The 72,089-nt window shown below is 39.6% G+C and overlaps 2 protein-coding genes across 3 annotated transcripts in view; both read right to left on the bottom strand.

Moving 5' to 3' along the window:
- The window catches only part of Usp53 (ubiquitin specific peptidase 53), a 57,930-nt gene extending 46,765 nt beyond the window's left edge, over positions 1 to 11,165 (bottom strand). The window contains exons 1-3 of one of the 2 annotated variants that reach the window (XM_027395649.2): positions 11,040 to 11,165; positions 7,587 to 7,898; positions 5,180 to 5,333 (exon numbers count right to left, since the gene is read on the bottom strand). The gene's annotated coding sequence lies outside the window, so the exon portion shown is untranslated. The remainder of the gene's footprint in view (positions 1 to 5,179; positions 5,334 to 7,586; positions 7,899 to 11,039) is intronic. The other variant, XM_027395652.2, reaches the window with a different exon arrangement.
- Positions 11,166 to 37,548: 26,383 nt separating this feature from the next.
- Positions 37,549 to 61,836, bottom strand: Myoz2 (myozenin 2). The gene is made up of 5 exons (XM_035450364.1): positions 61,761 to 61,836; positions 55,204 to 55,373; positions 48,772 to 48,901; positions 46,125 to 46,308; positions 37,549 to 37,783 (listed from the first exon to the last, which is right to left on the bottom strand). Exons 1-5 carry the CDS (start codon positions 61,834 to 61,836, stop codon positions 37,549 to 37,551), a joined length of 795 nt encoding a protein of 264 aa, XP_035306255.1.
- Positions 61,837 to 72,089: the final 10,253 nt, after the last annotated feature.

Genomic DNA, 72,089 nt, shown 5'->3' with positions numbered 1-72,089 from the left:
TTATACCATGAAGTAAGATACATAAAACAATTATTCCCTTTTAAGAACTTATGTTTGTGAGGAGCACAAACACAGATTCTTTAAAATACTGGGTTTTCCAATGCTATGTAAGATGTCAAACATGTATGTCTAGTCCTTTCCTCTGACTCAGTGGTTCTCAACCTATGGGTCGTGACCCCCTTTGGGACTCAAATGATTTTCACAAGGGCTACCTAAGACCATTGGAAAACAGAGATATTTACATTATGATTCATAACAGTAGCAATTACAGTTCTGAAGTAGCAATGAGATAATTTTATGGTTAGGGGTCACCACAACATGAAGAACTGTATTAAAGGGTTGCAGCATTAGGAAGGTTGAGAACCACTGGTCTAACCTAAAGAGTAAACAAAAATCAGTCAGTCTAATGAAAAACAGGGAGAAAGTTTGGGAAATCCAAGAGTGACTGGCTCCCATAGGAGGAAGGAGCCAGCAGCTAAGAGATGGAGAGCACCAAATACTACAGACCAGCAGACATTCCTCGTTGAACCTTCTTTTCCAGAGAACTCTGAACCCACACAATACAAAGAAAGGAAAGTACAGCTACCCAGTGCCATCTGGGGGGTAAGGGAGATTTTACATCAAGACTGTATTACAGCAAAACCTGTTGTGAAGAGGCAGTAAGAACATGCACCACCTCTCTGTGCTGTCCTGCCCGTTACCTAGAGTATTCTAGAGCACCATCCCTGTGAGCAAACAAGAGGCTCTTTAGGCCAGTTCTCAGACTCCATCACTCAAGTCCCTCTATCTCCTCTCTGCTCCCTGAAATCACACACATGTTAGAGCCTTGTCACCTTGCTTTACCACAGACAAATAGGGCTGGCTTATGACTTGGTACTCCCTAGGTAAGTATTGCTGGACTTTTAGAAAATGAGAACACAGAGCAAATGCAGGCCAATGAGACCACTCAGTGGTTGAAGGGACTTGCCAACAAGTCTAACCACCTGAGTTTGATCTCTGGAATCCACATGGTAGAAAGAATGAGCCAATTCCCCTAAGTTGCCCTCTGACTGCACATGTGTACTGAGACATTCATATATACGAACTCTCTCTCTCTCTCTCTCTCTCTCTCTCTTGTTCTCTTTCTCTCAATAAATAAATATGAAAAAAAGAAAATAACAAAAACCTAAAAAAGGTAGGGAATTGAACCTTCCATAACATAATGTGGTAGTTGGAATGCGATTGGCCTCCACAAACTCATGGAGCACGGCACTATTAGGTGGTGTGCCTTGCTGGAGTAGGTGTGTCACTGCGGGGCTGGCTCAAGCTTTGCTAGTAAAGAGCTGATCCACTTCCTGTCGCCTGCAGACTGAGATGCGGGACTCTCGGCTCCTCCTGCAGCACATGTCTGCCTGCACACTGCCATGCCCACCATGATGATGATGATGGACTAAACCTCTCAACTAGAAGCCACCTGAATTAAATGTTCTCCTTTATAACAGTTGCTGTGGCCATAGTGTCTCTTCATAGCAATAGAAACCCTGAGACAACAGAGAGTGAAAAAACAGAGTTAAGACAATCAACATAGTACCAGCTAGTTGACAATAATGTGTAACTTAAAAACAAAAATAAAAAAAACTGAAAGGAAAATTAAATGGAAGAGAAGAAAATATTTGTGAGCAATAAATTCAGGCTATGGCCACAGATTTACTCATCTCTATATCAGAGAAGCTTCTGTTTGTAGTAGATGGGATTAATACAGAGGCCACAACTGGCCGAGGTGCAGAGAATAAAAGACCTGAAGGCTCAGCCCTAAATGGAATGGATATATTGCACCCCACCCTCCAAAGGCTTAGGGATCACTGTGGCAGAGGTGGAAGAAAGTGTGTAAGAACCAGATGTAGTCTATGCCTTAACGCAAACAGTGTCTTCTGGACAGTGCAGGGAAGCCACACATATGAATGCACAGTAACTGAGAGTCCACACAAGATCACTACAAGTTCAAGCCGTATCAAATCCAAAATGGAGGGAGTTGGGCAGGAAGTTCCATCCTTGCCAGAGGAGCTATGGACAACTGATAGTTTCTAGGAGAGAGAGAGTCAATTTTTTCTAAGAAGGTAGTCCCTGATAAGTCGATCACTCCAAAGGAAGGCCACACAAACAAGAATATTTGGGCAACACAAATTGGTCTTGGTGGGTTTAAAAACAACAACACAAAGTTGGATGGGAGGGGAAGGAGATAGATTAGGAAGAGTTGGGAGGGTATAGTATAATATACTAAAAATATTTTAAGTTCTCATACAAAGCACTAAAAAGCAATGCAAACACACACGTGTACATACAAATAAGCATGATTTATAAGTCAAGAAGCATGAATGTACTCAAATTCTATCGACAATTTTTAAAAAGAAAAAGTAAATACTTCTAGAAAGAGGTAAGAATTTTAGAGTTCAATTTGAGAGGTGAGAACAAGCAAAGTGAGTGATTTAAAGTCCAAATATAACATGAAGAAAAAGAAAAGTAGAACAAAAATTGTCAGAAAGAGAATGAATCAAACTCAGGTTCTGCAAAAACTACTACATTAGATGAATCTTCATGAGGCTGATTAAAGGAAAAGGAGATAGAAACCAATGGAATTGATAAAGGAGAAAAGAACATAAATATGTAAGCAGTGAGAACATTGTAAAATGACTTCTAAAAATAGCTCTAAAAATTCAAAGGTACAGATAACTGTATAGGAAAATATAAATTCCTAAAATTAATCTAAGCAAAAGTATAAAACAAAAAGAGTAAGTGGTTGAGGAAAAAATAGAAAAAAAGACAGACATTCTCCCACTGACAGTGGTGCCAGAACTGGATTCAAAGTCAAATGTTAACCTAATTTTCAAAGAACCATTACTTCCCAATACTAAATTATCACAGGCCACAAGCAAAATAAACTACATTTTGAAATAGCTGTTCATATCCAAACATGGGCCCATATCACAAAGGAAACATAACCTTCATACCCAAACATGGGCCCATATCACGAAGGAAACAATCTTCATACCCAAACATGGGACCATATCACAAAGGAAACATAACCTTCATACTAAATATGGTAACCCTCACACCAATGTGACAAAAACTGTAGCTTCTGGAAATTTAAAAACAAAAATCTGTCAAAAGAGTGAAATGTAGAGTTGATTCCAATTGGGAGTCTATATCTATGCCTAAGTTAAGTATTGGGGAGGCTATGTAGAACAAGAGTAACACACTCTTCATCCACTAGTGGGGGGTGTATACTTATGGGGTACCTCTCCTTCCTGTTGGCCCTGCCCTCTGGGCTCCAAGTCTGAAAATGATACACTGTTTCTGTTGTTCTATGAGTTGTAGTGAGATGCCTCCTCTGTTCAAACACACTCAAATCTGCCTGCCTGCTGCCTTCCCTTAAGCTCTAAGAGACAATGGCTATCCTAAACTGGACAAGAGCCACAAGGGTATTTGCCATAAGTAACTTCCCATTAAGAGGAACACCTGGTTACACAAAGGTCCTGTATGCTGAGGCACTCAGTTATACTCCAGAACAAAAATATCATGAAAAATATATAAGTACCTATGACCCAAGTCACTTAAAGCCCTTTTCAGGGCAGGCCTTGTTTACAGCCACTCTTCAGAGAAACCTTGGGACCAAATTAAAGAAAAGCATAAGGCAACAGCATTTTTATGTAACAATGATTCCATTTGGTAAAGGAATAAAGTATGATAATGTGTATGTTTTATGTGAATGAACATCCAAGCAATTTCATTCATATTTGAAATGGGGCTGCTCAACCAACCTGGGGAAAAAGGAGAGAAAATCCTGTGCCAAAAACAATTATGATGTGTAGGCTAGAATTTACATAATTCATAAAGTTCTCTATGTGTATATATGTTCACAAATGCAAAAAACTAAATCTAAAGAAATTTAATGCAACAATGTTAAAATCATGCAAAATTAAAGGGAATCTCAGTAAATTCAGTATCAAATTGTCTTGGAGAATGTCATAGAAATTAGAAGTAAACAACAAACCAACACTTAAAATAACAAAATATGAGGTTAATATATAGAACTCAATGACAATGCAATATACATCAAGGTTAAAAGCTGCTAAAATTTAAAGTTCTGAATGTAACAGAAAACAAAGGACTGAATATAAATCACTACAGTTCAAAGGACTAAAAAAATAAGAAAATAATTCTTCTCTCCAAAAAGAAATGAGAAAAGGCTGCAATAACTACAACCAACAGAACACACAAAGAATTGCTGAAGGCTAAAAGCAAGTTATACAAGTGGAAAACAGGCTAACACTACAAATCAACAAATGGAGAAGACTAAGTGGCTAGCAAACACACACTTTAACCTTGGAATGTCACCAACTAAAAATTATATATATATACCCATCAAACTGGCAAACTTCACACCAGAACTGCAGTGCTACTTGAGGTAAATGACTATTTATAATGGATGGATATGCTTTGATAGACAAGTGGTAAGTAGGTAAATGAGTAAGTGCATAAGAGCAGGAAAACAGAAGACTGGTCCAGGAATGTGTGAGAAATGCCATGGTCCCGGGCCAGAGTAGCAGCAGATGGCAGCCTGCTGAGTGAAAGAATATGAGGTACCCTTCAGAAGGAAAATCAGCAAAGCATATGCAATGGAAGGATGGTGCTCACACTGTCTGCCTTTACCATCTCCAGGTCCAACAGCTGAGCAGCAAAAACCAAGTAACCTATGGGGACTCCAACCCTAAGACAGGTCTACGCTGAGCTGGCCGTTAACTCTTGCCTCATACTGACCCCAATCTTCTTACACACACTGCTATAGTTTTCTTAGTCTTTTATTTTTCTCTTCTGCTTACACTATGGTTGGTTTTAGTATTCAATAAGATTTTTAAAAAACAGTTTGGAAGATACTAGTACCAATTTATTTTCACTATCAGTATTTTTAAATCCAGGATTTAAAAACTAGCCTGCTTTTCTGAGTCATGGTTATTCAATAAAATTCATTCCTCTAATGTACAGCTGAGTGAGTTTTGACATGTAATCACTACCATGGCCAACTGTTCCCAATCCCCTGAAAGCTCTCTCAAGCCTCTTCATAGTCAAAACCTCTGCCAGAGTGGAGGGCAGAAGTAAAATACACACACATACATGCATGAACACAGGTATACATACTCACACTCTTTACCCCCTACTCTCCAAAACATGAAGACAGACAGGATGCAATCCATTGATGGTATCTGTTTCAGGACACAGATGATGACAGGATATTTTTTTTTCTTTTTCTTTCTTTCTTTTTTTTTTTTGGTTGGGCCAATCTAATGATAGGAGCCCTGAAAAGCAAAGAGGGCTTTCTTTAGCATGTTCCTGCAGAGCATCCAGGATGTGGGGAGCCTTCAGGACCAAAGAGCAGAGTTTTAGTCCTACAAGGAAAAGAATCTGTCTGTTAGCAGATTCTTCCCTGAGGACTCTGCCAGCCAGAAGCCTACCTATTTGACACTCTGACCTCAGCCTTGGGAAACAGAGGACAGAGACCTTGAAGAGTACATCTGGACTGGCTCACTAAAAACTATAAAATAATTAATAGGAATTATTTTAAGTTGCTAAGTTTGTTGTAATTTGTTACACCATAATAGAGAACTATGAGACCCAATTGAAGCAAGCATGCATCTGCTTTTTGTTCCCATAATTTTAATTTCCTAAAATTTCACATGAATGAAATTGTATAATGGTTATTTCTTTTGAGTTATGAATATTAACTAAATATTTCTTAATGTTTATTGATTTTTGCATTTCATCAATTTACTACATAATTCAGCAAATGTTTACTCCTTTTTATGATTAAACAGTGCTGTGAATTAATATAGCAAAATTTATATTTTTGGATTGTTTCCAACTTATAGTTATTGAAAATAAGCATGAACATTTGAGTACAAATCTTTTACAGTCTGTTTTTTCCCTATTTCTCCTAGGAATATATTGAGTGGGATTACTGGGCTGTATGCTTGCTTATGTTTCACTTCATTTAAAAAAATCACCAAGGTGCAGCAAACTTTCAAATACCAGTTTTAAATTCCCAACACTCGCATTGGAAAGCTGTAGCTATACCAGGTCTTCACCAACAATAGTCACCTCAGTGCCTCTTACTAAGAGACACTGGGGTTTGTAATGTTGCAATGTGGCTGGAACACACATTTCTAGGACCTGTGATACTGAACGGCTTTTCACATGCTCAAGTGCCTTCATTCCTCTCTTGGGAAGATGATTCTGTCCACTCTTCTATTCGTTATCTCACTGGGATGTAGCCTTATTGACCTTTAAGAATTCTTTAATTCTGAAGTTTTAAATTTTGATGAAGTCTAACTTATCACGGTTTTAGATTTTATACCTGTTTTTTTGGCTGCCGTAACAAAATACCTTTGTTTAGATATTATAACTAATAACAACATATCTTTCAGTTTTGAAGGCTGGGCATACCAAGATAACAGTGGCTGGTGAGGGTTTACTTTCTTCCTCTTCCACATATGGAAGAAGAGTTGAGCAAGGTTACTCTAGTCTCTTCATAAAGGTTTTGCTTTCCTGATCTCCCCCAAACCTTACCTGTGAACATGACTGCACTGGGATTAGGCACCAACTTAGGTATTTTAAGGGCTCACAAACATTCACACTACAGCAACTCTATTAACATACCTACATCCTACCCTCTAGCCTCACATCTAGCTACCTGACCTTCGGCTTTTTCCCGTTCTAGCAGACTGGCTCCTTGTCATTCTCAAACACATATAAGCAAACTCCCACTCTCTAGAGCCTTGGCAGTGGTGTCGCTCTCCTGGAATTACTAATGTCTCCCTGATCCTTGTGGCTTTGCCTTTCCTCCTCTAAAGCTTCACCTTCTAAACGTAGACTACAATTATGTAAAGTTGCATTGCAAACCAGCACGACTTCCATCTCCCTCGTACCTTCCAAACTCCCCTGCTATTTTTACGTTGGCACTTTTTACCTTCTAAAACACTATATAACACACTACTGTGTGTCCTATTTACTGTCTCCTTTTCTCAGTTCTCTGAAAATGTAAAGCAAATCCCAAGCATCTTCAGTTTGGATGACTCTAAGGGGAGAAAGGAGAAATCCTAAATAACAAGCTCTCACAAAAGTGTTCCTAACAAAGATTATCTATTAGCATCCAACCTTTTGACACAGAAATATGAGGCTATCGTCTCTAATCACATCCAGTTGTACTCATAGCTAGGCTGGGACCAAGCAGCCCCTGGGCTGCAGGACAGTCAAGCCTGATACAGACACTGCAGACAGAAGACAATTTCCTAACCTGTGGCAGCTAGGTCAGTGTCAGAACTACTCTCCCAAGGACACAGTACTATTACACCATGCCTATATGGCAGCACTATATTGGAGGGGAAATTTTGTCGAGTTCAAGCAATTATCTAGGTTTGGGGAAATTATTAGAAGAGAAGGGCTTCAATGTACAGAATAGGGAGTTTAGAAAAAGTCTAAGCATGAAGTACTGATAGGCAAAGAATGCCGAGACTGACTCTTGACAAGGATGGAATCCATGTTCTGAAACTTACCCCATAAAATAACATGAGGATGCACCTAGCCACAGAAAGTAATAGAAGAGGCACCTTGCTATGGCCTGAAATTCTTCCCAGTTTGCCTTGGCATCTCGTCTGCTCAGTCGTCTTCTTAATCTTAAGATGATGGCTCACATACAGCTTCAGTTTCCCTTAGGTACTCTTGTCTGTGTTCTGTAGCAACACAGTGCAGCTCTCCAAATGTAACTCAAGTACGAGGTAGCCTACCATCCTCTGTCAAATGAGACTCTGCTTCAGCAGTGTGGTGTGGCTGGAAGTTGAAAGGAGAAGAGGAAGAGAAGCAGAATCCTATAAAAGAGAGCATAAGAGAAAGAAACTAGCCCACTATCCTTCCAACTTTACAAGCTCAATGAGAGGAGGGGGAGCTAGAAATGAGGCTTGGAGGAGGACGAATCCGGGGCCTGGAGTGGTTGCTCAAGCCTACTAACCAGCACAGCACTCAGTGCTGTAATTTCATTTTGTTTTTTGTTGTTGTTGTTGTTTTTGTTTTTTCGAGACAGAGTTTCCCTATGTAGCTTTGGAGGCTGTCCTGGAACTAGCTCTTGTAGACCAGGCTGGTCTCAAACTCACAGAGATTCGCCTGCCTCTGCCTCCCGAGTGCTAGGATTAAAGGTGTGCGCCATCACCGCCCGGCTCAGTGTTATAAGGCACTCCAGAGAAAAATGCCATGGGATAGAGTTCAAGTGCAGGGGTTTTGTTGTTTTGTTGTTTTGTTTTGTTTTGTTTTTTACTAGGGAAAGGGATCATAAAAGGGGAAAGGAGAGTGAGGAGACTGGCCTCTGGCCTCCTGGGACAGGAGCATGGGGAAAGAGCAAAGAAAGGTAGAGACAGAGAGAGAAGTGGGGGGAGGGAAGAGGAGAGGAGGGGAGGGGAGGGGAGGGGAGGGGAGGGGAGAGGGAGAGAAAGATGGGAGGTAGGCAGGGTCCTTTTAAAAGGGAGCACAGTGAATATTCACAGGTGGTGCTCTTAGTAGCTGCAGCTGAGAGCATATCCTGCCAGAACCCCAATGGCAGGCCAGTACAGATGCCTAAATACTAACACCCAGGAGGTTAACGCCTCCTGAGTTTGATGAAGTTTTAGGCTACATGGTGAATTCCAGAACACATTGAACTATATAAGAAAGACTTTTCTCAAGAAGCACACCTTCAAAAAATATAAGGAAAAATTCTGACTTATGATTACTTAACATTTTATTAATATTTGAACCTCTATGACCTAGTACATAGCATAACAAGAGAAGGTTTACTGAGAAAAACCTGCTAGCTCAAAAAAACTCAGAAGCGAAGTTAGAAACAATCTATCTTGGATCTAGAGAGATGGCTGAGCAGTTAACAGTGGCTGCGTTCAGAGGGTCTACATCCAGATTCCCAGCACCCACATGGCAGCTCAGATTTGTCTGGAACTCCAGTCCTAGGTGATTCGACACCAGCTTCTGGCCTCTGTGGGTACCAGGCACACAGATGATAGATACACAAACATGCATATAGGCAAATATACCCATATACAAGAAAAAATAACATACATCCAACAATGTTTTTAAACCTTCTGCCACCTTTATTTTTTACTGTTCAATTTGATAAAACTTCATACTATCAAAACTTCATTTTATTTACTAGAATAGCTAAGATGAGACTGAAGTTGTAATGGCTCTTTAGTCACAGCACTGGCCTACCATGGGGATTTGGTTCAATCCCCAGCATCAAAAACAACCACACACAGCCAGGCGGTGGTGGTGCAAACCTTTAGTTCCAGCACTCGGGAAACAGAGGCAGGAGGATCTCTGTCAGTTTGAGACCAGACTGGTCTACAAGAGCTAGTTCCAGGACAGCCTCCAAAGCCACAAAGAAACCCTGTCTCGGACCCATCCCCCCCCCCACAAAAAAGAATTGGTAAAGAATATGAATTAACTTGGAAAAGAATAGTACAAATGTGTGTTTGCCTTTCTTGTCTATATAAGTAGTATATATAGTATTCCTATTATTAAAAAAGAATTGTAAGTTTCAAAGGTTAGGTGCTACATAAAGTTACTTAAAATTTCAGTAGCTTGCAAGGAATTTTTACATATGACAGAGCAGTTACACTTATGTCTTGTTTCTATTACATATGCATATTGTAAACAAACACCTTAAAATTATTTCTATACAAAGTTAATAATCTACCATACCAATACTATATTTGTATTCTCACTAATTTCTGCTTTTCCAAGATGACACATGTCCTTCCTTAATGCAAGATCTTATGAAGAGCTTCATATCCTAGCACACTGTGTTCAAAATGTTTGCACATGCAATATGTAAGCTCTAAGCTTTCTGCAGATTGTCATTAGGGTGTATAATTAAGACATACCTTATAGTTAAAGCTGTGAAATAACAAGTCTGCTAAGTATTTTAGTAACTCAACACCTTTGCCAGTTAACGTAAATGACTAGTGTAGAGAAATAAAATGTATTTTCAGAAAGTTGTAGAGTCAAGCAACATTGATTCCTTCTACAACCAGAGTTCCAACAAGTCTTGTAATGGAAGCAACTGACTTTAGCTTCTAAAAGGGCACTATCATCCCTTAAACTAGGTTAAGTTTCTTTTCATCCTCTAACTTTGCCCTGTTAAAACAAACTTCCAAGCCCTTGGCCACCAAAACTGGATTTCTTGACACTACATAGTGAAAATAAACTTTGGACAGTAAACAATATAAAATGTATCTTGAATAAGACAGAGTACATTCTGAAACTGGAAGGGCTTTGTGGGCTTTCTTTTTAAAGGGCAAGAATAAGTAGAAAATGTGCCCTACCACTAAAATGACAAACTTTTATTTAAGAAAAAAAAAATGACATGTCTTCATCTTTTGGAGAAAACAGTGATGAACTGCTAGTGTCAAGTACCATGAAATGGATAGAACCTACAACTTTATGATTAAAAAAAAAAATTCCTAGGGAAAAGGCTTGTGGGGGGGTGGGGGGCATCTCCTGTTTTTCACACTTTCAGAAAAAATACATAATTATAGTTGGCTTGATTTACAAACTAAATAAATTGCTTTCATAAGTGTATAGCCAGTAATCATGACCCTAAACAAGTTGTCCAAAGGAGCTCATTTTATAAAAGCCTCTAAAAAATAAGGCATACTACAGCTCCCACCCATAGTAAATCTATTTGGAATTCTGACAAGAGCAGATAAACCACACATTACATTTGAGGAACGTTTTCTTCATTTTTCCTATCAATTTTTCTTTAAGAAGCTGAAGGGTCGTCACCACCGTCATCACAGACTTGAAAACAACAGAAAATACAACTGCCAAGTTATCAATTTCACCGATTTTTCCCATCATAACTTGGTATCAGCACTTGCCACACCTTTTAAATGTGAAAATTAGCACGCCTTTTCTAAAATGCTTCAGTGCTAACTACAAAGAACTTAAGTTGACAATCACTGTACCTCAAAAGTAGCCTTGAAAACATCACGCGCGGGGGGCGGGGAGGGGGCGATATTTCCAGATATGGAAAACTGCGAACAGATAAGGACCTGCGGTTACATTTTGCAAGCCTTTATCAGGTCCTGCATGGATAAAGCAAACCTCTGGATAACAACAAAACCTCCAAACCGGCTCAGATTGCAGGCTTGCAGATCCTCCCAGTTACACCTGTGCAGGCACTTCCTGTTCTCCCGCGCCAGCCACCGACGAATAGTTTGGGTAATTGTACCGTAGTGCGCCGTTTAGAAGCTAAACATTAACTTTGTCCATCTCTGCACAGCTACTGAGAAACCACCACCCCAAGATTCCATCGTGTCCGATGCAGTCTGCTCCCCCGGAGGAGGGACGCCAATCGTGCTGGAGCCCCGGAGAAGGCTGAGCGCCCTGGCGACGGCGGGGCTGGACCGTGGGGGACAGACAGACAGGAGCCTGGACAGCACATCCCGACCCAGCCGGATCCCGCCCTCAGCCCGCGGCCACCCGGCTCAGCAAGCCGGGTCAGGCGAGCGGGGCCCGGCCGAGGGGGCGGGGGGGGGGGCTCCCGACACTCACCCAAGCTCTGCCGCCTTCCCGAGCGCCGCAGCCTTCCAGTCCCGCTGGCCCGCCTCCGCCTCACGCCGACACCCACGACGTCGTGACAGCCGAAACGACGCGCAGAGAGACAGACAGCCACGGCCGCTTTCTGCCGCAGCCCGCCCGCCCGCCCGCGCAGAGCATGCGCGCAACACCCAGACCAGGGGCCGGTCTGGCCGGTGACACCTGCGATCAACAGGTCTCCCGACCCGCCTCCCGCGTCAGGAGGCCCGCCCCTCGCGCGGGCCCCCGCCCTCGTCGCGCCCCCGCCCCGCCCCGCCCGTGAACTCCCAGCTTTCCTGCGGGTGATGCTCCGCGTCCGCGGGGATTCTGTGAGGCGCGAGATCCCGCGAGAGCAGGCCTTGCGCTCTTTCAGCCCCGGCGCGGGGGTGGCGCTCGGTCGGGGCGGGCGGTGAGGACGGACGTGGCGGTTCCTCGGGCGGCCGTGTGGGTCCGGGCCTGGGACTCTTCCGCAGCGGACGCGGTGGATGTGCTGCTCTCCGCCTTGGTGTGCGGCTGTGTAAGCCCTGTGCGGGTCCCGCCGGACCTGAGCCGAGGCTGGGCCGGCGCCCCGGGGATCTCAGGGCTCCTGGGAGTCGGTGCGGTTTGTTTGCAGTTGGACGGCTTCCATCGGCGGCGCGAATGTTGTTTTCCCCGGCCGGTGGCTTCGTGACCATTAATAAAATGAAAGTCTTAACCAGCGCGTTGACCCGGTTAATCTGTGTCAGAAAATTTGGCAGTTTCGTTTCCGTGTTTTGGAACAGGTTTTAAGAGTGGCAAGCTGCTGCTTACTGAGATCCAGGCTAGCCTTTGTTTGAAAAAACTTGTCTTAGGGATCATGGTGAAAAGGGAAAACAAGGCAAAAACAAACACAGAAAACCTGCCTGGCTGGCCATCAGGATCTCTCAAAAGTAGATGTTGTTTTGAAAGATATGTCCAAAGCCGGTATGTGAAGTACAGAGTGATAAAAATAGATTTAGGTAAACTCAGAGGTGACTCCTAAGTTTCTCTGAAGAAACAGGATGAGGAAACCTTGGAAGTTGGTGGGTGACATGCGGTGAGTTTATTGTGCTTGAAACTGCATCACTGAGAATTTATTGAGCATTTACCACATAAGAGAAGTAAAGTAAAGCTACAGACGCCGTCCTCCACATTAAAATTTGGAGTGGAGGGGAACCAGCTGCACCTACCTCTCTGATACCCTTTAAACTTTCTTCCTCTGTGGACCCTTTATTTGCAGTACTATATCTTAGGTCGCCTCTTCCCCACCAGGGACTTCACCTATCAGCTACATTATGTTGGATTCCCCAACTGTCTATTTGGATTTCACATGAGTGCCTTAAAATATGTCCTGAAATAGACTTGGACATCTTTTTTCTTAGCCTGATACCAGGTTTCTTCCCCACTCATCTGTACTTCAGATAATGTCATTCCACTGTCCTTCCTATCTACACCATTGCCAAGTCATATGGACTCATCTCTCTAAGTATCTCTCAAACCCTCCTGTTGTAGCTCTCACCCATTCTTCGGGTGATAGGTTTATCTTCTGACTCACTTTCCACTCCAACCTCCATTCCACCAGTAGCGTTTCTAACATGAAAATCACCATGACACCCTCATTAAGAGCTTTTCCAGACTTCTTCCTTCCATTATCATCTGCATTGTCTTTCATGGTCTTACCCCAATACTGGTCCCCTCTGTTATTCTTTTGTTTAAATTAAAGATAAGAAGAAGAGGCCCAGGATGAGACATATTAGACATGTTAACTAGTTTATTATAGGCCCGGCAGAGTAGGGAGACTAAAGGAGAAGAGAAACAGGGTTAATGGCTGGCCGCCATGGCCAGTCGCTATACAGAGGCAGAGAGAGCATAAAGAGAAAGAAGAGAAGAACTGAAGCAGAAGAGGAGAGAGAGAGCAGAGAGAGTAATTGGGCAGGGGTCTGTCTTTTAAAGGGGTCCTCTGCACCTTCGTGCAGACTTAGTTCCCATGGAACCCTGGACTGACCAGGGTACAGCCTGTTCCACCAGGTAACAGGGGCAGGCCAGCATAATGCCTGAACCTTTCAGTCCCACCTTTACTTATTATTATTAAAAAAAAAACAAAACAAAAACAAGATAGGGTGTTAGACATGGCAGATTAAGGGATAAGGGCATTGAATTCTCAAGACTGCTTCCTGCTGACGTAGAGGGGCATTGACCATCTTTGGGGACCTGAGAAGGTTGGAGTGCTGCCACATTGTGGGATAGCTGGTTGTTTCATCGCAGTCCAGGCTGTATGGAACACCCCGGCACCTCTTACACCTGGCAAGATGTTGGCAGAACAGAGGACAAGGTTAAGTTTAGAAAAAAAATTTTTTTTAGGTCCTGTCACTTGAGGGGAAGATTGTAAGATGAGGGAGGGGTTCCCGAGGAGTCCCAACATGGTGGATAAATGCAAGTTATGAAGATCTGAGAATGGAAGCTATAAAGACCTGAAAATGAAAGGTCTAAGATGGTAATGTAAGATGTATGATTAAAGTTATGAAGGTCTGAGGATAAAAAGGCTTAAGTGATGATAAAGTGGGTTGAGACATTAAAAAGAATGAAATATGCTCTGGATTTCTCTTATTTCTCATGCTACTGTTCATAGTAAAGTTCTCACTATAGGATCATAACTACAAGATCAAGATTAAGATGCTTTTCATTGTCCTAAAAAAAAATCTGTCAATTTTAAAATGTTAATGCTTTCAGCCAAGTTGCTTCTAACTTATGCTAACATATGCTGTTAATATGTCTAATACTTATGTTTCCACAAACTCTAAGGATTCTTGTAAGTTCCAGGGAGCTGAATTGGATCCAAACAAATAGGTCAGATTCACTCCAGTTATTCAATCTTTCCCTGGTCCCAGGACTCCCTTTCCTCATGTTGGGACTCCTCGGGAACCCCTCCCTCATCTTACAATCTTCCCCTCAAGTGACAGGACCTATGAAAAAACTTTTTTTCTAAACTGAATCCTGTCCTCTGCTCTGCCAACATCTTGCCAGGTCTAAGAGGCACCAGGCAGTTCCATACAGCCAGGACTGCGATGAAACAACCAGCTACCCCAGGATGTGGCAGCACCCCAACCTTCTCAAGTCCCCCAAAGATGGTCAATGCCCCCCACATCGGCGGGAAGCAGTCTTGAGAATTCAATGCCCTTATCGCTTAATCTGCCATGTCTAACATCCCATCTTTTTTTAATAATAAGTAAAGGTGAGATTGAAAGGTTCAGGCATTATGTTGGCCTGCATCTGTTATCTGTCGGAATCCGCGCAGGCAGAACCCTGGTCAGCCCAGGGTTCCATGGGAACTAAGTCTGCACGAAGGTGCAGAAGACCCCTTTAAAAGACAGACCCCTGTCCATTCATTCTCTCTCTCTCTCTCTCTCTCTCTCTCTCTCTCTCTCTCTCTCTCTCTCTCTCTCTCTCTCTCACTATGGCGGTCAGCCATTAACCCTGTTCCTCTTCTCTCTTAGTCTCCCTACTCTGCCAGGCTTATAGTAAACTGATTAACATGTCTAATATGTCTCTTAATATGTCTCATCTCTCATCTTGCCTCACCTGGCATTCCCCCCCATCTTCTTCATGCTAACTTTTCTAAAATCCCCACTGTTCTGTCATCATACAAGGCCTTCATGATCCTCAGTCTCAACTGAATACTTCCTCTCTTCCTTAGATCTTTTCATAGCTTCCTGAGACAAACTCCCCTCCCCCCCATTTACCCTTTTTGAACATATTTTTTTTCTTTCTTTTTTTGGTGTTCAAGACAGGGTTTCTCTGTGTAGCCCTCACTGACCTGGAACTCACTCTGTAGACCAGCTGACCTCAAAGTCACAGAGATCTGCCTGCCTCTGCCTCCTGAGTGCTGGGATTAAAGGTGTGCGCCACCACTGCCCAGCTACCATTTCTATCATAGCAGTTATTTTTCTGATTCTCTTAAGTATTATAACTGGCAGGGCAACTGTGAGAAATAGAATAGGAATTGTGGGAAACAAGTAGTCTAACTCTGTTTTTAATTTAGAGATTACAGAATGCCCTTCAGTTTGCCTTGCGGATTTGACTAAATCCTGACTGTCCACTTTTTGTCATAGTCTGAAACGTGGTACAAGTTTTAGGATACCTAAGCACTGACCTTTAAATGATAGTGCTGTAGCAGCTCCTTATTTAAGCATTAGGGGAAAAGAGCCTGAAGCAACACAAAAGAATAGGACAGGGACAAGACAAGATCTGGATGGTTTGCTCCCAGAAAAAAAATATATAGTTAGACAGGCCACAGTGTGGACTGTAGATGTCCTGACACTCAGAATGACTGTTCCTAATTGAGAGCTGTGTGTGGTGGGGGTTAGATCCCAATAGTCCCTGAGTGCACAGACCTAAATTAGAAAGAATAATCCTTGCCATGTTGGTTAAGGGATCCTAAAAGGGATACCTTTGGTATGTCAGAATAGCCCAGATCATACAGGTGAAGTCCAAGTGAACTGCATAGTTCCAGTGTAACTATTACTGTGGATTGAGTATAACTCAGACTGAGGAATGCACTACCCTGTGGCTAGCTTCCTGCCATGTTGACTGGTAGGAGTAGCAACATTCTGTCCTGAGGAGCTGGGATCCAGAAGTTCCTGGAAGTCATTAATAGTTATAGGTGTGGTAAGTCCTGACACAGCTGGGTGGAGTAGCCTGAAATGTGGCATCGAGAAATAACAGCTAAAAGAATGACTCAAAATTAGAATCCTTTTTTCCTCTAAATGCATTCATGGGGATGTGTGACAAATAACTGTATATTAACTAAACCCTAGAGAGTAGGAACTGTGTTTTTTCACTGTAGCTTTAGGGCATAACTGAGTATCTGGCAGCAATGTATGTTTAGTAAATGGAATGAAAAGTTTAGTTGATTTTGTTTCTCAGGATAGACAGCTGTTTGTACAAAAATTAGAGCTACTGGGGATGTTTGAAGGAAGAGATGTGCCTGTTCAGAAAGCTAAGCTCTAGAAAAAAAACTAAGGCCAGTGTAGGGTTGATGTAATTGGAAGCCCTTGTAAGTTCTTGGATGGTATGATTAGTTTGGAGTATGACCAAGAATTATTGGAGAAACTAAATCTAAGTAAAAAGAAAAATTCCAGACCATGACATAGGGATATGAGCCACCTAGAGAAAACTAGGCAAATGTGACATAACCCTTTCCTGGCTGTCCTCCTACCTCATCGGCTTTTCCTTCTCACTTTACAGTTCATTATTTATTTTCCAATTTGTGTATGTGTGTGCGCATTCTATATCTGTGTGTGGAAGTCAGAGGACAACTCCTGGTGATCTGTTTTCTCCCCCACCATGTGGATCCCAGGAATCGAACTTGGGTGATCAGGTGTGACAGCAAGTGCCTTTACCTGAGCTGTCTTGCTGCCCTCTCTCAATCTACTTTAAATGATGATATGCCTTAGTGTATGGTCATCAGGTCCCATTTATTCTCATGGTTTTAAATCCACTTTTTACATAAGCCATCAAAGTAGTCTATTTAGAGGGTATTCATGTTAGTTCTTTGCTCAAGGAACTCAAAATGGTTCAATGGTTTACCATTTATATGAAAGAAAATACAAAATTCTTTATTATTATTATTTTTAATTTTTGGTTTTTAGAGACAGGGTTTCTCTGTATTACTTTGGAGCCTCTCCTGGCACTCGCTCTGTAGACCAGGCTGGCCTCGAACTCACAGAGATCTGCCTACCTCTGCCTCCCAAGTGCTGGGATTAAAGGCATGTGCCACCAATGCCCGTCAATACAAAATTCTTGCTAATGCCTACAAAACCCTGATCTCTTTACTTCCCTAACAATGTCTTGATGTCTCCCACTAGAAAATGCTTTCCATCCTTTATTTCCTATGTACATCTCAACTGGGATATTTGGCTTTATTCCCTGTATACTTTTTTCTTATGGACATTTGGCGATGGCTAGAGCCATTGTGATGGTTGGAGTCAAGAATGCCACTAAACAACATAGGGCAACATAGCCTCCTACAACAAATAATCATCCAGCCCTAAGTAAAATTTCCCTGCTTTTAGTAGCAGATTCTTTCTGCTTAATCCCAGGATGAGCACAATCCTAGGTGGGATGCTTTCACCCTTTCCCTTAGACAGTCAGTGGACGGGACACTCTGCCTCCTTCCCAGCAGTTTTCATAGCGTTTGCAAGAGGAGGCCTTTTTTCTCTGACTGCATAGTACTGGAAGCCACTGAAGCACTGTCCTTTGGTATTTGGTGTCACTTGACTGAAAGAAGAAGGAAGAGACCCTGAAAGTTATCTTTCCCCTGTCAGAGAAGTCAAGGGTTGAATATTCTTTGGATGTCTGAGCTCTAAGGCATGACCTTTTGATAAACACAAGAAGGTCAAAGTCAACATCCCTGGCATCTTACACAGCCTTCTTTCGTTTAGACACCGGTGGCTCTACACTGTTCCTCTAAAGAGCTGCTATTCCAAGAAAATTTACTGATAAGACACCAAGTGATTTAAACTGGCCTCAAGTTTTGCTGATTAGTTAGCTTAGCCGATTCCTTTTCTTTTCTTTTTTCTTTTTTTCCTTTTTATTATTATTATTATTATTATTATTATTATTATTATTATTATTTTGGGTTTTCAAGACAGGGTTTCTCTGTGTACCTTTGGAACCTGTCTGGGATTAAAGGCGTGTGCCACCAATGCCCATCTAGTTTAGCCAATTTCATACTCTGTAATTTTACTTGGAAACATTCTGATTTTCTTATCTGTATGAACTGGGATAAGAAATAATATATATGGTGTCATTTGATAGTGCTCTACATAAAAGTGACTATTAGCACTACATTGTATTATGACTGCCATTAGTGTTATTGTTTTGATTACCAATACCGTCACCTGATCATGTACTACTACTACAAGAAGCTATGTGCTATTTCCCAGGAATATGCCCTTGGTCCAGACTCTCATTCAAGTAAGGATCAGTTCCCTTCTAATCAAGGGAAGGAACCCACTGTCTCCTTTTTATGACTTTCTAACTCTTAAGATGTGTCTATCACAATGAATTGAAATCCACCTCTCAGGAATTTGCACCTACTGCCCTTACTTTGTCCTTTACAGCAATGGAATTTTATCTTCAATTTCTTCTAAGACTCTACTTAATGCTGGAAATACCTCTTGTGCTCTCAAGCTAAAAATAATTTCTTGCAGTTTTTGAAGGCCTAGTGAATACCAAACTAATTCATTTTTTTATTTGTTTTACTTCACCTTATTCTACAGAATACTTAAAGTGAATTCTAGCAGAGCATATAAAATATTGGTCAAATATAAACAGAAAAAAAGTAGAGTAGACTGTAAAGTCTGAGAATAAACAAAACAATAACATAGATAGACGTATGCATCCAGCCAGGCGTTAGTGGCGCACTCCTTTAATCCCAGCACTCGGGAGGCAGAGGCAGGTGGATCTCTGTGAGTTCGAGGCCAGCCTGGTCTACCAAGTGAGTTCCAGGACAGGCTCCAAAACAATACAGAGACACCCTATCTCGAAAAAAAGGAAAATAAAAAAACAACAACAAAAAACATTTAGAAGTATGCTGCTGGTACCTTAAACTTCAGCTTGGCTTTGAAAACCACAGGTGATTAAGGTATTTAAGTGATAAATAATGGGAAAACATCTTTCTGTCTTTATCTAAAATGCACCCCACCCCACCCCCCATGGAGTGGAACTTACTCTAAGGAGGTTTGTGCATTAGGAGGCCCTTATCTGTATTTACTGATAGTCACCTTATCAGTCATGTCCCTGGCAAGTGCAGTACAGCTTCATGTGCCCCATGTGACTGAATTCATAATGCATTTTTATTGTCAACTTCTGAGAAAAATGTGCTCCCCAAAAATAAAACTAGATTTTGAAGGATGTCCGATTGCAGTTTGCAGAAATTATTTCTTCCATTGTTTCACACAACTGAATTTTAATCAGAACAGCTCAACTAGGGTTCTTTATTTTTGTAATTTTTTTTATTAGTTCAAATTAGAAATAAGCTTCTTTACATGTCAATCCCTTCTCGCTCTCCCTGCCCTTCCCCCACCCCTCTCCCCTACCCCTGACCTAACACTGGCCCCATCCACCATCCACTCCCCAGGCAGGGTAGGGCCCTCGACAGGGGCTCCCCAAAGTCCACCACATCATCCTGGGACAGGCCTAGGCTCTCCCCCATGTGTCCAGGCCAAGAGTGCATCCCTTCACGTGAGATGGGCTCTCAAAGTCCCTTCTTACACCAGGGAAAAATACTAATCCACTACCAGGGGCCCCCTAGAGTGCAGAGGCCTCCTCATTGACATCCATGTTCAGAGGTCTGGATCAGTCCTGTGCTGGCCTCCATGCTGTCTGGGGTCCATGTGCTCCCGCTTGTACAGGCCAGCTGTTTCTGTGGGTTTCACCAGCCTGGTACCGACCGACCCCTTTGATCTTCATTTCTCCTGCTCTGCAACTAGGTTCCAGAGTTCAGTTCAGTGTACATCTGTGGGTGTCTGCCTCTGCTTCCATCAGCCACTGGATGGAATAAAAAGCAGTCATCAGTCTCATTATAGGGGAAGGGCATTTAGGGTATCCTCTCCACCATTGCCTAGATTGTCAATCTGTGTCATCCTTGTAGGTCTCTGGAAATCTCCCTAGTGCCAGATTTCTCCTCGGACCTATAATGGCTCCCTCTGATATGGTATCTCTCATTCTGCTCTCCTCTATTCTTCCCTCAACTCAATATTTCTGCTCCTCCATTTCCTCCTCTCCTCTCCTCTCCTCTCCTCTCCTCTCCTCTCCTCTCCTCTCCTCTCCTCTCCTCCTCTCCTCTCTTCTCCTCTCCTCTCCTCCTCTCCTCTCCTCTGCTCCTCTCATTCTGGCAGCTCCGTCTACCCAACCCTCATGCTCCCAATTAGCTCAGGAGTTCCTGCACCTTCCCATTCCTGGGCTCCCTGCAGTTTTCCCTTAAAGACCTTCTTGTTTCCTATTTTTTTTGGTGAAGAGGATTTTAAGCTGCTAATACTTTGCTCTATGTCTGAAATTCATATATGAGTGAGTACATACCATGTTTGTCTTTTTGTCACTGGGTTACCTCACTCAGGAGGTTCCATCCATTTGCCTGCAAATTTCAAGATTCCATTGCTTTTTTCTACTGAGTAGTACAAATGTACCACATTTTCTCTATCCATTCTTCAGTTGAGGGGCATCTAGGTTGTTTCCAGGTTCTGGCTGTTACAAACAATGCTGCTGTGAACACGGTTGAACACATGTCCTTGTTGTATGGATGTGCATCATTTGGGTATATACCCAAGAGAGGAATGGCTGCATCTTGAGGTAGACTGATTCCCATTTTTCTGATCAACGCCATACTGATTTCCAAAATGGTCTTACAAGTTTGCACTCCCACCAGTAATGGAAGAGTGTTCCTTTTTCTCCACATCCTCTCCAGCATAGATTGTCATTGGTGTTTTTGATTTTAGCCATTCTGACAGGTGTGAGGTGATATCTCATAGTTGTTTTGAGTTTCATTTCTCTGATGACCAAGGGTTTTGAGCACTTTCTTAAGTGTCTTTCAGCCATTTCAGATTCTTCTGTTGAGAATTCTCTATTCAGTTCTGCACCCCACTTTTTAATTTCCTTGTTTGGTGTTTTGGTGGCTAGCTTCTTGAGTTTATTATATATTTTGGAAATCAGCCCTCTGTCAGATGTGAAGTTGGTGACAATCTTTTCCCATTTTGTGGGCTGTCATTTTGTCTTACTGACTGTGTCCTTTGCCTTACAGAAGCTTCTCAGTTTCAGGAGGTCCCATTTATTAATTGCAGATCTCAATGTCTGTGCTACTGGTATAATGTTCAGGAATCGGTCTCCTGTGCCAATTTGTTCAAGGGTATCTCCCAGTTTCTCTTCTATAAGATCCAGTGTGGCTGGATTTATGTTGAGATCTTTGATCCATTTGCACTTAAGTTTTGTGCATGGTGACAGGTATGGATCTATCTGCAAACTTCTGCATGTCTGAATCTAGTTGTGCCGGCACCATTTGTTGAAGATGCTTTCTTTCTTCCACTGTATAGATTTAGCATCTTTGTCAAAAATAAGGTGTTCATAGGTGTGTGGGTTAATATCAGGGTTTTCAATTCAATTCCATTGGTCTACCTGTCTATTTTTGGGCCAATACCAAGCTGTTTTCAGAACTATGGCTCTATAATAGAGCTTGAAGTCAGGGATGGTGATGCCTCCAGAAGATCCTTTATTGTACAGACTTGTTTTGGCTATCCTGGGCTTTTTGTTTTTCCATATAAAGTTGAGTATTGTTCTTTCAAGGTCTGTGAAGAACTGTGTTAGGATTTTGTTGGGGATTGTGTTGAATCTGTAGATTACTTTTGACAAGATTGCCATTTTTACTATGTTGATTCTACCTATCCAAGAGCATGGGCGATCTTTCCATTTTCTGGTATCTTCTTTAATTTCTTTCTTTAAAGACTCAAAGTTCTTATTGTATAGGTCTTTCACTTTTTTGGTTAGTGTTACCCCAAGATATTTTATGTTGCTGGTGGATCTTGTGAAGAGTGATGTTTCTCTGATTTCTTTCTCATTGGATTTATCATCTTTATATAGTAGGGCTATTGATTTTTTTGAGTTATTTTATATCCTGCTACTTTGCTGAAGGTGTTTATCAGCTGTAGGAGTTCCCTGGTAGAGTTTTTCAGGTCACTTATGTAGACTATCATATCATCTGCAAATGTTGTAAGTTTGACTTCTTCCTTTCCAATTTGTATCCCTTTGATCTTTTATTGTCTTATTGCTCTAGCTAGAACTTCAAGTACAATATTGAAGAGATATGGAGAGATTGGACAGCCTTGTCTTGTTCCTGATCTTAGAGGAATTGCTTTGAGTTTCTCTCCATTTATTTTGATGTTGGCTATTGGTTTGGTGTATATTGCATTTATCATGTTTAGATATGTTCCTGTTATTCCTGTTCTCTCCAAGATCTTTATCATGAAGGGATGCTGGATTTTTTCAAAGGCTTTTTCAGCATCTAGTGAGATGATCATGTGCTTTTTCTTTTTCAGTTTGTTTATATGGTGGATTACATTGATGGATTTTCGTATGTTGAACCATCCTTGCATCCCTGGGATGAAGCCTACTTGATCATAGTGGATGATTTTTCTGATGTGTTCTTGGATTCGATTCACCAATATTTTATTGAGTATTTTTCATCGATGTTCATGAGGGATATTGGTCGGTAGTTCTCTTTTTTAGTTATATCTTTGTGTGGCTTGGGAATCACAGTGATTGTAGCCTCGTAAAAAGAGTTTGGCAATGTCCCTTCTGCTTCTATGTGTGGAAAAATTTGAGGAGTACTGGTATTAGCTCTTATTTGAATTTCTGGTAGAATTCTGCAGTGAAGCCATCTGGCTCTTTGCTTTTTTTAGATTGGGAGGCTTTTGATGACTCCTTTTATTTCATTAGGGGTTATAGTTCTATTTAAACTGCTTATCTGTTCTTGGTTTAATTTTGGTAAATTGTATCTATCCAGAAAGCTGTCCATTTCCTTTAGATTTTCGAATTTTGTGGAGTACAGGTTTTCAAAGTATGACTTGATGATTCTCTGGATTTCCTCAGTGTCCGTTGTTATAACCCCCTTTTTGTTTCTGATTTTGTTAATTAGCAAGCGCTCTCTCTACCTTATGGTTAGTTTGGATAGAGTTTTGTCTATCTTGTTGATCTTCTCAAAGAACCAACTCTTTGTTTCATTGATTTTTTGTAATGTTTTCCTAGTTTCTACTTTATTAATTTCAGCCCTCAGTTTGATTATTTCCTGGCATCAACTCCTCTGTGGTGAGTTTGCTTCTTTTTGTTCTAAAGCTTTCAGTTGTTCTGTCAGTTCTCTAGTGTGACTATTCTCCAGTTTCTTCATGTGGGCATTTAGTGCTATGAACTTTCCTCTTAGCTCTGCTTTCAGAGTGTCCCATAAGTTAGGGTATGTTGTGTTTACATTCTCATTAAATTCTAGGAAGTCTTTAATATCATATTTTATTTCTTCCTCAACCCAGGAATGGTGCAATTCAATTTCCAGCAGTTTGTAGGTTTTCTGTAGTTTGTATTGCTGTTGAATTCTAGCTTTAAAGCATGGTGATATGATAAGATACAGGGGGTTATTTCAATTCTTTTGTATCTCTGGAGGTTTGCTTTGTTGCCAACTATGTGGTCAGTTTTAGATAAGGTGCCATGTGGCACTGAGAAGAAAGTATATTCTTTTGTGTTTGCATGGAATGTTCTATAGATATCTGTTAAACCCAGTTGGGTCATAACTTCTGTTAGACCCTTTTTTTCTTTGTTAAGTTTCTGTCTGGCAGTCCTGTCTAGTGGTGAAAGCGGGGTGTTGAAGTCTCCTACTATAAGTGTGTGTGGTTTTATGTGTGTGTGGTTTGAGCTTAATAATGTTTCTTTTACAAATTCGGGTGCCTTTGTATTTGGGGCATACATGTTCAGGATTGAGACTTCATCTTGATGGACTTTTCCTGTGATGAGTGTGAAATGCCCTTCTTCATCTCTTTTGATTGATTTTAGTTTGAAGTCTAATTTGTTAGATATTAAGATTGCTACACCAGCTTGTTTCTTGGGCCCATTTGATTGGAAAATCTTTTCCCAACCCTTTACTCTGAGGTAATGCCTGTCTTTGAAGTTGAGGTGTGTTTCTTATATACAGCAGAAGGATGGATTCTGTCTTTGTATCCATTCTGTTAGCCTGTATCTTTTTATGGGCAGGTTAAGACCATTAATATTGAGGGATATTAATGTGCATTGATTGTTGATTCTTGTTTGTTTTGTATTTATTGTTGGTGGTGTCATTGTGTGTGTATTTTGCCCTCCTATTTCTTTTCATGTTTGGTAAAATTGGATTATTTATTGCCCATGATTTGTGAGTGTAGTTATCTTCATTGGGTTGGAGTTTTCCTTCCAGCACTTACTGTAGTTCTGGATTTGTGGATATGTATTGTTTAAGTCTGTTTTTATCATGGAATATCTTGTTTTCTCCATCTATAGTGATTGAAAGTTTTACTGGGTACAGTAATCTGGGTTGGCATCAATGCTCCCTTAGTGTTTGTAGGATATCTATCCAGGACCTTCTGGCTTTCAAAGTTTCCATTGAGAAGTCGGGTGTGATTTTGATAGGTCTGCCTTTATATGTTACTGGGCCTTTTTCCTTTGCTGCTTTTAATATTTTCTCTTTATTCTGTAGGTTTGGTGTTTTGATTATTATGTGTCGAGGGGACTTCTTTTTGTGGTCCAGTCTGTTTTGGTGTTCTGTAAGCTTCTTGTACTTTCATAGGCGTATCCTTCTGAAGGTTGGGGAAGTTTTCTTCTATGATTTTGTTGAATATGTTTTCTGTACCTTTGAGCTGTATTTCTTCACCTTCTTCTATACCTATTATTCTGAGGTTCGGGCTTTTCATGGTGTCCCATATTTGCTGGATATTTTGTGTTAGGGATTTGTTGGACTTAGATTTTCTTTGGTCCATGACTGTATATCCTCTAGTGAGTCTTCAACAACTGAGATTCTCTCTTCCATCTCTTGAATTCTATTGGTTATATTCAAATCTTTAGTTCCTGATCGTTAATCTAGCCTTTCTATTTCCAGCATCCCCTTGTTCTGTGTTTTCTTTATTGTGTTTATTTCAGCTTTCATGCCTTGAACTGTTTCGAGTGCATCCTTTACTTGTTTGGTTGTTTTTTCTTGGCTTTCTTTAGATTCTTTAAGAGATTTGTTTACTTCTTGAATTTTTTGGTTTGTCTTTTCCTCCATTTCATGTAATTTTTTGCTTGTTTTTTTCTTCTATTTCTTTAAGGGATTTTCTTGTTTCCTCTTTAAAGGTCTCTATCATCTTCCCAAGGTAATTTTTGAGGTACATCTTTCTTTATCCTCTGTGTTGTGCTTTTCAGATCTTGCTGGTGTGGAGTCCCTAGATTCTGGTGGTGTCATATTGGTTTTTATGTTGTTGAGTGTGTTCTTACTCTGTCTTCTTCCCATCCCTTCTTCCAGTGAATGCAGGTGGGGTCTCTCCCTCTCTCCGGTGGCAGGTGGAGGGCTCAGCTTCTGGTGGAAGCCAGATGGCAGAGGATGGTTGGATGGACAAGGGTGAGGTGTGTCTGGACTCAGGGTGATCCTTTCCGTTCTGGGCAGGTCCACTCTTGTCCAGGTGGGCTCAGGCAGAATCGAGCAGGGGTTGATGAGGGAGGTTGGGGGGGCAGGCAGAGCAGCACACAGACTTACCTGAGGCTCGGGTGCCTGCAGCAGGACAGAGGGTGAAGTATAGACAGGGGTAAGATGTGTCCAGACTCAGGGTGGGCCTTCCAGTCTGGGCAGGTCCACTCTTATGGGGGGGGGTCGGTTCAGGCAGAAGCGAGCAGGTGTTGATGGCAGTGCAGTGCCCAGACTCACTTAAGGCTTAGACACCCACTGCAGGACCTCAACTAGGGTTCTTTTAAAATAATTTTTAACTATGCTTTGCTCTGCAATGTAAGTTTATATTCAAAATAATCCATTTTTTATTTGATGTCTTAAATGAATTTATAGGAAACTAAGTTTCTCAGATCTTAATACCCCAGGTTCTTCATCAAGTGTTATGTGGACTCAGAGCACAATATCTTATTAGATTTTCAAGTTTTATTCCATAACTTATAAAAAGGATTCACTATTCTGTCTAGATTCAGTTTTAGGGTATTTGTTTGCTTGTTTGTTTAGAGACATGGTTGTATGTAGCTTACTGTTCTCCAAGCTACGTAGCTGAGCATGGACTCGAACTCTTTTTTTTTTCTTTTAGGTTCAATCCTGCTTGGCCAATGACTAGGACTTCTCATCTGCTAGCTCAGTCTTAATTATCATAAATCTATATATGTTATAAGACTTATCTTTATAGAGAATGCCTTTTGCTGGCACCCTCATTTGCTGGTGGCTCACATCCTGCTGCTGGAGGATGCGAAGGGGAAAAGGGGACACTCCCTGTTTCCTTCGCTTTAATATGAGTCTCCTTGCCATGTCATTTCCTGCCTGGATCAGCACTTCTCTACTACATTTTCCATAATCCTCTTTGACTCCTAGTCCCATCTACTTGCTGTCTCATTGGCCAAACAGTATTTTATTTAACAATCAATAAGATAAACATACATAGTACATTCCCCATCATCTGTGTATGTTTATCTTATTGATTATTGAATAAAATACTGTTTGGCCAATGAGACAGCAAGTTAGACGGGACTAGGAGTCAAAGAGGATTCTGGGAAATGTAGTAGAGAAGTGCTGATCCAGGCAGGAAAGCAAGGAGACTCATATTTAAGCGAAGGAGAAACAGGAAGGGCCCCCTTTTCCCGTTCGCCTCCTCCAGCGGCAGGATGTGATACACCAGCAAGGAGGGACGCCAATAAGGCGTCCGATAAGATAAGTCTTATAAAATATATAGGTTTATGATAATTAAGACTGAGCTAACAGATGAGGAATCCTAGCCATTGGCCAAGCAGCTTTGAACCCAATACAAGTTTCTGTGCATTAATTTGGGCCTAACTCGGGCGGGCAGCTTGCGTAAAGCGTACACATGGCGGTGGGGCTCAGGTGGCTTTTGGCGGAAAGATTTATCATAACACACAGAAGTACTTTCCCCATCATCTCCTCTTTTCTGTCTAAATAAAAAGAAAGATAACTTATCTTTTATAATAACTGAAGAAAACTATAACCATAACTATCTGTATTCAAGTCTATCAAAGACCACAGAAAGATAATATATAAACTCTAGAATTGACAGAGACATCTGGCTACCTGGACAGTCACACACAGTTCCTCTGTAACATTGGTGCATCCATCTTCAGCCTATAAGGCCACAGTGTGTCTAGCACACTTCTCCATTTCAACAGGAACCCTTCATTACTGTCTTGTTTTGTAAGTTCAGCAGTCACTTTCTTGTGGGTCCTGCATGTCCAGTTTATACAGCAACAAGCAGTCCAGGCAAGAGCAGTTTCTTGCTCAAATGGCTAATCTTGCCATGTTGAAAGCAAACTCCATGAAGAGTTTCTTCGATGCCCATCCTCCTTTCTGACGTAATTGGTGTGCCAGGAGCAGTTGTGTCTCACTGCCAAGAAAAACCCTAAACCATTTAAATGCCATATTTCTGTAGGTCTTTGAAAGGTTTGAAGAATACATAACCATCTCAAATACATCTCTGTAAATCTAGAAAACCTAACTCACCTAATTATAAGTTCTGAGTATTATAGGTAAAATATCTATATAAACACAATACCTAAACAAGAGGAGACAGATACATATCACAAAATTGACCTTAAAGTTTTATCAATAAATGAAAATCTATACCAATGCAAAGTATTCATTCCTATATCCTATTCCCCTTTTTTTCTTTAAAAAAAATTGACTATGCTCATTATCATTTATAACCAACCCCATTTAAATGAAAACAAACATTTATAAACAATATTTGGGGATTTGGGCGTCGTTCTTTCTAAACTGCTTCCTGCTGATTGGGGGCGATGTTCATACCATTGGAATCATGATAAAACATAGAAATCTGACCAAGTCCTTGTTTTCGTAGTCTGTAAGGCTGTATCATCTCAGCTTCAGGGGGGTCTTGCTTGATAAAACCATATTAGTCTGGAAGGAATCCATAACTTTTTATTTTCTGTGGAAACACAAACAGAAATTCTTTTTCCAAGTATCCTGTCCTTAGACTTAAATTTTTAAGTCAAAGCATTTTTAAAATGTATAAGTTGGATTAATTTAGCAGCATTTATAATCAAATGTATTTTAGCAGCAGTAACTCTTTCCTCGGCAATCAAACAATTTAAAGACAACAATATGGCATATAGTATCCAGATTCTCTGTGTATTTTCCATCTTTATGTGGCTTTTTTATTACTTTATTTTTACTTTCTCTTGTTTCTTTTTTACTGAGACAGGGTTTCTCTGTAGAAATCTGCCTGCTTCTGCTTTCTTCAGCAAATTCTACCGGCATGTGCCACCACAACCAGCTACTGTATTTCCTCCTGTTATTTTTTCTCTCACAAGCCTACATATATTTTTTAATGTAGTGTAAACCTTTAGAGGTTTTTCTTTATCTGGATCTGTTTTTTTTTTTTTTTCATCTGGGGAGTGCCGAGAGAAACCTCAAGAGCACTGGGACAGCGAGAGCCTATGGAAGCTGCTCGGATGCCTCTCAGCGGCCCGACAGAACAGGCTGTGGTGGCAGGTTTCCCTCTTCCTCTGGGAACCTTGGGGCATCGGGTCATCCTGCTCACTGACACAAAAATCTTTCTGCCAAAGGCCGCCTGAGCCCTACCGCCAAGTGTGCGCCTTATGCCAGCCGCCTGCCCGAGTTAGGGCCCAAATTAATACACTGAAACTTGTTTTAGGTTCAAAGCTGCTTGGCCAATGACTAGGATTCTCATCTGTTAGCTCAGTCTTATTTATCATAAATCTATATATGTTATAAGACTTATCTTTATAGAGGATGCCTTTTGCTGGCACCCTCTCTTGCTGGTGGTTCACATCCTGCCGCTGGAGGAGGCAAAGGGGAAAAGCGGACTTGAACTCTTGATCCTGCTGCCTCCACCTTCCAGATAGGGCTACAGGTGTACACACTGTTGGGGCCTTAACACTATTTTAAGAAATATGTTCGACCCAGCCAAAAATTCTAGGAGTTCAGAACTCCTATTTCTTTCAGATGCCAGCTGATTATCTCCAGGTGCCTGGCCTCTCAGTGGGGAATGTCTCCTAGTTTGTATAACAGAAGGCCTAGGCCCTGGATAAGCCTACACCTACCCTGAAGGCTAGTGAGGGTGTACAGTTTTAGGAATGTCTCTAGGATTAAAGGACATATTTGATGTCAGCTCTATACATGATAATTGATGTCTTCGGCCAGTATCCCTGCTTTTGGAAAGTTATTTAAGATGATGCCGGAATAAACCGTAGTCTCCAGTATGGAGTGAGAGGCCTCCTGAGATGACAAGATGTCTCTGTCTCGTAGCTAGGACTTCCCTCATCCACACTCCCCCACTCACGGTCAGACCCAGGGCTCTTTGGCTAGTTCCAATTGCAGCCCCAAAGCTACCAGTCCGGAATAGTTGGCCTCTGTAGCATGGGACTGATACAGGCCGGATCCCGGCAACACACCCACGGCCATCTTCTTCCTAGATTTTTGTATTGCCAAAATTAGTAACTTCTTTCTCTTCAGAAATGTTGAGGAGAACACCACTGAAGGCTGTAAGATTCTGAGGATTCTAGTTGGATCTGACCTGAAATCCTTCCTTCCTAAGCACTAACTTTCATAATACCTGAAGACACTATGCAAGCTGCCAAGGGAGTAATCAATCAGCAGTCTACCTAGCTGACTCCCATGAACCACAACACTGCCACACTGGTGGCAAGACATCCCTAATAGTTCACTGAGATATTCCTATCTTGGCAATAACTAACATGGTCTAATGAAACTTAAGATCCGTTCAACAAGTGGGAACTCATGACTGGTAATGGAAACCTAGCCAACTATACTGAGCCAGTGATGTCATGCATCAGTGAGGAGAACCTACTGTTACCAGTTCATTAGACCAGTGTAAGTCCTAACTGCATTCTGAAGACTTATCCTTTTACCCATGGAGGAGTGTAGCTAACACCCCTGCCCATCAAAGAAGCGTTCCTCTGGAGCAGATAGAGAACATTACAGAAACACACAATTAGTCAAAATGCAGGTATCAGCTAATTATGGGTGCTCATCCCTAACTGATACAGCTACATCACAGCCCTTGCGCCTGGCAAGGCTCAGAGAACATCAAGGAAGAGGGGGCCAGATGTTGCATTTTTTAAACTCTGTGTAGCTGCTGTACCTATCTAAAATACCTGGTGGCCCTAATAAAGATCAACCAATAGTGAGGCATCAGCAAGGATAGGAGGGGGCTGGCAGGCAGAAAGTGTAAATAGAAGGCAAACAGAGAAAGGAGGAGCAACGAGAGAACGAGAGGAAGGAGGAAGACTTCAGGGGCCAGATCCAGCCACCCAGCCAGCCACAGAGTAAGAAGGAAAGTAGGGTGTACAGAGTAGGAAAGATAAAAGCTCATAGGGAAAAATAGACAGGATAATTTAGATTGAGAAAAGCTGGCAAGCAACAAGCCAAGCTAAGGCTGGGCATTCATATCTAAGAGTAAGGCTCTGTGTGTGAGTTATATGGGAGCTGGGTGGTAGCCGCCCCCCTCTCCCCCCCACCCCCGCAAAAGACCTAAAGAACAAAAGAGCCAAAAGAGAAAACATCTCACTACAGGTTTTTCCAGGGATGAACTCGCTATTTGGTTATTCTATGCAAAGTAGTCAGAACTAAAATCATATATACACAAGTTATACTAAACAGACTTGGCAGGCTATGTGTATATAAAAATAATAAAAGAAAAGAGGTCTACTGTGTGAAGACGTGTCACTGTGATTGGTTTAATAAAAAGCTAAATGGTCAGTAGCTAGGCAGGAGGTATAGGCAGGACTTCCAAGAAGAGAGAAAGACAGAAGAGATGAATCTCTCGGGAGAAATGCCCAGAGGACATTTCTGGAAGGAAACAGGAGATGAAAGATGTAAGAGTGGTAAAAAAAACTATGAGGCAAAACAGATTAATTTAAATGGGTTAATTTAAGTTATAAGAGCTGGTCGGAAAAGCCTAAGCTATAGGCTGAGCTTTCATAATTAATAAGTCTCTGTGTCATGATTTGGGGGCTGGCAGTCCAAAAAAGACTGCTAAAGAGGTCATCAGTTTGAGAGGGAGTGGGGGATATGAACAGGTTTGGAGAATGTAAACCAAGGGGGTAAATGATGCAATTATATTTTAATTTATAAAGATAAACTTAATTTTTTAAAATTTAAACACCATGATATTTGGAGATTTGTCAACATTTTCCCACCTCTTGGTAATCCATAAAAGCCACATAGAAGCCTCAGTGCCAAACATAGATGTAGGTCCATACAAGTGTGCAGGTGCACACACACACACACACACACACACACACACACACACACACACACAGGTGTGCATATCTTGGACTGACTTATTCAAAACAATTTCTTAAAAAATACAATAGAAAAGTTAGCACAGCATCCTTTTGCTTGGGGCACGTTGGCTGGAATACAAAGTAAGTTGCCCTGGAGAGTGTAGCTCTTTGTATAAATGACAAAAATATTCAGGACACCACTGTTTCCAAGTTGAACTTCCTTGTTGAAATTCACTTCACAAGACCAAAGAAAAAGGGGGGAGCGGGGAGGCTGAATTATTAATTTTTAGTAAAGCACTAAAATTGTTGGAAAATATTCAGTAATAGATATTTTGGAGATTTATAAATATTTCTAATGGCAGAAATTTACTAGAGGACTGAATTTGTCATGAATTATTTATTTTGTTTCTGGTTCTTTGAATTTTTTTTTGTTTGTTTGTTTGTTTGAGACAGGGTCTCTCTTCTGGAACTCACTTTGTAGATTGGGGTGAGCTCTGCTGCCTCTGGCTTCCTGGTGTTGGGATTAAAGGTGTGTGCCACAGCACTCAGCTATCTCCAAATCTTAAATGCTTGTGTTCACGAATCTCTAGTTTTCCTGTGAATCCAGTCCTAAACCTGAACTATCCTGAGGAGAAGCACCAGTCAGCTCTTCACAAGTAATATCCCTGGATCTGTTATACATTTCAAAAATCAAAGTTTTCTGATTAAATAGCTTTCTATAGATTTTCCTTCTGCTAATATTTCAAATTACTTTTTAGCAGTTCTGGGCCAAACTCCTTTATGTTAATAATTATCAAATTAGAATGATTTTAATGAAATAGATACTATTTAAGTTAATAAAACAAAATGTTTTCCAAAATTTAAAGAGCTGTGTCTCGTTAGGGTTTCTATTATTGTGAAGCGACGCTATGACCACGGCAACTCTTACAAAGGAAAGCATTTAACTGTGTTACAGTTCAGAGGTTTAATCCTTTATCACGATGGGGGGAAGCATGGCAGCACACATCCAGACATGTTGCTAGAAAAGGAGCTGAAAGATGTAAATGAGGATCAGCGGGAAGCAGGAAGAGAGAGTGATACTGGGCCTGGCTTGAGCATCTGAAACCTCAAAGCCCACCCCTAGTGACACACTTTCCTCAAAAAGCCACCTGCTCCAACAAAGGCCACACCTCCTAATAATGCCACTGGCTATGGACCTATGGAGTCATTTTCGTTCAAACCACCATAAGCTACTAGCAGATTTCAGCCATTTTACACTACAATCTAGAGTATGTAGAATGCTTTATTTATGATTCTTTATACCCAAACAAGCTTAAAAATGAATTCAGAATTTCCTGGAGTATTAGAGATTTATCCTGATAGTCTATTCTATTTCATTTTAAAAGTTGTGATCCTAACCAACCAAATTAAGATCTAGACTCCTTTACAATAGTTTGAAAGACATGAATCAACAGGTTTTTTAATTAACCAGAGCAATGTTAACTCTTTTATATAATACAAAATAGGAAATTTACCGTACACAATAGAAATTTATTCCTATGCAGTTAGAAAAATATTTATTGTGGTTCATGTATCAATCCATGTACTAGTCGTGTAAGAAAATATTTGAGGTTAAGTCATTTTATAGGGGAGAAGTGTTTGTTTATCTTTCAGTCTAGAGAACCAAAGGTAAGAATCAGGTAGTCCCCTCCATTCATCCTCTAGGTTGGTGGCATAATAATTGTGGGAGCAGGTTCAGGAGAGATCAGATGACCAGAAGCCACAGAGATCCAGGACACAGGCTTACTCCTTTTGTGCAGTGAGTTTTCTCTGGAGCTGCCATCTTATGAAAACTACATTAATCCCTTTTAAGGAGGAACGCTTGAAGTCCTTATCACCCATTGCTTGGCAACATCTCTTAAAGGTTCTACCTCCTGAACACTGACACAGTGGGGACCACCAATATTCCAGCATTTGAGTTTATATTCTTATTTGTATTTGAGCTATGAACTCATTTGTCTATTTACTAAAAGGGGGTCTCCTGTAGCTCAGACTGGCCTCAAATTCACTGTGTAGCTAAAGGTAACCTTGAACTTCTGATCCTTTTGCTTCAACATCTACAGTGTTAGGGTTACAGGTGTGAGCTACCTTACTGGTTGTATAAACTCTTAGTAGTTTTCTCATCGCCCTTTGTCCCCATGTGCTACAGTTTTCCCTTTAAAATTATATTGCATTGAGAAGTCAGTATAAATTTGGATCTCACTTAACATAGGAATCCAAACAGAAATATATGCCTTTAAAATCTAAGAGTGTTTCATTTTAGCCATGGAAAACTTTACACAATTTTAGTTTTTAATTTTGTTGCTTAGGTTTTAAAGAATTCTTTTGAATACTTACAAAGTGTATTTGGTCACTTAGCTTGGAATGGATTCCCTTTGCTTGCTGTATTGCCAGAAGCCTACATTCCACCTCTCAAAGAAAGCAAGCTGCTTTACTGTCCTGCAGAAGGACAAATACCAACAAGAGCATTTTTTCACAAGAAAAGCCTTATTCAAAGTCATACTTTCCTAAGTTTAAGAAAGAGGAGTCATAGCTTAAGAACTGCAATGATGTCGTGTCATTTTTCTCTCACATAAGCAGCAGAATGAGGAAATTCTGGAATGAGTAAGTCTGCTGGTAGAGCTGTGTGACCTGGGCTGAAAAGTTTAAGATGTTCTTTGCATATTCAAGACTGGGCATTGTGCTCACATTGGACTTCTAATTGGCTCCCTCTGTTTCCCGGGCAACTAAAATATTTATAAATAGATCTAGATGGAAAGTGTAAAAATCTTAACGGGATGCAATAAATGGTTATTTTGACTAACCCACTTGATTGCTAAGTCTTTTTTCATGTGTTGATTTCGGAGATGGCAAGTACTAACATTGTGAGTGCTGGCGGGAATTCAAACTGGAACAACCCTATGGAAATCAGTGTGGAGGTTTCTCAAAGAACTGGAAATAGATCTGCAAGAGCCATCTATGCCACTCTTGAGTATATTACCCAAAGGACCTTGCTACAGAGAGACTTGCTCATTCATATTCAGAGCTAATCTATTCATAAGAACCAGGAAATGGAAACAGCCTAGCTGATGAGTGGATAGTGAAAATGTGATATCTTCATGCAATCGATTATCATCAGCTGTTAAGAAAAGTGAAATTTGTAGGCAAATGATGTAACTGTAAACAATCATCCTGAGTATGGTAACCCTGACCCAGAAAGATAAATATCAGATGTTTTCTCTCATATGTGGATATTAGCCTTTAAACGTTGATAAGTAGTTTTCATTTGTAATACCCACAGAGATTAGGGAACTAGTAAGGGAAAGAGGAAATATTTCAAGGAAGGGGATATAGAATATAGGAATATAAATGGGAAAGGGAATGATATAAAATGGGGAAGGAGAGGGAATATGAGGAGGGTGGGGTAGAGGCGGGAATATGAGGAGGGATAATTAATACTAAAGGCCTTTTTGAAAAAGCCATATGCAAACCTATTTTAGATATACAGAGTTTAAATGTAGCTTTCCTTATAATGGGGGGGGGGCAGTAGCACAGCTAGACACCATGTACTACTCGATACAACCCTCCTCTCAAGGCTCCGGGATCATTGTGGGGGATGTGGTGAAGGGATTTTAACAGCCACAGGTAGTGGATGGCTTCGAGGAAGCAGCATTTGCCCTACTCAGCAGGGCAGACGCACATGAGAACTCAGAAGTTAGAACATGTGTACAAGACTTATGCGTAAAACTCACTAAGAGGTTACATTAGCTACCCAAGGATGTTTCTTTCATAAAGTTGAGATCATTTATAACACTACCACACAAGATAATTACTAAAACACATAACTGCCTTTATGAAGCAACATATACAATCTGACATCGAGTAGTTCAACAACAAATATTATTTATCCTTTTGCTCTTTCTTTTGATATTTCCTTTATTTTTCATTTTTACAAATTCTGTGGGAAAATACCACATTTTTTTTTTTTTTTTTTTTTTTTGCTTTTGCTCTTCTAAAGAGACCATTATTTTTCTTTGGACTCTGAAAGATTTAGTTGTTTTTCAGGTCAAAGTAAAAGCTCATTCAAAATTCCTTTTGAATTTTAAACTGCCTAGCAACCAGAGTGAAATTTTGGCATTTCTGATGCTGTCAGCTGAGCATGAACTCATAGACATTTCCAGGAATGGAAGAAATATACTAGAACAGAGGGTTATTTCTTCATTCTCTACATAACCTTAAAAAATTATCTAAGATTCTCCAGTTTGAAATACTTTTTGATATTAGGGAATAGTGTTTTATAACTGACATATTTAGTTGCCGTGCTTTCAGGGGTGGCAGAAAAATGTGTATGATCATATAAATTAGAAATTGGGGCATAACAAGAGTAATGTGACAATTTTTCTGTACTTGGGCTTAAACCCAGCACCTCATTCATGTGGGTAAATGTTCTTTATCCCCATCATTCATAGACATCTTGAACAAATTAAAATGAGAAGAAATTGGTGTCAACAAATTTCATATTGCACACTTTTCATGCATATTTTAACTTATATAATTTTTAAATTCTTGTATTCAAACATTTTGTGGTGGATGTGTGCTATGTTGCTTTGAGAACCCTCCATACTCTTTAACTTTATTTTATTTTATTGTATATAATCCACTGGTATTTGATTTCAATTTGACTAGGAATTAAATATTTGGCTGGTTCAAAAGAAAGTTGCTGATTCAAATTTTACATAATTGTGCATATATTTATTGTATGTTATTACTCTTCTAAAATTTATATGTAAATATACCCCTGATCAATACATTGTGCTGTGTTGTAGGATAATCTTTTTGTACACCGTGAAGATGTGTCTCTGCCAAGGCACCTCCTGATTGGTTTAATAAAGAGCTGAATGGCTAGTAGTTAGGCAGGACTTTCGGGAGGAGATAGGGACTCTGGGAAGAAGAGAGGAAGAATTCATCAGCCAGACACGGAGGAAGTGGGATGCACAGTACTGAGCAGAGGTAACTAGCCATGTGGCAGAACATATCAATATAAACAGGCTGGGAACAAGCCTAACCTAAGGCCAAACTTTCATAATTAATAAGACATCTTCATGGCATTATTTGGGAGCTGGCAACCCAAAGAAAGTCAAACAATAGTATTGAGATTTGGAGAACTTGAATTCTAAGAACACATTAATCATCGACATGGCAGTAGCATTCGGTTCTACTCCTTGGATCTCCAGCTCCTAATCTTATTAGCAATACTAGACAAATATAATTACCCATTGTAACTCAAGAACTTTAATAATTTAAAAATAAGTGTAAGAAATACATAGGCATTTATAATTCTACTGACAGCTAAAGGGAAGACATATCCAGATTGCTATACTGCCATGGTACCAGACAGGGAGTACCTACCCCTAGGGTGCAACAATAACATCTGTAGACCATCTCATATAACGCTTACCCTGCACATAAAATACGGAATGACCCCACATATCTTACTGTATATTTTGATTCTAGAGTCAATGTTAGTGTTCTGGAATAATTTCATTGAAATAATGAAAACTTTTGTCAGCTACTTTTCCATCTGAACCTTCACCATGAAAAGTGTTATTTAAAGCAAAATTAAATATGAAAATAAAGTTATCAATGAATACAAGTAACTTAAAAGTTTTTTAAATAAGAATTTAATTGTTCAATTAAAATTTAATGCCATGAGATTAAGTTTACTTAACTGCTATTAAATGATTATAGCAATGAAGAACTTAAATGGCTTTGCCAGCAGGTAGGGTAACACAGCTTTTATTTGCAGAGCTTTCTGTGGCATGTCCAGATTCCTTGTCACAGATCATCTGATTCTGGCACAGTGGTGTCTTCTGTAGGTTCAGTTGTTATCACTACAGGAATATTTTCAGATATCCATCCCTTTGGAGTCCTGTTAAAGGACCGTCTGCCTGAAAGAGGATTGGCAAAGGCCATGAACCTGGGATCCGTTAGCAGTAGAAGTTCAAAATCTGGAACTTTGAATTTAACCATTTTCGATGCCTTTTCAAAGCCTCCAAATGGAGTGGCAACTCTGTGGGAATCAAAAGAAAATAATAATTAGTATTCATTTATATTTGTCATAAAATGCATAAAACAATCTCATAATTTTATGGACCTGTTATAATGGACTCTAACTGAGACCTCAGAATCAAGCATTTTCATTGAAGGTCCATGCTTTTTTAGTAAAACAGATAAATGACAAATTACCATGGAGCCCCTTTGTAAGTACTCTTGGTTTTGGATAAATCTACTCCCCGAATCATTATAAGCAGTTCTTGCTTGCATCTATGCTTTTGCTGTCCATTGTATCTCATGCCTATGGCATTTTGGTTCTGTCATCCCTCCAGCTACCCCAGCCCACACTTCCTTCATTAGATTCCTGGGGTAGGGGTTGTTTCTATTAACCATGTGGTACTTGGGGTCTTTGTTTTGTTCGTGTATCTTTTAAAGACTATCATTTGTTTAGGGTCATCTATAGATTCCAAACTCATTGAAGGTAAGAAATGCTTCTTGTGTATGTTTCTTTCTTCATCTTAGAAATTTCAAAATTTGCAAAAAGAGGTGATGACTTTGAAGGAGAGTCGGGAGAGGTATATGGGAGAGTTTGGAGGGAGGAAGGGAGGTGAGAAATGTCATAATTAAAACACAATCCCAAAATAAACAAACAAAAAGTTTCAAAATTCCCCCATTTATAATAAAAATCTAACTGCTACCATTGCATACGGTATCTCATTATGTTAGGCATTATTTGCTCATTCGTTGCCAGGCACAGTTCTAAATGAACAATGTGAAGAATACAGTTTCAGATCTCACATGGAGAAGGGGGCCCAACACAGAAACAATCACAGGCAAACATCTAACAGTGATGAACTATGCAACAGATTTAAATAGGATGATGTGTGAATAACTGAGTGTTTAGTTTCTTTAGATTGAATCATCACAAACATTTCTCTGGGGGAAAATGGCATTTAAAGTATCTTCTGAAGATCTAACGCACTAACTCATTAGAATTTGGCCAATGCGTAACAGCATGTCCACTACAGAGAATAGTCAAAGGCAGATAACATTTTTGAAAGTTCAGGGAAAGGAAGAAGACCTATCTTCTAGATTAGCAGATGGAGGCAGGAGAGGCTCACAGGCTCATTGTGCAGGAGTTTGTCTAAAGAGGAAATTCAGGAACTGAAGAGATGGCTCAGTGGTTAAGAGCACTTACTCTTTCTTCAGACCAGGGTTTGGTTCCCAGCACCAGTATCCTGTAAGACACACCACTTGTAACACCAGCTCCAGGGCATAGTGCCCTCCCCACACACATCCTAAATCTTTTTAAAAAGTGGAGTATGAAGGGAATCCAATGGAGGGGAGCAATATGACCTGGTTAAACTTTGTAATGGAAATTCTAGTTGCCATGGGAACAGATTATAAGAAGTCGAGAGAGGCAACCCGTGATAAACTATAGTTTGTATTCCAGCTGTTATCTGTGAAGATGAGAGACCAAGTGGTTTCAAGGTTTGCTTTGGAGCCAGATGGACAGCATTTGCCCATAAATCAGATAAAATATAGGAGCAATGGAAACATCAATGGCAACTCACAGATTTAGAGTTTTAGTAACTAGCAGGTGCAAGGTTGAGAATTTTTTGACTGGTGTGTGGGTAGGAACATGACTTGGATGTCCAAGTGAAAGGACAGTCACACTGTGTTTGCCTGTTCACTGTCATGTACACTTTGTTTCTGCCAATTAGGAAAGTGATTGCCCTTCCTACTTATGCTCACTGTCATGTTACCTCTCCTCTCCCTCCCTCCCTCCCTCCCTCCCTCCCTCCCTCCTCCCTCCCTCCCTCCTCCCTCCTCCTCCCTCCCTCCCTCTCTCTCTCCCTTTCTGTTTGGAGTTCTCTTCTTCTAATACATTTTCAACACTCCTTACTTTAAAACTTCTTGGAGATTTCCTCGCCCTGAATCCATGTTTTCACAGATGCTGCCTTCTATCTTTCGTTTCCTTTTGGGGGGGTATTTGTTTATCTGTCTTTTATTATCTTATGAATTCCAGAAGGGTTGGAGTTCTCCCCTGTGTGTGTTGTAACTTATTACAATATGCTTGCATAGAGCATTCTACTGGAGGATCCCCACAGAATCAGTTAATAGGAGTGGGCAAAACTGTTGTGTTTTCCAGTGTAATGGGGAAACACGTTTGAAAGACATGGACAAGATATAATTTTCTTTACATCTCTATCTCTCTGCTCTCTTTCTTGAATATCTTAAGTACAGTCTGTGTGCCTTCTATTAAAGAAATAATAGGGCTTTAGTAGATACAGTGGTCACTACCAACTTGAATCATCAAATTTGAGTTGTTTAATTAATTGTTTTAGTCTGCTAGAAGGGGCTCTCTACTCAGTGTTCTTCCTATCTTCTCAGGCCATGAATTGTAGTGTCCACAAGTGTCCTTCGTCAGGAGCTGCTGTTGGCCATTCGTTACTTTTCTAACTTCACAGGACCTCTTTTTCCAGTTGCCCATTTAGATTTGCACTCAAGTCATTAGAAAAACCATGTAAAGGACACTCAGCTGTAGGAAGTGGTATGCAGCCAATAGCATGTCAAGCCTCAGTCATTACATCTTTAACTAATTTGGTGGTAAGTGTTAATACAGTCTCAGAGATCAGGAGATGCAAGAGTCTGATGACCGCATGTTGGTTCAAAATATCTTTAGTGGTATGGGAAAATTTTATTTTGTTTATGTTTTTGGAGGGTGGTTTGAGTTTGAATCCAAGGTCACACACATGCTTCACAAAAACACAGCCACTTAAATACAATCCCAGACCCAGAAATATTTTATGTTTCTTTTAACTTTCCACATAATTTGTCATAGTCTTTTAAATATTATTGCATACAGTAGAGAAAATAATTCTAAAAATATAAAATTATTAGTACAGAAACACTTGAAATTTTATATATTGACTTGAAAATTGTATCAAACTTCTAAAACAAAATCTTGTTTTAAAAAATTCACTGGACACTCTGTTTTCTACATTTTTTAAACTCTGCAATATTTGTTGTTTTGTAATAACATAATAACAGTAAGTTCCTAAAATTGAGCTTGTATCAATTTAAGTTGAGCCCTGATTTATTAATCTATTAAGTTTATTCACATATGTGACATAGGTTTCTCCTTATGTGTTGGAGAAGGCTTTCTGTTTCTTCATTTTGTTGTGCTCATGGTCAAACTCAGGACTTTATGCAATCTGACAAAGCGCCTTATGCCTGCTCTACATTTCCATCCCTGGGTTCTTGTTTGCCAAGTGCTTAATATGTGCATATTCCTAGAAATAGGTGTAGTGTTCCACCTTTTTATTACTCTGCTATTTTTTCTAGTGAGATTATATGCCTCCATTATTACGTATTAGCTTAATCCGCCTAAGAACACCAATAGCAATTATGAAAATCCATCGTTTCTCAGAATGTGCTAGAAGAATGTAAGTAGAAACCAAAGGCATTGTCATTACTCTCAAAGAAACTGTAATCCCTTTAGAAGTGTTTTCCTGTAGTAAAGGCAAAGTGTACTGAATTGTGTTGGACAAGTCTCCCAGAATGTACAGGAAGCAGATAATACAACAAATAAAACAAGCGAGAGTTGATATTGAGGATATTCAAGCCTCCGGCAGAATAAAGAGAATGTTGAGATCATGATCAGAGCCAATGACTGATAGAATATAACTTCCCTGAAAGAAGGGAGAAGAGGCTATAAGCCAAAAAGAGACACCTCACTGAAGAGGGTTGTGATTGAGTCTGCTTGCCTAGGGGAGGAAGAGGGAGGGGCATCATGATCCACATGTTGAGAACCAATATTCTAAGATAAATTATTCAACATTCAGAGCTTCCCAAACATTATATAAGATCATTATTCAACATAGGTGTTTAATGAATGGCGACTAGGTTCCAAGTACCATTATAAATGCTAAAGTCATGGTGAAAAACAGGATAAAGTGGTACAACTTTTCACTGGTGACTGTGTTACAGAGAGGGAGACTCATGGAAAGAGAATGGATTGACCATACAGGAGGTAATGAGAAGTGCCATGAAGAAAAATAAAACATGGTACTCTGTGGAATTTAGTCAAGGAGGAAGAGCACCATTTAAATTCACTCAGAGATAACACAGAGCCCTCTGTACCAACAATGTATTAATTATTTTAGACTGGAGAGAGAGCTCAGTAGTAGAGTCCATGCCTAGCATGTGCAAGGGCCTGGGACCAGTTTCCTACAGTAAGAACACAGAGAGAGGAAAAGGGGGAATGGGGGAGGGAGGAAGGAGAGGAAGAGAGAGAGAGGGAGCAAGAAGGAGAGGGAGAGATCGAGTTTCTGCACTAGAATAATACAGCCACTGAATCAAGTATGTCTGTTTCACATGGGTCCCTGCACAAAACACTCGTTCCTGGGGGTTTAAGAATGGTTGCATACATTGGATAAAAGAGGCTGGAGTTGAACATTCCTGAAGTAAGCAGAATAAAATTTGCTTATTTTAAAATTATTTTCTGAATTAAATCTTAAAACGAGAGCTCCCTGATGCTCCACTCACTGCTTAGGTTTGGCATTTAGTGTACTGCCTTCTTTCTTTTTAACCTATTGCAGGTTATTTTTTTCCCCCAAGAAACGTGAATAGTTTTCTTGCCTTACAAAGGACAATACCCCTTCCTTTCCATCCATCCATCTCTTAGCTCCCACCACAGGTCCAGTGGAAGTTGCTGTTTGGAAAACAGTTCTCTTTTCTTTTCTTTGGCACCTCTGAGATGACATCCTGTTGATTTGGGCTCCATTACCCTCTCCACAGACATGAAGGAGAGTGCATTAGCATCCAGAGTGGAAGACCGCCTGTAATGTTTTAGGTCCACAGAAATACTTTCAAGCTTCATTCCAAGTCAGTGGAGCAAAAGTTTCCAGTGGAAAGACTTCAAGTCTTCTTTAAAAATGGAATTGTATCTCTATAATTTCCATAATACTAACTTCAGAAATAGGTCTGAGTCAAAATGGTTTTCATACTATCTATGCAGTGAATAATTAGCCTGTTTCTTTCAGATTCATGGATTCATGCTTTCTTGTTTATTCTGATGATAATATTTACATTTGTAAAATTAAATAACACTGAATGCATAGTGTACTCCTAATAGTTTTAGTTTTTTTCTATAAGAGAAATGTTTGCATAGAAATTAAAAAAATTGTTCTACCAAATAGCAAGTAAGTGTGATATATTTAAAGGCACTTTAATCATAGAATATGTTCTACAGATGAGAAAATTAAGTTAAATGTTGTCCCTAAGAGCACACAGCAATTTGAAGCAAAGCCGGGACTTTCCTCTCTTTCCATTTATTTCTCATTTATTCCATGGGTTTGAATGTAGCATGAAGTTTGAATACATACAAAGGGAATATAAGAACACAAAGATGTATTCAGATCTTGGTCAATTTGGGATTGTAAATAATGACAATTATCCTTGGGAGCCACTTTTCTTTCAGTCATTATCACCACTGAGTGTTATCAGGCCTAACAACACTGGGGGGTGGGGGCGCTAAACTGTAGAACTGTATGAGTTTCCTTCTTGCAAGGACTTTAGGATATGTGGATTCCCCTCCCCGCCCCCGTGTGTCTTTGCCATTGTTTTATGAAAATGAAGAAGTCTCTGTGTAGTAACATGTTGAATAATTTAGTAAATATAGGAGAAAAACAATACTGCATTCTACTTTTGAAACACGTGTGCATGAGTTGAGGAACTAAGTTCTTGGTCCAATTATATTCTCAAAATCATTAGGAGTTTGAGAAAGTAAAATTGTGTTGACCTACAATGTGAGAAGAGCCCAGTTTATATCTGGAAATTATTTGAACTTCTCTTTTTAAATGACTGGACTTTATTTTGACTAATTCAATAAAGAGCCTTTGTCACATTGAATTTATACAGGTAGACATAATTACTGGAGTTACTTTGTCTATATGAGAGTTTCAAAATAAAAAATTTATTGGAGTACAAGATAGACAAAGAAGCACTCACAAGTGGTACATTAACAGGCCATGAATATTATTAAAATTATTTATTTTCTAGTTATTGTTCCTGGTGTATTTTATGCTGACTTTGCAGTCTGTACTCTTGCCGCATTTACCTTCCAATTCTGCTGATTGCCTGTAGCTCCTTTTGGATGTTTGTGTACGTAATCATGCCATCTGTGAATAATGGCAACCTTGCTTATTGTCCTTGTCTTATTGTCTAATCGGGGCCAACAAATGTCTGTGTCTGAAAATGTGTATGTAACTCTTAAATTTAACTTTGACCTTGAAATAATATTTTTAGTGGATTTCGAATTATAAATTGGTGGTGTTATCATGATTTTAAGTGCTATTTCGTGATTTCCCTTATTTTAGTTAGGAAATCATCTTGCTTTTAATTCTTTGAAGAGACACTTTAATCCTGGCTCTTAGAACTTCCTCCCTGCCTCGCTCACACTTCTCAGTGATTGGTGTTTCCTGAGGCTTCCTGTCTTTGTCGAGTGTGAAGAGGTCTTGGCTATTAGACCTTCCACGTTGCTCTCACTCCTCCACAGGGTCCTGTTTCCACAGACTGGGATGGCTGCTGCACATGCGCCCTCTGCTCCCCTTGCTCTGTGCGTTTTTTCTTTTCTCCCCATGTTTCAGCTGGAACATTGTCCCTTGCCTTACCACAGTCCTCTCTTCAGCTGTGTCTAGTGTCACTAAATCCACTTATTAAGCTAAAAGTATCTCTGTCTCTCAAGACGTCACATGTACAGACAAACATGCTAAAATCTCCATAATATACACATCTAGACATCTAGGAATAGCCATACATATTAGGAACTATTGCAGACCATTATATCTATCCCTGTTCAATCATACCCCCCCGCCCCTAGAAATAGTCAGTAACTTGAACTTAATAGTAACATAAATTCCAAATCTTAAACTAGAGGAGATTATACTAAGTCAATCTAAAAAGACAAATACTATATGATTTCACTTATAAGAAATATTTAGAGTAGTAAGACTCATAAGGACAAAGAGGGGGGTGGCTGTAAGAGACCAGGGAAGAAGGGCATAAAAATTGTTGTCTAATGAATATGGGGGACTTGGTCTTACAAGAAAGTGAGTCTTGGGGATGGTGGTGGTAGTTACATACATTGTGAGTGCAGTGAACACTATGGGAAGAACATTAACATCATTAAAAGTCAGGACTTGAAAAGATGGCTCAGCAGTTAAGAGCATGCCCCGTTCTTACAGGTTCTCAGCACCCAAATGGTGGCCCACGACCATCTGTAACTCTAGTTCCAGGGGACTTCATGTCCTTTCCTGACCTCCCTGGGCACCATGGACATACCTGGTGCACATACATTCAGGCAAAACACTCATCCACATAAAATAAAAGAAATACAATTCATACTGTATGTTTCACCATAATAAAAAGTTGACAGAAACTTGACAATCCTAAAAAATGATTTGAGTCTAAAATTGTATCATCCAAAAGGACTGACTTGTCACTGCAGCCGTATGACTGAAAGGAGATGGCATTTGCCCAGCTTGGCACTGCTGGTTGAAGCCACATTGAATGTGTTGAAGGCTGATCTACTCTTTGCCTTTACTCCAAAGAAAATGTGCTAAAGATTTCTATCTAAAAGCCTGGAGTAGACAGCAGGGCTTCTCTGTGAGAGATCCTAATCAGTGCCTGCTAGTCCCAGCTCCAAACTGCTCAGTTCTGTTCTGCCTCTCAGCCTTTTATGCTTAACCAGTGAACACCACCCTCCCCCAGGAAAGTGGCATCAAATATTGGATTTAGATTCCAAATTTTCCTTTATCCCCCCTCCTCCCATTGAGATTTTGGTCTTCAAGATTAATTGACTATCTACATAGCTTTCCAATCACTTAAAAAATTATTGTACCTGCCAGACCGCTCATCGGGTAAAGGCCCTTGCAGTTCTGCCTATTATTCGGTCCCTGGAACTTACTTGGTGGGAGACAAGATCAGACCCTGCAGGTTCTCCTCTGACCTCTGCATGGGCACTGTGGCACGTGCGCGGCCCTCCCACCACACAAGCAAAATGGAGAAATATAAATAAATAAATAATAAGTAATAAATAAATGGTAAAAAAACACTATTAAATTCTTCATACAGACCCCAGTGAATTAACCAGTTTAAAACCTTTCAGAGTATTAGTCATAGTGCAAAAATGAGTGTCCGCTCAGACTTAGATCCCTGTGTTTCCACTTAGATTATTTTCTTAAAAATCAAAGCTGGTTTTCTACAGAGGCTTCGACTCCCTGCACAGCGGCAGTGAGCATGTCTAGGTTTCTCATCTGCACCGAGTCACGCTGGGTAACTGAGTTAGTTACCTGTTAAAGCTTCGGTAATCAGGCAGTTCTGCCTTCCCTTCAGGCTTGAAAAGTTTCGGGTACAAGGCCTCGAGGAGCTCGGGGTCGCTGCCAATGGCTTGTTCCCAGGGTGACTGATAGTACTTGGGAACAGCGGTCGTGTTAAATCTTTCTGGAGGTATTTCCTTCAGGGGTCCAGAGTACCCTTTGGGGGCCAGAGCAAAAGTGAATAAACAGAGTGAATAAACCTTATTTACTGAAAGCCACCTAATATCGCCCTGCAGTTGGTGTTCCTTGCTGGGGTAAGTTTATGAGGAACCCTTTCTGCGAGTAACCTGAGAGCTGCAAACTGAAGTGGAGACATTTAAAAACTCTTAAGCTTAAGGACCTGAGAAATGAAGACACTTATCATCATCATCATTATCATCATCGTTTATTAACACTTATTATTTTAATGATTTGCTTTTCCAAACCATGCTGTTTTTCCCTTGACTATAATTTGCACTTATTTAAGTAAAACTACTATTTTAAATGTGCTTTCTGTTATTTTACACTGGACTCAAAATAATTTTTTTAAAGAGGAGATGAGTGCCCACTGTAGCCTTATTGTTATGAAGTTCTTCATGCACACACTAATTACCTAGTTAAAAATTTTAGCCAAACAGTGATGGTGCACACCTTTAATCCCAGCACTCAGGAGGCAGAGGCAGGTGGATCGCTGACTTTCAGGTCAGCCTGGTCTACAGAGTGAGTTCCAGGACAGCCAGGGCTACACAGAGAAATCCTGTCTCCAAAAGGAAGAAAGAAAGAGAGAAAGAGAGAAAGAGAGAAAGAGAGAAAGAGAGAGAGAGAAAGAGAGAAAGAAAAACATTCAAGTATTATCAATAGCACAAAAATGAGTGTACAGGCTACTAATGACTACTGAGAGAGGGAGAATTAGCCTCGCCTAAGAATGAGTGGCCCCCATTTGTTTATCCAATACAAAGTAGTCAGCCCTGAAACCATATACACACAAACAACAAAAATAGACTCAATGAATTGTCTATTCATATATATGTAATGATACGATATATATACATACATACACACATAACATATATGTAATAATAATAAAGAGGCTATCAATTTGAGAGTGGAAAGGAACATGGGAGGGGTTGGAGGGAGGAAAGGAAAGGAGGAAGTGTATAATTATATTTTAATTGAAAATATATAATTAAATAAATAAAATTCTTAAAAATTAACCAAGTAAAGTACACATTATATCTTAAAGACTGTACTCATCACACTTAGTTCTCACCCTAACTTGTTTTCCTTCTTTTAAGGATTAAAAAAAGTCAAGCCAAAATAAATTATTAGTAAATAGTGCAATAGTAAATTAAAGAGGAGCAGACAGACAGAATCACAGTGTTGAATTCAGCCCGTTGTGATCTGAAACCTTGCTTCTGTTGCAGCTTCTGTTTGGAACAATTGAAGAACTCTGTTACTGTATTAATTTTAGTATATTGTGCATATAGTATAATTTAGTATATTTAACTGTGCTTACTTGTTTTCTGGCAATGTTATTTTAGTGTGTCTATTCATGATTTTTCTCAATGTGATCAATCAGAATGCTTCTACACTAAGTTCAGCAATGACTGACGTTCAACTTATTTTTCTTTAAAGAATAAATGTTAGTGATTTGGCTCACCTATATTCTAAAATAATTCCTTACCACTCTTTGAGGAAAACTCTTCAAGTGCTTTTCCTAAATTGTTTATTCATTTTCTAGAAGCCAACATATATTACTCATTTCACAGTTCAGTCCCATAAATTAAAAAAAAATCTACTTTGCATATTACTCTTAAGACTGAATTTTCAAAGACAAAAAACTTGCTGTATGTTATTTTTAAAAGTTATCAATTAATTAATACATTTTTTCTAAAGATCTCTCTCAGCAGGTAATAATATTTCTAAATGATACATATTAACTTAATAGGATTTGTTGTTAAAACAAACTAAAAATCTATGTTCTTTTTTTTTTGGTTTTGTTATAGTTGTTGATATTATTTGTTTCTTTTGAGTCAGGGTCTAAGTAGCCCAGGCTGACCTGGAACTCATAAACCACCTGCCTTAGCTTCCAGAGTGCTGGGATGGAAGTATACCTGGCCAAATACATGTTCTATAGACTGCATATAAACCCTTTAAGAGAACAGAAACCAATGAAAAAAGCTAATTACTGAGAGCTGCCTCCACATGCACTTAGCAGAAGTCACAGAGTCTCTCTCTCTCTCTCTCTCTCTCTCTCTCTCTCTCTCTCTCTCTCTCACACACACACACACACACACACACACACACACACACACGTATGCACCCATACACACATGTGCATACACTCATACACATACACATGTACACTATACACACACATGCATGTTCACACACTCTCACACAAACCAAATTAATTAATTAAAAAAAGGAATACCATGGAATGTCTGAAAGAACAGATAACTACTATAAATATTTTACATGGTTCTCTTAAACTTAAATTTTATTTTTGTCTTAGACTTATGAACAAAATATATTTAATGAGCAAAGCTATATCACTTAAATGCCATTTAATGAAATGTCAAGGAATAGTATTTTTAAATACATAGAAATTTTGCTGTTCCATTTGAAGGTGGTTAGTTACCTGGTGCAATGTTCTCTGGATTTGGGGGGCTTCGTGGATCTGGGGTGTTGGGAGGAGTCGAGGGGGCTTGCTGTGAACCACCTTCCAGGTTGCTTCCATCAATTTTCCCATTCTGCATAGCAATATTGTGCTGTATTTGTTTAAAAGTAAAATAAAACTATTAGGCACAGTAAGAGCATATGAAAACTTCCATTTGTATATCAAGAAATTAAACACAATGCCACCATTTTGTTTCTCAGAACCTCAGTAATTTACGTAGTATTTCTTTTAAATTATTTAAATGATTATAAATTATCACTAATTTATAATGAAGTTGAGCAGCTCAATGAAAACTTTTGTGTATGTCAGGCTATAATCCACTGGACAAAAATTAAAACCAAAATTAATTGAGCATTACTGTGTGTATGACATTGTATTTGATTTCTGTTCATAACATCACCATGAGAAATCTGCTTGATTTTTAAATCTTTACCAATCTAATAAAACAAAGCATATTGGTCAAACATTTGACCTAGATATTCTTTTATAAAATAATGTTTTATTAATACTGAGAATTCTATACAATGTATTTGCTCATATTCATCTCCCTCCCAAACTCCTCCAAGATCAACCCCACTTCCTTAAACTCCATGTCTTCCCTTCTCCATAGAGTCCAGTATGTATTGGCCAACTAACTACTCCTAGGTGTGGGGCTTGTCCTGCAGTGTGGTCGACCAGATGTCACACTATTAAAGAAAACTGACTTTTTCTTTTTCAGCAGTAAGAGATCCTTAGAGAGGGTTGGGACTTCATGCCCACCTCCCCTCTCCCATGCTGGGGTTCTGTCTGGTTTGAGCTTGTTCAAGTCTTGTATACACTGTCACAATTGCTGTGAGTTTATAGGTGCATCTGTTCTGCTTTGTCTGGAAAATGCCATCCACTACCCCTGGTGGTTACAATCTTCCCACCCTCTTGTCCACAATGATTCCTGAGCCTGAGAAGAGAGCTGTGATACAGATGTACCATTTAGGACTGAGAACTGTGAAGTCTGTTATTCTCTGCATGTTGACCAATTGGAGTATCTTTGTTAACAGTTATCTACTGCAATAAGAAGCTTCTCTGATGAAAACTGGACAGTGAACTGACCTGTGGCTATAGCAATATGCCAGTAGGAATCATTTTAATGCTGTGTCTTTTAGCAGAATATACTTGTAGATTTTTCCCCCTAAGGGCCATGACATTTATAGCCACAAGGTCTTGGCTTTATTGATAGTGTCGTACTTAAATCCAATGAAAAAGTGGTTGATCACTCCCATAAAATTTGTGCCCCCATTGTACCAGTGGGTATGTCTGGCTAGGCCAGTCATTAATGTAATTTGCAAGGTTCACAGCAGGCTGTGATTGGTTTGATTGGAGGTTAAGAGTTGGATCTGATCTGGAAGTCTCCTCCCTGAGGACTAGCTCTTGAAGTTCCAGAAGGTTCTTCAGCCACAAACAGCACTCTAGGTCCCTTACACATGGCCAACTTCATATGTACACATGTCTGCTTTCAATCTAATTGAATCCTTCTTTTTTTTTTCCCACAAAGCCTTATATCGTATAAGTCCTATGAGTAATCGTTGAATTTTTAGTGACTAGATTAAAGCTATCTGATTTCTTTTTGCAATTACCCTTTAAGTATCTTTCCTTTCTACTTTAGTCTGCCTGTGTATATCTTCCTTGACTATTTTTCTTTCAAAAGTTATTTTATGTTTAATTACATGCATGTGTGTCTGTGTATGGGTAGTGCATGTGAGTGTAGTTGCCTACAGAGGCCATATTGGGTTGACTCTTCTGGAGCTGGGGTTACAGGGAGCTGTGAGCTGCCATGTGGGTGTTGGGAACTAAATTTAGATCCTCTGCAAGAGCAGCAAGTGCTTTTGACTACTGAGTCTACCCACCTTCCTCATTCTTTATCAAATAGATGTTACCTTCTGCTCATTTCCCATCATGCACATTTCCTTTAGTCAGTTGGAACACAAATGCTTCAATGTATGACATGACTCCAGCCTTTAGGGACTCTTCCTTATTTCATGTTGAAGACCATTCAAACTCAAGTCCAGCCATTAAGACCTTGGGGTTACCTCTTACGCGTCCCAGCACATTTCCAAGATCTTATCTCCCATATTCCATATTCTTTCCTGCTCATTAATTTACTGTTGTTGCTTCATCTGCTTGGAATGACCGCCCTCTGCTCATTGTCAAGCCAAATCCTAAATTCTCTATGTCTTTCTTCAATTTCCCTCTTCTTTCGAATGTAGCCTACTAGAAATGCCACTGCATCGGTATTATCTCAATACTTTAACTACATCTGTACCATTCATTCATGACTTCTCTTATTTGTTCTTGTCAAATAGATTTTTGTTACCACATTCATGGCATTGTGAGTTTTCCACTAGTTTATAAACTTTTTAAATCTAGTTAGGCAACGTTGTTCTTCTTCTGTAGTTATACATAAGACTATTTTTATTCAGGTGGAGTGGCACATGCCTTTAATCTCAGCACTTATGAAGCAGACATAGGTGGAACTCTGTGAGTTTGAAGCCAGTATGGTCTACACAGTGACTTCCAGGCCAACCAGGACTGCACAGGGAAACTCAAAAAATTTTAAAGGTGATTTTTAATAATTACTAAATATAAAGCATTTGCATATATATATATATATATATATATATATAATTCGATGTTTGACAGTTTGAATTTAACATCTACCTCAAGTGTTTTACTTAATTCACTATATTAATATTTTACCTACCTAAATTAAAATGTTGTTGAGATAAATGTGGTAAGGTACAAAGCATAATGGATTAAGAGTTGCCATTTGTTAAGCTTCTAGAATTTGTCTATGAAATGAGGTTCACCTATGGGAACAGGTAATCCTACCCACATTCATTTTAGGGATCATGATTCCAGCCCACTGGAAGCTTCTCCTGAGGCTTACAATGAACAGGAAGGTCAGCTCTGGTTAGTCATTAGCAGGAAGGGCCCAAGACTTCTATTATCATAGGTTAGTGTATAAACAAAGCCCTTTGATGCTCTGCTGATGACTGATTGTGACATAAGCCTTAAATTATAGTGTTCATCATTTGTACTTCCTGTCAGAAAGGTTGAAAAGACAAACGAAAAATGTGGTTTTTACTTTAACAAGGCTAACCCTAAAGAAAATGAAACCGGAATAGAGCTGTATAGGCTAAAAGTATGCAAGTTCGAAACAAATATACAATACACATTACATGATTCCTGCAGAAATGACAAGAAAGATAGAGTTCTTTGTAAACTTTACATCAAATATAAACAAATTGTTTTTTAAACAATAATAAGTATGTGTTAACACTCCCAATATAGCTTGGTTAGTCTTACTAAAGAATTGGGTGTTTTTTTTTTTTATCGTAAGTTTGTTTTGATATATTAGAGAACATATTTTGGAGAAAATGAACTGTGACAGTCTAAAATCATAACAAACTGAACTATTTTGTGAGGAAATAAAATGCCTCAGTACATTTTCAAATGTGTGCTTTCTGTTTTTCTTTTAGTTTTAAATTGTATCTTCTATTTTTCGAGAATATAAATTACATCATTTGCCTTTTCCTTTCCTCCCTCCAAACTCTCCCATATATCCCTCCCTGCTCTCTTTCAAATTTATGGCTTCTTTTTTCATTAATTGTTGTTACATACATCATATATATGCATATATCTCTATATTCTTAAATACATAAACACAACCTGCTCAGTCTGTGTAATGTTACTTGTATATATGTTTTCAGGGCTGACCATTTGGCATTAGGTTGCCAATTGACAGGCTCTTTGCTGACAGAATTGCCTTTTATAGTACACTTTCCTAGGAAATTTTAGAGATTGAAAAAAGTTCAATATCCATTTTCAGTGACTTTTACAAGATATGTATGTTTAGGGTGCCTATAGCTCAATGGATGGGGAAGAGTAAAAGCTTTCTCCAGACAATGTAATCAATAATTAGGTTAATGGCTCATGATACATTAAAAGGAGACTGGCCTGGGAATCAGTCACTGAGGTATTGGTCTTGTCTCTCCTATCAACATGTAGTTAGTTAATTTACAAGTTTCTTTGTCTTTCTTAATTTCTTTTCTTATCTACAGAATATGGGGATTCAAATCCTCCCTAAGATGCTGTGTGACTGTACAATCTCTTTGTGACATGATTTTAATTCTAAAATGTGCCTGAGGAATATGAGGAAGGCAGCATATGTAGAGCCACATTCACTTTGTCACAGAAGATGACATAGTCACTGCAGTATGAACATTGTTCACATGACAGGAATTTTTAAAAGAATGCCTATTCCTGCCAATTAATTCATACCTTTGACAAGTATTTATTGAGTGCCTATTACATTGTAGATACTATGTTGGAAATTCAAAGGCAAATGAATGCATCCTTTGTCTAGAGACAATAAAAGCACACAATGTTAAAAGATAGAATAATTATTGCCTTTACAATCATTATTGGTACTTACTGCTATGAATTATTTATCATCATTAAATTGCTTTAGTGTGGTTGTTTGGGATTCTATTAATCAGTTAGTGTCCAATTTTCTTGGAATAGTAAAATTCTCAAGTCATATCTTCATAAATTTATTATAACTGAAGACAGATATATAAGATTATTGTCAACACCTTAAGATAGCCATGATGAGAGACTATGTTAGGTTCATAAGGACAGTTTTAATCCCATACATCACTTGTTCTCAATCTGTGGGTTGAAACCTTTTCACAGGGGTCACCTAAGACCATTGGAAAGCACAGATATTTGGATTACAATTCATAATGGTAGCAAAATTACAGCAGCAACAAAAATAAATTTATGGTTGGGGCCAGCACAACATGAAGAACTGTTTTAAAGAGTCTCATCATTAGGAAGGTTGAGAACCACTGTCATATACCTTCTTCAAAGCAGTAGTTACACTGTTAGTGTTTGTAGCATAAGTGGGAGTCATGAAAACAGACATTATTCATTTACTGAGATGTCTGAACTCGCAGGTGATTTTGCAAGGTTTCCCCTAATCCACCTATTTCATATTACTTCATAAAAGGTCTTTGCTGTTGTTATTCTTTGATGAATGCAGTTACATAATAAACTATCAAGCAAGTAAAGATGATTTTCAGCTCATACTGTGTTAGCCACATATTTTCTGAGAAGAGGGTATAATAATAGGCTAAAATAACATATATTTACTCACGATTTCAAGCAAAAACTATCCTTCGCAAATGCAAATACTATAGTTGAGTATAGTTTTATATGTCTAGCTGAATTCGCAATTAAAACTAGAATTAAGCTATGGTTATTGATTGACTATAGTCCTGGGGATTGAACATGGGGCCTTGAACAAGCCTGGCAAGGATTCAAACATTACATTAAATCCTCAGCTCTTAAAAATCTTAATTAAGTCTGGCATGATGGCATGGGTCTTTAATCCCAGTTCTTGGGTAGAAGAGGTAGGCAGATCTTTGTGAGTTCAAGATTGACCACCTTGGTTTACACAGAAAGTTTCAGGCCAGCCAGGGTGGCATGGTGAGACTTTATTTCAATTTTTCCTTCATTCAGTTGTTAGCAAATATAACAAGGAAATAAGTATAAAAATAAATAACATTATTTTACTTTAACAGTTATCTGTATTTTATAAACTATCTTTCCTTCAATTTCTCTCAAAGATTGTTTAAATGAATGTGATGTTAACACATGTAAAATCTAATTTTTGCCAGTTTGAGAGAAGTTCTCCCTATAGTCTTGGCTGGTTTGGAGCTCGCTATATAGCCCAGGCTAGCCTCGAACTTGTGAATGATCCTTTTATTCTGCCTTCAGGATGATGGGACTATAGGTGTGCAACTCCACACCCAGCTGTAAAATATAAATTAAAATGTTAAGGTTTTGATGTTTACTGCCCAAAGAGTTAGGTCTATGTTGGCTTTGTCATGACCATGTAGAATAAATACTTTGAGGCAAGACTGATGGAGTTTGCAGTTCTCAGCATTTTCCAGGGCTGGGATGTTGTCAGCAAAAACAACTCTTATCCTTGCTTTGTGCTCCTCTGTGTGCTTTGGGAGTGTTTCCATCACAAACATTTAACTGTAGATGATAAGACTTGGAAACATCTCGTACAAGTTCTCTCCACTCACTCTCCATCCTCTTAGCAGAACAGGCCAGTTCCTCAGGGCCAAATCTACAGCTCACAATGTCCCTATTGAACAAAAAGCATTCTCATATCATACATAATGCCTCATTTATTTAACCACCTAAGCTATTCATCATCCTGAATAAAAAAGGTCTAATAGAATCACCCGAAAGAAGATATGTAAAGCAACTTGTTTGGGAGCCTGGTAACACGTACCAACTTAGGTATGCTGTTATTCATTTAGATACTCACGGTCTAGTTGTACCTACATTTATTTGTGCTTTAGTTTCATACTGGAAATTTTCAAAGGTATATTTGTCAGATCTTCTTTGACGCATCTTAAACAGTCTGGCGCCACGATTACTGAAATGGGACAATTCTTCTATCATGATGTCTCTGGGGATACTGACTTTTTTGCCCAGGTTCATGCCATCTACATCTGTAAAATGAAATGTACATTCATGAAAATCCAAAAGAAAGCATTTCAAAACACTTTATTTAGCTCTATAATTTGTTTCCTGCCCTACATTATAGTAAGTGATTGAGATGTGTTGCAGTAAGTTGGCATTGGGATACATTCTAGCCTCACCATTTTGGTACTTCAGGATCACATATGTTGCTTATTTTGTCTAAACCTTCACATCCTCATCTCTAATGTTCAGCTAATAATAGTGAGAATAATAATTATTGCAAGAGTTGGTATTAAATATAGTTAAGTTATATTTAATTAAGCAAAATATTTCATATAAACTACTTAGCATGTTACCAAGCACATAGAAAGAATGAATAAAAGTTAGCTGTCATACTCTTAGCACAATTTAGGCTTTCCAATTAGACTTTACAAACAGAACTGCTTCACATTTATATTAACAATCTTTGCTCTTCTCCCCACATTTCTGTTTATCAGTTTGAGCTTTGCATGCTCCTTCCAACCTACTATCTAGTCTCAGATAAATAGCATTGATTCTTTATATGGCACCAACCTGCATAAAGGGGGCAGGTAAGAAAAATCTTTCCCAATAAACTGAAATGCCACTTCTGTGAATCAATGCACTGAAGTCCATGTATGATTAAAATTACTAATGCTTCCATTGTGTCCAAAGAACTGAATCACAATTCTTTTATGGTTTGGATTTTCTTCTGGTTTTAATTTCTTTTGTACTTTTTATTGTAAATATAGAAAAAATGTAATGATTTTTTTTTAGCTGTGAGTGTGGGTGCATGCCTGTAATCCCAGAAGCCAGAAGTGGATGCAAGACAATTGTGAGTTCATAATCAGCTTGAGTTATATAGCAAGTTTGATGACAACTATGTTATATACTGATATTACATCTCAAAACAAACAAAGGGTTGTTCTTTTCTATTTCTAACACTAAAGAGCTTTCCCATATGTCAAGCAAGATGAAATTCTTTTACTTTCTTCTTTTGTTTTGAGTTCCATAAGTTTCCATAAATGTAATACTTAGACAAATCACATCAATAACTATCCAAAAGGTATCACTTTGTAAGATGCTAGATACTTTTGCTATTATCTATATGGGTCTTGAGGTTATTCCTAGCTATTGTAGATACATGAGGAAAATCTGAAAACACTATAGTGCTTGTAATAGCAGTGCTTTGTAAGGACATATGTGGCATTGCACTGTTGCATGTTTCTTCCCACACTTTAGTGCCTCTATGATAGGAGCTTGACGATGGCCATGGTGAGAGTATTCATAACACAAAACTATCAACCAAAGCATCACATCCTTCCATGCCAGGGATATATTAGACAACATTCATTGCATAATCAAACAACAAAAGACAAGTTGAATTCTCAAGGTTTCCTTCCCCTCGATTTTAAAGTAAAGTTTATGATGTCACAGAAGTTCAGAACCATCTGTGACCTGCAAATCTAATGATCACTCTCATTACTTAAAACTTGCAGTGGAGAGTGCTGTCTACCACTGTGCACACAGATTCCAAGCTCAGGTGTCTCTGCCCTTTAGTGTAACCCCAGCACCAGGTTTTAATAGTGTTTTTAATCTCCATGCCTGAGAAATGATACATATCCTCACCCTCATGACTTAGAAGGTTGTCTTTGAGGCATTAGATCATCCATTGAAAATAAAATTACTAGGCATACTTTCCTACTGCTGTCATTTATAGTGATATGGAACTGTAGTCAGATCCAGGAATCAAATCCACTTACAAGCAATTGGAGTAAGACCAAAGAAAGAGCTTTTAAAATTGCTTTCTCATGCTAGTCAGGCAAATGCAATCTTAATAGAATGTATAAACCACGGGAGGAGAGCTTGCAGGAGTTAATGTTACTTAGGTGGTCTTACTGATACAGAGACAGTTATCTGCACTTGCAAAGGACTCCATCTATAAATTATAGTTCACAAAAATCTATCTTTTTATATAATGTAAGCTATGTATCACATAACATAAAACATCATAGTCCAGCCTATGATCCTGAATAATGCTTGAAAACTTTTCCAACTAATAAAATTTTACTCGAAATTTTTTTCTAAATGAAAATGAATTTGAAATCTATACTGAGACTCTTTATGTTCCTATTTCAGATATCTTCATGAACTTTGAGGGCATTTTGTTGTTGTTATTTAGTTTTTTGTTTGTTTGTTTGCTTTTGGGACAGGGTTCCACTATAAAGATTTGGCTACCCTAGAATTTTCTAGGTAGATCAGGCTGCCCTTGAACTCACAGAGATTCACCTGCTTCTTCCTCCCTAGTGCTGGGATTAAAGGTGTGTGGATGACTTTCAGTTTAAGTTTTAATACTACTTATAAAGCTTTCCATTAAGGTGTGATTAGCTGTGAAGTTCTGCAAATGTCTAGGAAATCATATTACCAGTGTTCTGAGTTTCAGAACAGATCACCCAGTTTTGCCTGTCAGTTGAAGAACAGCCTGTCACAGTGAACAGCATTGTAGAAGTTCAGGGCTGTGATCAGTGTGAAATAGGATTCAGCTTTACTCTCTCAAGGACCTTGGTAGGTCAAGTGCTTAAGCTGGATCCTCAATGGGTGGCTATACACCATTTTTCAAAATAAAATATGCTCTATTTTCCCTTGAGATTATGATAGTGCTAATGGGAAAAGTTAAAGAAATATCACAAACTCCAAGATGGAATTGTTACCCCACCCCAAATTTTGAGATATATTAGAGCTTTCTGGTGTTATCATTTTGATATTGAAATTTTGATTGACAGAAAAAGTAAAAATTGATCCTCGCATAATCCTTCATCTGAAATTCTAGGCCTTGTGCTCTATAAATTTTCAAAGAGTCCTTGCAATTTCTGCACATGCTATTATTCCTTTTGTTACTGATGGAGAAACAGGCACAGCCATTCCTGCCTTTAGGCAGCTCAATGGATGGAAATGCGAAATTTCTGAGTCAGATGCACGGGGGAAATCTCATCCACACAGACCTCCATTCAGAATTGGGGATTTCTGATTTCAGACCACAAAGCTAAACTCTTTTCCTGAGATTACAAAAATCCCCTGGCTGTCTCCCTTCAGTGTGCCATGGGAAGCTATATAGAGAGGACAACATAAAGAGAAGGACAACAATCCCAAAAGCGTATGACAACAAAGCCCTCCCGCAGCAGAGCAGGAAAACCTTCTGATGGCCCCAACACTTGCTTTGTCATTTATCCCTGTCTCTCTTTGTTTAGTCTTCAGATTTGCAATGAGTTGCGGAGTAAGCAAGGATTACTGTTCATGCTGTAACCCCGTACAGATTCAAGGTAAACTGCACAGGGCTTGTGGGTAGAGGACTGTCTTTCCTTGCCCTCGCGACTCATCCATGTAGAGATGCAGACAAATGATTTCTTCAGTCCTGCATCATAGCACTTTTTAGATATTTGCAAACATGGCTGACATGCTGTTGTGTGAAACACTGAGGTTGTTGTTACAACGGTAACATAGGACCACTTCTTCCATTTGGTCCTCTCCTGTCAGGATGACAGTGCTCTACCATGGTGAGGCCGATCTGGGTGGATATCCCAGGTAATAGGAAATAATTTGTTTATTCTCTCTGTCTTTGTCTGTCTGTCTGTCTGTATGTCTGTCTCTCTCTCTCTCTCTCTCTCTCTCTCTCTCTCTCTCTCTCTCTCTCTCTGTGTGTGTGTGTGTGTGTGTGTGCACACTCTTGTTCTTGCCTTCTACCTTGTGGATTCCAGAGATTGAATTCAGGTTCCAAGCTTGACACCTGCCTACTGAGCCATCTGGCAGGCCCTAGATACTTTTATCAGCTCTTTGCTGGACATGTGATATATGCCCTCCCATACATAATGGGACACCAAATTACGATGGGCCCATAATGAGCAATTTTTTGCTCATTATGGGCCCATAATGGGTGTAGTAAATGGGAACTAGGGATTTAAAAAACTCTTCTATCCCGCTAACTCTATAGTCTATATGGGTAGAATTTTTCACTAATTCTTTCAGGCAGTTTGTCCTTCTAATAGTAAGAGCGATGGAATGTGAAACTTTCCTTCTTCTATTTCCCTACTCATTTCAAAGTGTCCCCAGCTGTGGTCTCAGCCCCACAAGAACTGCAGTTGGTGAGCCTCATTCAATATTATTGTTTCTGGAGTGTGATAATAATGTCACATGGGTTATAATATTTAATGTTGCTCTTATGTGCAAGGAGACTACTGAGTCTTAAAATTAAGATCAGAACCCTAGCATATGTCAGCTTACACTATCCAGATGTTTTACAGCTGCAATATGCTTTAAAATATAAAGACTCATCCTCATGCTAGGCATTGGTGGTGCATGCCTTTAGTCCCAGCACTCGGGAGGCAGAGGCAGGCGGATCTCTATGAGTTCGAGGCCAGCCTGGTCTCCAGAGGGAGTGCCAGGATAGGCGCCAAAGCTACACAAAGAAACCCTGTCTTGAAAAACCAAAAAAAAAAAAAAAAAAAAAAGACTCATCCCCCCCAATAAATGTTTCTCTGAAGTTCATATCTCATTTCTATGGCCTTAGAAAAGGTGACATTCCCCAGCTATAATGTTCTCTATTCTCTGCAGCATACAAATAGTTAAGTTCCATGCAAGACTCCAGCAGAAAGAAACTAAGTATTTGTCCTGCTTCATAATATATTATTTTTTAAAAATCTAGGGTGAGTCTGATTATCCAGCTTATCTAGAATATTCAACATCATAAAGCCAGAGCCTGGGGCTCCTCCTACAAGGTGAGCTCATCCAATGTTGGAGGGAAGGCTTTCACATGGCCAAGACTTCCTGGTGGGGAGGTTGTAGTGTTCCCCAATGATATATGTGTATTTTCTAAAAATAAAGCTTTCTAAAAATGAAGCTTTGCTTCTAAAAGGGAAGCTTTATAATAAAAATTATAAAAAGGCATTTTTTCTCCCATAGGTATAGGCAAGCAAATATAGAGTAGAATCTGACAAGATTTAGAATGAGATTATATTAAATGGATTTACTTACTTATGATTATGATATAATTAGATGGGGTCAGTTGTGTTCAGACAATTATGATGATGATGTAATGGAAATGATTTATGCAAAGCCTACTTTTACAACAAACCATTTAGTCTCAAACTTAAATTATCATCTGATTATTTTTTTTGCCATATTGACTAGGAAAGCCACACAAACAATTTCAAGTAAATTACCCAAAGTAGGACACCCAAAGATACATGCAAATTTAAATTTAATTGATATAGTCTGGTAGCTAGACCAGAACGATTCTCATTTTATTCTAGATGAATTTAGCATGAAAGTAAGGCTGAGAAGCAAGCAGAAGCCAGCACAGTGATTTAATAGCAAAGAGATTAAAGGCGAGCCGTACCCTTTCAACATGACTGTGGTATGTGGCCGGTATGTGAAACACTTTGATTGGTAGTTCAACTTGCTTTACAGAAAGGATGATGTGAAATGCTACACTCATCATGGTTTCCAGTTGCCTCACCAGGTTTCATGAGTCTAGATGTAAATATTGTCATGGTGCAGTGCTTCATTTGTTGTCAGCTGAACAAAAATAAAGGGACACCCTGCAAATTCCACAAACATGCCTGGAATGGCTCAGATCAGTGCTAAAATGGACCTGCATATTAAACTCAAATTATTCATGAACAAAATGAATTTGCTTTTTAACAAGGAAAACATGAGGCCTCCCAGAATTATTTGCTAGGATTTTAGAATAGTGACAATATTATTTATTATTGGAATAGTATCTTACATCTACCATATATTAAGAATTAAGTTGGTTTTGACATTAGAAGAACCCTATTTTTTCAGAAATCATAAGTAAAAGTAGATTTTGTGTGCAATATATGTTAGCAAATCAATTACTAAATGCGAATACTGGTGTCAGGTTTGAACAATGAATATGAACTCGTAAAAGCAATCAGTTGTTTTGTTTTGTTTTGTTCTGAAAATGTCTAAAGGCCGATTGATAGAACATATTTTGAATTTTTTGATGTAACACAAAGTAAAAGAAATCAAGATAGAACAAAAAATAGAGGGATGTATGAAAGTTATCTATAAACAAACAAGACCCATAAGCGTTATGCTCACTGACAATGTGAGAGGTAAGCGACTGGAGGGGTACACATCAGCTGTCAGCTTGCTTCATGCCTTCTGCAGCAGTTGTTCATCTGAAAATAGCTTCCAAATGAGAAAAGATGACTGCAAAGGATCCATTACCATAGGCTTTTCTGCGGTACCCTGAGAGCGTCACTTTGTTATGGGGGATAGGAAGTATTTAAGGGAGTGAACCATAGAATATTAGCACCGGAAAGGACCTATATTTCATGCTATGTTACATTAAGACCATGAAGAGTTTTCAGTGATACCGTTTCCATGGATTTCCTTTGTGATGGCTGATGCTTGCTGTTTCCTTTGCTTCACCATGGCACTATGTGATAGCATGGTATTTTTTTTTAATTCCCTGTTGAAAATAAAGGGACACTATTGAGGCATATGTGAAGAATTCGTTATGGTCATCCTTTCCACAAGAGAACATCTTTCTTCTTTAATAAGAATTTATTATTGCGTTGTACTGAATGGCCAGTGTATACTGCTTGTCTGTCTACAGTGCACATTTTTCAGCAGCAGCCCATGTCCCCATGAAGAGAGGGTGGCACAGTCTCAGACCCAATCCTCTGGTACACTGTCCACTGTGCATTGAGAAACATTCAAAGTCCCAGCTTCCTTGCTCCCCCCTCTCTTCCCTACACTTTTTTTTTTTCATCTGCCAGTGCTTCTATCCTGGCTGCAATCCCACCAGCATCAGAGAACATCACTTCCAGCAAACACTAAGAGTGAGGAAGAGGCCAGACTCAGCCAGAACTCTTTGGTAGTAACATTTCAAGTCAGCATCAACAGCCTCCCTTCAAAGCAAAGAATGGTCATTTATGAGTCACAACTCTGGACCTCTCGGGACAACTGACCAATAAGACATTTTAGGAAACAATATACTCACCTTGCTGCTAGACTGCACTTTTCAGCAGGGGTGGATCCTAGTTTTAGAGGAAGACGCTGCAGATGGAATATGATGGCACTTGGGCCTGATGGGTTTTATCCTTGAACCTGGAACGGCATGGTCCCTAGCTCTGACTCAAACAGGGGACAGAGCCTCTCTGAAGAGACTGGCATCCAGCTGACATCAACTGACTATATATAGCACCAAATACTTTAGCTACTCATATCTTCCTGGCGAAAGGGAGGGACAGGGAGAGATTAGGTTCTCTCTATTGTGTTTCTGGCCTCTGAAATAGCTGAATGAAATACTCATTCATTGGGCATGAAGAGCATTTTTTTATTGAAAACCTTCTGTTGGAAGCTAAGATGGATTTAAAAACATTTTAAAGATTGGGTTCTTATTCTATACCTTAATTGAGGTGACAAGAGACATATATTAATTAGAGCAAAATGATGGATTATTCAAAATCAAAATGAACTTTGGGGGCCCTGGAGAGATGACTCTGTGGTTAAGAACACTTGTTCTTGCAGAAGACCTGGGCAAAGATCACAGTCACTCACACGGTGGCTTACAGCTACCTGCACTCCAGCTTCAGAGGACCTGACACATATTTTTGGCCTCTATAGGTACCTGCATGGACATGCACACATGTGCTCGCTCTCTCTCTCTCTCTCTCTCTCTCTCTCTCTCTCTCTCTCTCTCACACACACACACACACACACACACACACACACAGAGAGAGAGAGGGGGAGGGAAAGCGAGGGAAGAGGGGAGAGAGAAAAATAAAATAAACCTTTTTAAAAATGAACATTATGGGAAATATCCATGGGGCCTCATCAAGACCAAAAGTTGTGATGAGTTGGTCAATAGAGCCAGCCTATAATCAAAGGTGACAATTGCAGCTTTTAACAACAGGCAATATCTGAATGGTTACATGAAGAGAGTTTAAAATTGGCCATTATCAGTTGAGTCATGGAGCTGAAGGCTTCTAACTGGTTCACACTTTGGAAGGCATCCATAGAGGTTATCCCTACGAAGTTGCTCAGCCTCTTCCAGGCCTGGAGGGAAGGATTTCTACCTCAAGGAATGGTAACAGGAAAAGTCCTCGGAGTCAACCATCTTGGCTTCCTTGTTAGGCACTGATCAGAAAATCACGTTCCCTTCTCCTTCGTGGTATTTTCCGTTTACTCTTTCCCATTTCCAGGAACACACTTTCCCTACTCACCTGGCTCACTTCTTCACAAGTTCAGGGATCAGCTTGAGCATTAACTACTCATGATACCTTGTCCCAACCATCCTGCCTGCATCACACTGTACCACTTTCTAATCCCTTACTCAGTTTTCTGAATGTCTTGAGATTAGTCAAGAATAATATCATATGGGAGTGAGTGATAGAATCACCCACACACACACACTGAAACAAACAACCAAAAATGAGGTATAGTTTTGTTTGTCCCTCAAGGAAACTTAATCTAGAGTGAGGAACCTGGGTAGGTCTAATTGACCTAACTGAACTTGGCTCCCTTCTTTTTGCTGCATTATTATCCCTAAAGTGCAGACCTCTGAGGTCTAGGTGATTGTTAGAAGCTAGCAGCTAGCAGGCTTCTATGTCAACCATCAAAGAAAAAACAGAACATTCCCTCTTCCTTTGAAGATGTCTGAGTATTGTTCACCTCTCTCCTGTTTACATCCATGGGGCAAAGGTTAGTCATACAGTCACATACAAAATAAAAGAGTCATTTACTTTTTAAAAAAGGAGGTAACAGTTTCAGGGTGTCAGTTCCCAGTATATGCCCCAAAACATTAAATTAAAAGAGCATATGTCCAACTGAAATGAGATTGAACACACACACACACACACACACACACACACACACACACACACACACACACACACCTGATATAGACTGTGAACCTAGCTATAGTATTAATTTTTAACACTGCAGGTTAGTGTTTCTCTCTTGCAGTTGCTTCTAAGCAAAAATTTGCCCAGAAACAATGAACCAATAAGAGATAATTTAGTTAAAGCCAACAAATTTTCATTCATTTCAAAATCCTTCAGTTAGCTGGTTGATTGGGGGTGCACAATTGCAATCAGCACCCATAAAGTGGGGCATGAGGAGGTCAAGCCATCAGCCCCATAGCCAGCAGTAGGTCAGCCTGGGCCCCCAAAATGAGAATCAAAACCAAAACCCAAATCTTTTAATTTTCCTTTATTCCTGACTCTAGCATTAGCTGTTAGATCTTTTAAATTTGTTTTCTTATCTGCAAAATGAAGAATACAGTATCTGTCATATAGTCACGAACAATTTGTATAAAAATTCCTTAAAGGTAGTAAAAGCTTTAAAAATGTTTGTTTCACTATTGTTGTCCCTATAATATGAAAGGACTTAGGATAATCAATTGGATAATTTAATAAAAAACAAAGCTGGATTAAGAAAGTCCCAGTTTTCCTAAATACTTGTCTTGTTTCCATTTTGCATTGGATACAGTTATAAGGTTGAAACCAATACTTTTGAAAATTTATGAAGTATTTTAGGATATTAATAGCTTAGAGGTTTCTGTTTAGTTTTCAAACATAATTCGAACTGTTTTGTTTAATTTGTGATGGTTCAACTGGAGTTTTGGTTTCTGTTATTTTTGTTTGGAAAGACAAAAGTAAGTCCCTGGGAAAACACAAAACAAATTCCTGGTGGTGTAGTTTTTAAGGCAGTAAATGCTGTGCACACATTTCATGACACTGTGCCAGGTGTTTGTTCTACTCTTAAAGGCTCCTGGTTTCAAACAAAGTCATGGTTAATCTATTTTTTATTTTATCTGTAGATATATCTGGCACTAAACCAAATTGTGCCCTGCCCCACGTCACATCTGTTTCATCTGTAACCCCTACCATCCCATTGTTATGGCCTGGGACTTGCCATGTCCCTGCCCCATCCCAACACACTAAAAACTAGAGAAGGATCTCCTCATAATCAAGACACCCTTTTTCCCACTAAGTACTGTCTTCCTTGGAGAGTCTTCCAAGGTCTGTTCAAACAAGGCGGGGGGCCTTCTTTTCCCCTCAAGTTCTAAACTCTTAGGTAGTCTCCAACTGATGCTAAAGACAAAAATGGAGATTGTTTTCCTTAATGAGCACAGTGATGACATTCTAGTGGCTAAACCCTGGTCCTGGGAAGATACAGAGTAGAGCCCCTGTGTCATATATGTGATACAGCCACAACACCTGTGTAGTCCAACTCTTTTCATTGTTGGGCTGGACACATCTGCATTTCCAATCTTACCATTTGCTGAAAGAGCAGAAAAGGTTAAATAAGGTGATTTTGCTTACTACCCAATAAAAATCCACACCTCGAGACCCATGAAAGGCAAACTTATTCATCCGTGGACAAACATGAGCGCCTCAGCCAACTGGTAAACAAGGTCTGCCCTGGCTGACTTTAACTGAGAGCTCCTTTTGAAATTCTGTGTCCTCTTTTCAGTCTATATTAGGTGACTTTGGGAAATTACAGATTCAGGCAGGATCTGAAGGGTGCAGGATGTGGGAGTGGACAGGTAGATGAGCAAATATCACATTACTGTTACTGAGGCTTCGGTTCGGATTGACACACAAAAAACCCAAGCAGGGCAGTAGCCACAGCTGTGCTGAGGGATGACTCAGACAACAAGTTGTCAAGCTACCTGTAAGGGATGAACAACAAACCAAGCCTTAGAATAAGGGAAAGATGGGGAGGAAGCAGAATCCAATGACCAGTTAGTCAAGGACAGAGCTAAAGGAATAGGTCTAGCAATTTGGAAACAAACTTCAGCTGTGCAAACAAGTGAAGGGTCTATTCATGAAACATGGATTTTGGTTTGCCCTAAGTGCCCTATTTTTCTTTTCGTGATGCCCCACTGGCCTGCTGAGTCTTCCACAATTTCTCTTTTCCTATTCAGGAAAAGGCAGAACAACCAACCTCTTCCCTGGCCATAAAGAAAACCAAGTACTAACCGCCCACCTCACAAGCCAGTGTGGGATGATTGAAGAGACATAGGTTAATTTGAAAGAGATATCAATCTGGGCAGTAGTACCAAATGCCTTTAATCCTGGCACTCGGAAGGCGGAGGCAGGAGGATCTCTGTGAGTTCGAGGCCAGCCTAGTCTACAGACTGAGTTCCAGGACAGCCTCCAAAGCAATACAGAGAAACCCTGTCTTGAAAAAACAAAAAAAAAAAAAAAGAAAGAAAGAAAGAAAGAAAGAAAGAAAGAAAAAAGGAAAAGAAAGCTCTCACTACAGAAAAAGCCTAAAAGCAATGGGAATGATGTGAGGCACAAGTCCAGGCACCACTGGGGTTGTATTTGCTGTGCCTGGAGTGTTTCAAAGACATGGAACTGGGGATTGAGACAATCCTACCAGGTCTTGCTTGTAAATTACAGAGACAAACTTACAAATTTGTTTTGTCCGATCGAAAGGCTCTGCATTTTTATGTGATTTATATATTTTTTAAAATTTTTTGCAGTTTTTTAAATTTATTTTTTACATTCCAATCCCACTTCCCCCCTCCCTCCTCTCCTGCCACTCCCTCCACTATCCCCTCCTCCCATCTGTTCCATGGAGAGGGTAAGGTCTCCCCTAGGAAGTCTACTAAGTCTGCCCCATCATCTCTTTGAGGCAGGACCAAGGCACCTCTCCACCCCCAAACCCCTGTGTCTAGGTTGGGCAAGGTATCTCTCCATATAGTATGGGCTCCACTAAGTCAGATCTTGGACCCACTGCCAGTGGCCTCATATATTGTCCCAGTCACACCATTGTCACCTATATTAAGAGAGTCTAGTTTGGTCTTCTTCAGGTCCCCCATTTGTCAGACCAGAGTCAGTGATCTCTCACTAGCTCGGGTCAGCTGATTCTGTGGGTTTCCCCATCATGGTCTTGACTCCTTTGTTCATATTATCCTTCCTCCCTCACTTCAGTTATACTCCAGGAGCTTGGCCCATTGGTTAGTTGTGGATTTCTAAGGCTTTGCATTTTTATGCTATCATGGAGAGATCTCTATTTTCCTAATCTGTTCTGAACATCTCTACAAATAAAGAAGACAGAGAATGCTCAGAATAATTATAGCAACACAACGTGTTCCTTATAGGTTTCCTTGGGAATCCTGAAACCCCAGGACTAGGTTTGTCTTGTTGAGGTGTTTTTTATTTATAACCTATGCAACTGTTTCCTTATTCATGTTTTTCTAGTTTGCCAACTCCTGGAGATCTTCTTGGTGTCTATTCTCAGCGAGCTTTCCTTTTCTTCAGCTGTGCAAATATTGAAGTTATTAAAATGGGGAGTGTAAACAAATGAAGGTGAGAGCACTTTGTTTTTCTGCCTCTTCCTTCTTCTCCTGGCCTGGGTACCACAGTCCCACAAACACACCACCTTATGTTTCGAACAAGCACCAGGTCCGGTTCCACCAAAACAACCCATTAAGGGAATACGCATGCTCCTTGTGTCTTCCTTTGCAAGTTATTTTTGTTTTGTTTTGTTTTTTATGCATTTCTCTAAGCTCAAATTAAGGTTCAAAGTATGTTGAGAAGAGAAAAAAGGAGGGGTAAGCAGAATCTAATGGCTAGCTTTTCAGGACAAACACTAATGTAATAAGGCTAAGAACTTAGAAATAAAAAGTTTTGTAGATAAGAATATTAAGAAACAAGTTATCAAAACAATTCTGCAAGTCATTTTTCCTTTCTTACTTAAGTCCAACATTTCAGAGCGTTGTCACACTTTCTTCCACAATTCTAGTCAGCCCATATTCTGTATAGATTCAAAATATTGAAGGTCTTTTTAAAAATATACTTTTCTCACCTATACAAGGAAAAACAATCCATCTCTTACATACAGATCTCAACTGACCTAATTAAATATAAATTCATTGGAGGAGTCAGACATTGGGATACACACTTAGAATCTCAGCACCCTGGAAGCTTGGGCTATAGACTCATGGATTCAAGGCCAGTCTGGGCTATCTAAGTAAGACTGTCTACAAAAAATAAAAAATAAAATAAAATCCAGACAAATAAACAAAAACAAAAAACTAAGCTATGAAGCTTGGGAGATAGGTCAGGGGTCAAATTCTTGTTGCGAAAGTGCCGGAAGTTTGATTCCCCAGAACCACATAAAGGTGGCCATGGTGGCATCTATCTTTAATCCAAGCTCTCCTCCACCGAGATGGGAAGCAGAAACAGAAGAACCCCCAGAAGCTTGCAGTCCAACAAGCCTGGTACATGCAGCAGAGAAACAGAAGAACCCTTCCTTGAAGTGGAGGGCAATGACCTCTGACCTCTACACACATGCCCCACCCCCTACAAACTATTCTTATTTTTGTAAGCTCACAGTCAGGTGGCACAGGTCTGTAGCATGGCTGTAAAACGGGGATGTAAGAGTCTTAGCCGTTTTACTAGCATCAAAAAGTTAACATCTGGAGGAGAGGAGATGGAGGGGGAGCTGGGAGGAGGAGAGGGAGGAAAAACCATGGTCGGGATGTAATGTATGAGAGAAGAACTTAAAAGAACAGTTAGCATCAACCTGTGAAAAGACATGTCATCTTTAATAATGGCTGAACCTTTTAGCAGATGAGGCAGAGAGATTCATCTCCTGTGTTAAAGGCTGCACACAGAGAAAATAGTTCAATGTTTCTTTAACTGAGCAAAAATAAATAAAGCTTGAGTTGTGGTATTAATACATGTGGGGTTGCAAAGAAATGAAGCATCCAAAATGAATGGTAGAAGGCTGGCATATTTGGTAAACACATGTGGGTACCATTTATCATGACTTAAAAGCTAATATTAGGATCAGAGTGAGCTGGGTAGAAAGTGGAAGCAAATGGAAACTATGCTGAGGGCTCAGGTATAGGCAGGCTTGAATACACATCCGGCAGGAATATGCCATGTTTTGGATTTTCATCTTTTGTCTGTCTAGAAAGAGGATGCATGGTGCTGTCCTGAGATGCAGGTTGGTGACAGCACCCCCAGATTCAGGTAGACATTTGGTTATGAGTGGAACTAACATGGCTATGCAGTGTGCTATGGTGCTAAGCTTAGGGGGTACTAAATCATCTTGCTTTATTTTTCCCATGTGGTGGGTTTATCAGGACACAACTCAAGGGGTATTTGTATTTAAAAGAACCATTTTTGGCTTGAAGGAAAGAGAAGGTTTCATTCCTAGAAAAGAAAGGAAGTTGCACCTGTGTGTAATTATCTAGGCACATTTTGGAGCTAAAACAGGAAGAAGTGATACAGAAAACAAAATGTCTAGTTGTGGGAGATTTCGGGTAGTTGGTGTCTGGGGCTTAAACCATGGAGAAAACAGATGCTGTAATGTCTTATTCCCAAGTGTATTATTACATTTATATAAAAAGTTTCCAGAACTGTAGGTTCATCTTTGGAATCATGAGAGGAAACGAGAGAGGCTTGAAGAAGATTTAACATAAGGTTTTTTTTTTCCTTTTATTGAAAATAGATTTTTTTCTCCCATAATATATCCTGATCATGGTTTCCCCTCCCTCTACTTCTTCCAGTTCGTCCCTACCTCCCCTCCTGTTCAGATCCAATCCCCAGAAGAGTGGTGTTCTTGTTTTTATTTTTAATCATTAAAAAAAAAAAATACCCCTTACAGGATGATTCAAGCAGTCGTGTAATGAGGTAAGCTGGAGTGACCTCAGTAGGGGCACAGGTTCATTCCACCGCAGGTTTCCAGAGGCTTAGATGAATTGCAGGACTAGATTGGTGTCTGCTACCAGAGGGAGGTAGCATGGAAGATGGCTCTCAAAGGTCGGTTAGGACTAAGCTGTGAGCATTCTTGAGTGATAAGGAATTGTCTTTTACTTCATAGGCAATAAAAGTCGCCGAAGACTATATGACAGTGATGGTTTATCTTGTAACCATGGCAACTATATGGAGACTAAATTGAGGACAGGCAGTGAGACCAACCAGAGTTGATTGCAGTAGCTCAGAAGAATACTTTCAGGGAATAGCTGAGAAAATGGGGAAAAATATGGGTAAGGTTTGGGGATAAATCATTTTATTCCAAAATATTTGCTCTACTATTTTGCAGTACTAACTGCTGTGGATTTGGTGGGAAGATAGTTGTGTCTCCTACCCCACCCCCAAAATAAAGAGAATGAATTGCCCTTGAGACTTACTAATTATAACATCAGTGGAAAATTAGCTAACCTCTAAGAAGTCCTTGTTTCTCATCTTTAGTCCACGGGGTCATTGTGAGGATTAGATGACATAGTTTTCTCTGGCATTGAAAGTACCTGGAGCATGGTGTTAATGTTGTCTGGATTACTTAGGACAAAGGGAAAGCTTTGGGCCTTAAATGATGAAAAATGTTGCTCTGAGCAATTTTCTTTTACTGGCAAAGCTTTGTTTCTTAGTTATCACAGAGAATGCAACTTTCCTCTTTATATTTTGGTTCATGCAGTAAAAGGCTAAGCAAGATAGAGTTTTTCACAGCAAATGTGACTGATGCCCCAGTCAGGTCTTTGAAACTAAATTGACAGTTCATCAGAAACACATATGAAGATGAAGAGTGACTCTATGATAGAGTCTCAAGACCACAATTCCATTACATTCATCTCTCCCCCGAGGCAGTCTTGTTTCCGGCTGGACTCCATCAATTGACTTGGCTCTCCCGACTTGGTGGGAATGAAGACTCTTTCCCCATTTAATGCCTTTAATCTTCGCTTCCTGTTTCCTTAAGATCAAGATCCAAAGTCAACCACCAAAAGGAAGTGGAAGCCTGGCCTATGACATCTTTGGCTACTTTCTCAATTGCTGGTGAGTCATATAGTTAGAGTTTTTTCTTAAGCATTCCACAAGCAACAAACAGGCTTTCAAAGGCCTCCTTAGATACAGTGTTATGTGGGTGAGTGGATTTGAGGACACAGTTGGGTAAGTTTCTCAACTCCATCCTGGCCTAACTGGGGTATGTCTGTCTCTTCGTGTAGTGCCAGATAACTCAGTGGCCCCTCAGATTCTCACTCTTCTTAGAACTCATATTTTGTCTATTTTGCAGCACTTGTTATTCTAGATACTTTGAATATTTTTGTGTTTTAAAATATACAATGCTCCTATGAGGTAGGTCCTATTATTACACTCCACTTAATGTATTAAGAAACTGAGAAATAGATGAAGAGATTTTCCTTAAAACACAGTAGTGTGACTAAAAAATCCCATGAGTTCTAGAGTCTGTTGGTTACTTCAAAAGAATGATTAGCCTAGCTAGCATGGTGTTCTCACCTGTGAGTCCCAGCAATGTGGGAGGCTGAGGCAAAAGGACCTTTGCAAACTCAGGGCTAGCCTGAACTACATAATGAGGCATGGGCTACAGAGTAAGACACTGTTTCCAAAAAATCATCGCCAAGGAGCTTGGGAAATAGCACAGTGAGTAAGAGTTCTTGTTGTGCAAGCATGGAGACCTCATTTTAAATCCCTAGCAATGGGCAGCCCTGAAAACATACAGACAAGAAATATACAGACTAAGCAGAGTGCATTTATATATTTAGTATTTTTTTTTTTTTTGGTTTTTTGAGACAGGGTTTCTCTGTGTAGCTTTGGAGCCTATCCTGGCATTTGCTCTTTAGACCAGGCTGGCTTCGAACTCACAGAGATCCGCCTGCCTCTGCCTCCCAAGTGCTGGGATTAAAGGCGTGTACCACCAATGCCCAGCTATTTAGT

Source organism: Cricetulus griseus, assembly GCF_003668045.3.
Source record: "Cricetulus griseus strain 17A/GY chromosome 1 unlocalized genomic scaffold, alternate assembly CriGri-PICRH-1.0 chr1_0, whole genome shotgun sequence".
In the NCBI taxonomy this organism is placed as follows: domain Eukaryota; kingdom Metazoa; phylum Chordata; class Mammalia; order Rodentia; family Cricetidae; genus Cricetulus; species Cricetulus griseus.
This window is presented reverse-complemented; position numbering and strand designations above follow the sequence as displayed.

Bases quoted from the DNA above. Each gene is read 5' to 3' on its own strand.
- Myoz2 (XM_035450364.1), bottom strand. From the start codon at position 61,836: ATGCTATCACATAGTGCCATGGTGAAGCAAAGGAAACAGCAAGCATCA. The intron at 55,374-61,760 runs GTATCACTGAAA...TTCATTTTACAG, and splicing joins AAAGGAAATCCATGGAAACG to ATGTAGATGGCATGAACCTG. The intron at 46,309-48,771 runs GTAACTAACCAC...TGGCCCCCAAAG, and splicing joins TCCAGAGAACATTGCACCAG to GGTACTCTGGACCCCTGAAG.